Source organism: Bufo gargarizans, chromosome 10 (assembly GCF_014858855.1).
Source record: "Bufo gargarizans isolate SCDJY-AF-19 chromosome 10, ASM1485885v1, whole genome shotgun sequence".
Classification (NCBI taxonomy): domain Eukaryota; kingdom Metazoa; phylum Chordata; class Amphibia; order Anura; family Bufonidae; genus Bufo; species Bufo gargarizans.
This window is the reverse complement of record NC_058089.1, coordinates 130,312,555-130,384,643: the sequence shown is the minus strand read 5'-3', so window position 1 is coordinate 130,384,643 and position 72,089 is coordinate 130,312,555. Positions and strand designations below refer to the sequence as shown.

Here is a 72,089-nt window from a genome sequence, read left to right as displayed (position 1 = left end):
CTGCTGATTTCTCAGGTGTGTGACAGTAGTGAGCTGTAGGAGACTGTAAGGCAGAAATAGGGAATTTGTTTATAGCAGACTCAGATCTATGAATGTGTGCTGCTCTCTGCAGAGTTCAGAGTGGCATTGGGGGGGACTCTGCCCTAGGTCCCCCCAATGCCTCTGCTTTAGGCTCCCTCCCATAAATGCCCTAGCTCCAGATGCCCCCACTCTAAATGCACCCCTAATATTCCCTCTTCTCCAGGTGTCCCCTAATACCCCTGCTCCAGGATCCCCACTATTACCCTGCCTCAGGTGACCCTAATGCCTCTGCTTCAGTTATGACCCTCCGTTTGTGCCCTTTGCTCACGTTGCTCCTCTAGTGCTTTTGCTTGAGCTTTGTTAAACGTTGTGACCTGCAAAGAGGGTCAGACCTATGCCCAAAAAATTCTGCACCGTGCATCACATACTCCAGTATTGACAAGTATGGTTTATATGGCGGCAGTGATGATATTCTGTATTTACAGGCATCACTGCTGCCATGTAAAGAGATACTGGTGGTGGAGGATTTAAAGGGGTTGCGCAGGTTTTCAAGTTATCCTCTCCACACCATAGGGCATAACTATATGAATAGTGGGGTCCGATTCTGCAACCCCCACTGATCCTAGAAACGGGTCCTGTTCCCCCTTCTTGACTGAGTGGCAGGTCGAGCATATGCCCTGCTGCTCCATTTATTCTCTTTGGGACCACTGGAAATAGCCAGCGCTGTACTCCACCATCTCCGGCGACCGGAGAGGATGGATGGAGAGGCCGGGCATATGGGGATCAGTGGGGGCTCCAGCGTTCAGACCCCCACGGATCACTTAGTTATCCCCGACTGTGGATGCAGGATAACTAGAAAAATGCACACCGGCCCTTTAACAGTTTGCCACATATTTTGGGCCACATTTTTTATTTTTTATTGTATTTTATTTTTTTATACCCAAAGAAATCCTTTAAGAATAGGGAATGTGAAAAGGTGAAACAGCTCTGACATGAGGGGTGATAAGTGTCTGATTGGTTGGACCCCCATGATCAAAGGAAAACGTGGTCTTAAAGGGGTCCTCTCACTTCAGTAAGTCAGATTTATTATGTAGAGAAAGTTAATTTGAGCAACTTACTAATATACTGTGATTCTCCATATTGCTTCCTTTGCTGGTTGGATTCATTTTTCCATCACATTATACACTGCTCGTTTCCATGGTTACGACCACCCTGGAATCCATCAGTGGAGGTCGTGCTTGCACACTATAGGATAAAGCACTGGCCTATGTGAGCTCCCATGGTCCCGGCCACCAAAGAGGCTGACGCTTTTGCCTACAGTGTGCAAGCACGACCACCACTGATGGATTAAAGGGTGGTCGTAACCATGGAAACGAGCTGCGTATAATGTGATGGAAAAATGAATCCAGCCAGCAAAGGAAGCAATATGGATAATAACAGTATATTAGTAAGTTGCTCAAATTAACTTTCTCTACATAATAAATGCCATTTGTTGAAGTGAGAGGACCCCTTTAGGTCTGCTACACTTGTCTTGGTGCGTGTATTGCGTGTTTCCTATGTGTGAGAGGAACTGCGTGTGTCTTATTTCTGACGGACTTAAGTGCAGGATATCCATACAGTATATGGGTAAGGTTACTTTCACACTTACAGTAACAGGGTCCGGCAGGCTATTCCAGTGGGGGAGCAGCCTGCCAGATCCGTGCTTCTGCTAGCCCACCGTGCCGCTGGAAGTCCGCTCCAGTCCCATTCACTATAATGGGGGCAGGCCGGAGGTCCGGCCGCAGCACGGCAAACATGGGAGGGGCGGCTGGACGAAAACTACAGTGGACTTGCGGCGGCACAGTGGGCTAGCGTTAGCATGGATGCGGCGGGCTGCTCCCTCGCCGGAACATCCTGCCGGACCCCGCTACTGCAAGTGCGAAACTGGCCTAAATTCTGCCACATGTATGTTTGTGCATTCTATCGCTGTAAGGGCTCCTGAACACGGCCGCTGGGTGTTTTGCAGTCTGCAAATTGTGGATCCGCAAAACATGGACACCGGGTGTGAGAACGGCCGATAGAACGGTCCTATCCTTGTCTATAATGCCGGCTATAATAGGACATGTTCTATCATTTTGCAGACATACAGACACGGAAAGCAGACGGAGTCATTTTCGATTTTTGCGGCCCCGTTGAAGTGAATGGTTTCACATACAGGCCACAAAAAAAATGGTACGGACACGGAAAAAAAATACGTTTGTGTGCAGGAGCCCTAAGGTGGGCCCCCAGAATCAGTTACACTGGTGGGCCCCCAGAATCAGTTACACTGGTGGGCCCCCAGAATCAATTACACTGGTGGGCCCCCAGAATCAGTTACACTGGTGGGCCCCCAGAATCAGTTACACTGGTGGGCCCCCAGAATCAATTACACTGGTGGGCCCCCAGAATCAGTTACACTGGTGGGCCCCCAGAATCAGTTACACTGGTGGGCCCCCAGAATCAATTACACTGGTGGGCCCCCAGAATCAGTTACACTGGTGGGCCCCCAGAATCAGTTACACTGGTGGGCCCCCAGAATCAGTTACACTGGTGGGCCCTAGGTACCCCAGCCTGACACTGCGAGGCGGCAGCGGGTGCGTTATCTGATTACATTACACCCTCTCCTGTAGATCTGCGGAGACTCCAAACCCGACAGGAAATACGAGAGAAAGTCCGAAAACGCTACAAATCAGAAGAAATAGTGAAGAATGTGGAAATGATGATAATTACATTAATTATGATCGATTATCCTTCTACACAATATTCAATAGTCCTTGTCACAGGCAGAAAATATCTATCATATATCTATTATCTATCTATCTATTTATTTATCTATCTCATATCTATCCATCTATCTATTATCTATCTCATATCTATCTATCTATCTATCTTCTATCTCATGTCTTTATATCTACCTGCTACTATATCTCTACACAGAAATAAAATCTTATTGATATTATATTTATCTTTATTTTATTATCACTAATTCCATATCATTTCCTCCGGAGAACACGACTGATCTGTCTTTTGGATTGGGACATGTCTACGTGTGTTGGGGGGCTCTGCGCTTTTCTGGAGGGTGGGGGGCACACAGAGGACCCTTTCTGTGCAGCAGCTAATTGTTTAAGTGGGGTGGTAGACTGCAGAGGAGTTAAGTGTAACCTGAGCCGGGTGGGTGTCTATAGGTGCAGACTGCAGCTCTGTGAGGGGCCTGTGTTTATCAGACTGCAGACCACCCATGGACACAGCAGACAGCCCCTCTCTGCTCTCCCTGCTTCTAATTAACACTGAGCTGCTGGGGGGGGGGGCTGCTGACCCCTGGACACAGACAGACACTACAGGAGGTGATGACAGGGAGGACACTGGTCACACTGGTCACACTGGTCACCATATTTATTATAATGACCCTGACATAGCACATGATGGGCTGCACTGTATTGTTGTGTTAGTGTAGAACTACAAGTGGCAGGATGACCCTTTTAGTCCTCAGAGATTTCACAGTCTGTGAGTATTCACACAGCATCATATACTACAGCAATAATAATAATAATAATGTAACAATTAACGCTCTGATATCGCAGGTGATCAGACATAATGTATCCGGTCACTGCGCTACAATGTATATTATATGAGCTGCGTCCCCTGCAGGCCTAGTATAGAATCACTGCATGACGGGGGTCAGTATGGTATGAGGGAAATAGTACAGAGATAGATAGATAGATAGATAGATAGATAGATAGATAGATAGATAGATAGATAGATATGAGATAGATAGATAGATAGATATATAGATAGATAGATATGAGATAGATATGAGATAGATAGATAGATAGATAGATAGATAATAGATAGATAGATAGATAGATAGATATGAGATAGATAGATAGATAGATAGATAGATAGATAGATAGATAGATAGATATGAGATAGATAGATAGATAGATAGATAGATAGATATGAGATAGATATGAGATAGATATATAGATAGATAGATAGATAGATAGATAGATATGAGATAGATAGATAGATAGATAGATAGATAGATAGATAGATAGATAGATATGAGATAGATAGATATGAGATAGATAGATAGATAGATAGATATGAGATAGATAGATAGATAGATAGATAGATATGAGATAGATAGATAGATAGATATATAGATAGATAGATAGATATGAGATAGATAGATATGAGATAGATAGATAGATAGATAGATAGATATGAGATAGATAGATAGATAGATAGATAGATAGATAGATATGAGATAGATAGATAGATAGATAGATAGATAGATATGAGATAGATAGATAGATAGATATGAGATAGATAGATAGATAGATAGATAGATATGAGATAGATAGATAGATAGATATATAGATAGATAGATAGATAGATATGAGATAGATATGAGATAGATATATAGATAGATAGATAGATAGATATGAGATAGATAGATATGAGATAGATAGATAGATATGAGATAGATAGATAGAGAGATAGATAGATAGATAGATATGAGATAGATAGATAGATAGATAGATAGATAGATAGATAGATAGATAGAGGATAGATAATAGATAGATAGATAGATATGAGATAGATAGATAGATAGATATGAGATAGATAGATAGATAGATAGATAGATATGAGATAGATAGATATGAGATAGATAGAAGATAGATATAGATTATTTTATACACTTTTTTTTGCTAATTTCCATACTATCCCATTTTACAGGCAGAGTTTACAGTAAAATGTACTATCACAATATCAGATAGATAGATCTCAATACAATATGACTAAACCTTAAAATGCAACTAACTGTAACTTACAAAGATAGAAAATTAATATTATATAGGGGCAGTGTACAGTATAATACTTTATATAGGGGCAGTGTACAGTATAATACTTTATATAGGGGCAGTGTACAGTATAATACTTTATATAGGGGCAGTGTACAGTATAATAATTTATATACGGTCAGTGTACAATATAATGCTTTATATAAGATCAGTGTACAGTATAATGCTTTATATAAGGGCAGTTTACAGTATTTTGGTTTATTTAAGGTCAGTGTACAGTATAATACGTTATATAGGGGCAGAGTACAGTATAATCGTTTATATAAGGGCAGTGTACAGTGTAATGCTTTATATATGGGCAGTGTACAGTATAATAGTTTATATAGGGGCAGTGTACAGTATAATAATTTATATAAGGGCAGTGCACAGTATAATGCTTTATATATGGGCAGTGTACAGTATAATAGTTTATATAGGGGAAGTGTACAGTATAATAATTTATATAAGGGGCAGAGTACAGAATAATGCTTTATATATGGGCAGTGTACAGTATAATCGTTTATATAGGGGCAGAGTACATTATAATGCTTTATATAAGGGGCAGTGTACAGTATAATGCTTTATATAAGTGCAGTGTACAGTATAATTCTTTATATAAGGGCAGTGTACAGTATAATGCTTTATATAAGGGGCAGAGTACATTATAATGCTTTATATAAGGGCAGTGTACAGAATAATGCTTTATAGAAGTGCAGTGTACAGTATAATTCTTTATATAAGGGCAGTGTACAGTATAATACTTTATATAAGGGCAGTGTACAGTATAATGCTTTATATAAGGGGCAGAGTACAGAATAATACTTTATATAGGGGCAGTGTACAGTATAATGCTTTATATAAGGGCAGTGTACAGTATAATGCTTTATATAAGGGCAGTGTACAGTATAATGCTTTATATAAGGGGCAGAGTACAGAATAATACTTTATATAGGGGCAGTGTACAGTATAATGCTTTATATAAGGGGCAGTGTACAGTATAATGCTTTATATAAGGGCAGTGTACAGTATAATGCTTTATATAAGGGGCAGAGTACAGAATAATACTTTATATAGGGGAAGTGTACAGTATAATAATTTATATAAGGGGCAGAGTACAGAATAATGCTTTATATAAGGGCAGTGTACAGTATAATGCTTTATATAAGGGGCAGAGTACAGAATAATACTTTATATAGGGGAAGTGTACAGTATAATCGTTTATATAGGGGCAGAGTACAGAATAATGCTTTATATATGGGCAGTGTACAGTATAATCGTTTATATAGGGGCAGTGTACAGTATAATGCTTTATATAAGGGGCAGAGTACAGTATAATGCTTTATATAAGTGCAGTGTACAGTATAATTCTTTATATAAGGGCAGTGTACAGTATAATGCTTTATATAGGGGCAGTGTACAGTATAATGCTTTATATAAGGGGCAGTGTACAGTATAATGCTTTATATAAGGGGCAGTGTACAGTATAATGCTTTATATAAGGGGCAGAGTACAGAATAATACTTTATATAGGGGCAGTGTACAGTATAATGCTTTATATAGGGGCAGTGTACAGTATAATCGTTTATATAGGGGCAGAGTACAGTATAATGCTTTATATAAGTGCAGTGTACAGTATAATGCTTTATATAGGGGCAGTGTACAGTATAATCGTTTATATAGGGGCAGTGTACAGTATAATGCTTTATATAAGGGGCAGAGTACAGAATAATGCTTTATATAAGGGCAGTGTACAGTATAATTCTTTATATAAGTGAATAGAGGACTCTGTATTTCTTTACATAAGATAGATAGATAGTATTGATTCTTTGTATAATCACATTTTTACCACTTATTTTGTTTTTTACTATAAGAATCTGGATTTCTGATGTCCGACACAGAGGTGAGAGGTCAGTGTGATCGGGGAGATGTGGATTGTGTTATTCAGGAGATATATCGGGCAGATTACATCGTATGTGAGACATCTTCTGTATTGTGTGTTATGCATGTTACATGTTGGACGCATTACAGAGATGCAGGTTCCGTCCACATTACTCGTATCCTTTATATATTGTACATGTTTTGTCTTATAATTAACAGATCTTCTGTCACACATTATACTGCTCGATGTCTTCTGTATCACATATGATATCCGTTCTGTATTGTTTATCAAATATTTTTGCGTGATATTTTATAAATCGTTTTGTCACCTATTATTTATTTATTTTATACAGGTTCTGTTTATAAACTGTCGTTTGTGTTTTATGTTATATCGCATCCTTGTTTTATGTCACACGCTGTTCGCTTTTTGTGCTGTTTATTATTATAATTATTATAATTATTATTATTATTATTTTTACTATTACACATGTTCAGTGTTACTTTTTTCTCATGTGTATGATTCCAACAATCAGCACAAAACCAAACAATTATAATCCTCCCTGCTAAATGTTTAATTAAATATTCATAATATTATTATGTATTATACTTTTTTATTATTATAATTATACATTTTGATAACATAATTTTAATGATATTTTGTTTCAAATATTTTGTTATATTTATTATAATATTGTTATAATTATATTGTGGTGTAATATTATTATATATTAGAGTTGTTCTAATAATAGTATTCGTTACTTTTACATTTTACTTTCACAGTGCAGTAAATAACTACCATCATCCTTGTTATGTTGGTGGTTGTAGTAGCTGCCACCTCCTTCTGCAGTGCAGTAAATAACTACCATCATCCTTGTTATGTTGGTAGTTGTAGTAGCTGTCACCTCCTTCTGCAGTGCAGTAAATAACTACCCTCATCCTTGTTATGTTGGTGGTTGTAGTAGCTTTCACCACCTTCTGCAGTGCAGTAAATAACTACCATCGTCCTTGTTATGCTGGTGGTTGTAGTAGCTGTCACCTTCTGCAGTGCAGTAAATAACTACCCTCATCCTTGTTATGTTGGTGGTTGTAGTAGCTGTCACCTTCTGCAGTGCAGTAATAACTGTTCTCATCCTTGTTATGTTGGTGGTTGTAGTAGCTGTCACCTTCTGCAGTGCAGTAATAACTGTTCTCACCCTTGTTATGTTGGTGGTTGTAGTAGCTGTCACCACCTTCCACAGGGCAGTAAATAACTGTTCTCATCCTTGTTATGTTGGTGGTTGTAGTAGCTGTCACCTCCAGCAGTGAGGACTGTGACTGTACTGGAAGGACCTCCTGCCCCTTCCTAGTGTTGCTATCAGGCAGGCGCCCTCTACTTAGGACCCCCGCCGGGCCCCTCACCCCTCATAGACAGCAGGTGACCCCCAGAGACTGTCGCCCCCAGGAGTGAACATCACAGGGGACAGGCGACCTGATGTCCCTATTTCACACCCACTTGAGTTCCTAACAAATTGCTGTCCCAGGGGAGAGGGTCAGTAAGTAGGTGACACTTGCACTATGGACTTACCCCGCCAGGCCGGCACTTCGGCGGATTTTGCTCCTTTTTCTGCAGGAGCCGCGGACAGAGATGATTTGCAGCAGCCGAAAAGCTTCTGAGGACGCGGCCGCGGCTGCGGTTTTTTTTTTATTCTCAGAACCTGTTTACATTGAGTTGTATAAACTTCCTGCCATGTTCTCTCTCGCACAAGCCGCGTCCACCTTCCCTCCGAGCCCCTCATCTCCTCTCATTACTTCTATAGATTTGCTGCATTTTCAGCCCTTTTATGCCAAGTCCTGGGAGCCACAAGTATGTTCTAATATCCGCTGTACAGAGAGCCAGGGAGACCGTCAGCAGCCAGGGGAGAGCGCACAATATCGGCTCTTATAGGAGGAATATGCAAATGGAGGCCAGCTATCTGGAGGGGCCAAATACCCCAGTCTAGTAGCCACCAATCTGCAAGCATTGACATGATGGGGGTTGTAGTTGCACAAGCATCACATATGCACTGGAAATAGTGAGCTCAGCCAGGACTCCTCTCTTGTTCCCCCCACCTTGAATCTATAGAGTAGGGGTCCTCTAAAATCCCCCCCCCCCCCCACCTTGTATCAATGGAGTAGGGGTCCTCTAATGTTCCCCCAACCTTGTATCTATAGAGTAGGGGTCCTCTAATGTTCCATCCACCTTGTATGTGTAGAGTAGGAGGTCCTCTAATGTTCCCCCCACCTTGTATCAATGGAGTAGGGGTCCTCTCTTGTTCCTCCCACCTTCTATCTATAGAGTAGGGGGTCCTCTAATGCCCCCCAACCTTGTATCTATAGAGTAGGGGTCCTCTAATATTCCGTCCACCTTGTATCTATAGAGTAGGGGTCCTCTAATGTTCCCTCCACCATGTATCTATAGAGTAGGGGTCCTCTATTGTTCCCTCCACCTTGTATCTATAGAGTAGGGGCCCTCTATTGTTCCCTTCACCATGTATCTACAGAGTAGGGGTCCTCTATTGTTCCCTTCACCTTGTATCTATAGAGTAGGGGTCCTGTAATGTCCCCCACCTTGTATCTATAGAGTAGGGGTCCTCTAATGCCCCCCCCCAACCATGTATGTATAGAGTCTTGTATGTATAGAGTAGGGGTCCTCTAATGCCCCCCCCCCCCACCTTGTATGTATAGAGTCTTGTATGTATAGAGTAGGGGTCCTCTAATGCCCCCCCACCTTGTATGTATAGAGTCTTGTATGTATAGAGTAGGGGTCCTCTAATGCCCCCCCCCACCCCACCCACCTTGTATGTATAGAGTCTTGCATGTATAGAGTAGGGGTCCTCTAATGCCCCCCTTCTATCTATAGAGTAGGGGTCCTCTAATGCCCCCACCTTCTATCTATAGAGTAGGGGTCCTGTAATGCCCTCCCCCCCCCCCTCCAGCTTCTATCTATAGAGTAGGGGGTCCTCTAATGCCCCCCCCACCTTGTATGTATAGAGTAGGGGTCCTCTAATGCCCCCCTCCTTGTATGTATAGAGTAGGGGGTCTTCTAATGCCCCCCCCCCCCCCATTTGTATGTATGTATATGATAGGGGTCATCTAATATCCCCCACCTTGTATCTATAGAGTAGGGGGTCCTTATATCATGTTCTAGGGGTCCATGTCCACCCTGCCGATCTCCATACAGCAGATCTATGGGCAGGATTGTTATAAAGTGAAATAAATAGAGTTTTCCATAGACTTGTGCTGCTGCTCCTTTAAGTGACCCCCAGTCACCGGAGGAGGGGTCGTGGGCTGGGGGCGGGGAGACCCCTCTTCTTACGTCTCTCTGTGAAGAGCCGACAGACTCCGATGACAAGAGATAAGTAAAGGCGATCACTCTGGAGGGCACAGTCCTGCTGCCATGAGAAGCGGGGAGTCACTGCAGCCGCACACCCACAGCACAGGAGCTACAGCAGGGGAGACCCCCGACCACCAGGAGACATCGGGACAGTCACTCTGGAGGAGTTCTCCTTCCTGCTCCACATTCACTCACAGATACAGAGGAGCAGCACCGCATCTGTGAGCAGCCGAGCATCCTGCAGAGCAGAGCCTCATCTGACAGCAGAGCATCCCGCAGAGCATCCCGCAGAGCCTCATCTGACAGCAGAGCATCTTGCAGAGCATCTTGCAGAGCCTCTCTGGATTTAGGAGAGGGCTGTGCAGTCACAAGTCCCCATCTCAGAACAGCCGCCCAACCTCTGCTTCTGAGCCCCCTGTCTTCAGTGACTGGCAGGAGACCCCAGAGCTTCAATAATGACGGCAGAGATCCAGCAGCCCCCAGCCCAGACCCCTGCGCAGAGCAGCCCCATGTCAGCCGCTCCAGAGAAGCACCCCGGCCAGACATCTGTCATGGAATCAGCCTCCTGCGCCACCAAGACCAAGAAGACCAACGCTGGCATCAGGAGGCCGGAGAAGCCCCCCTACTCCTACATAGCCCTGATCGTCATGGCCATCCAGAGCTCGCCCACCAAGCGGCTGACCCTCAGTGAGATCTACCAGTTCCTCCAGAGCCGCTTCCCCTTCTTCAGGGGGTCCTACCAGGGTTGGAAAAACTCTGTTAGGCACAACCTGTCCCTCAATGAATGCTTCATCAAGCTGCCCAAAGGCCTGGGCAGACCTGGCAAAGGGCACTACTGGACCATTGACCCCGCCAGCGAGTTCATGTTTGAGGAGGGGTCCTTCAGAAGGAGGCCCAGGGGCTTCAGAAGAAAGTGCCAGGCTCTGAAGCCCATGTACAGCATGATGAATGGCCTGGGCTTCAACCACATTCCAGACACCTACAGCTTCCAGGGATCTGCTGGGACCATCTCCTGCCCACCCAACAGCCTGTCCCTGGACACTGGCTTAGGGATGATGAATGGCCATCTGCCCAGTAACGTGGATGGAATGGGACTGAGTGGACACCCGCATCTGTCTGCCAATGGTGGCCATTCTTACATGGGCAGCTGTACAGGCTCCACTGGAGGTGACTACCCCCACCATGACTCTGGCTCTCCGCTCCTGGGAGGGGGAGCAGTAATGGAGCCTCATTCTGTGTACTCAAGTCCTGCCTCAGCCTGGGCACCAACCTCTACTGCCCTCTCTGGAGGTGCCCCCTATATAAAGCAACAGCCCCTGTCACCCTGCAACTCTGGCAACAACCCCATGTCCTCCAGCCTGTCCTCACACTCCCTGGAGCAGCCATATCTGCACCAGAACAGCCACAACACAGCCTCAGACCTGCAAGGTAAGTGACCAGTTGGTGCATGCCATGGACAAGGGAGAGCTAGGACCATGGTGCAGGCAGAGGATGGGATTGGATGAGGGTGGGGGGTATCGCTGAAGAAAATGAGGGGGAAAAAGTGGAGGGGGATCTGTTAATCTCCACATATGGGACATGGCAGCAGTTAGTGTGGAGACATTGGGCAATTACCGCTCCTGAGGGCGCACATTGTGTCTGAGGCCCCGGGCCCTATAAGGTTGAGGTGTCAAAGGGCCCGAGTCACACACACATCGTCCCCAAAGACTCCTCTTCCTCTCTGCAATCCCAGGAGGAAGCAGAAACTGAAGTAATAGAAATGATGAGGGTGATAGTTATTCTAAAAGTAGTAATACCGATAATGCCCTACAGTCTATGAATTATTACATTATTATCTGTGCATCAATGTCCTGGAAACTAGAGGAGTTCTGATCATTGCTCCTGACAACCTCTCCTCATATAGACAAGTATTATTACTATTATTATTATCAGTCACTGGTTATCCTGCAAACTAGAAGTTTTGGTCGCTGCTCCTCACAACCTCTCCTTATATAATAATTATTATTGTTATTATCATCACCGTCAGAAGCTATTATGAGATGCCGATAATGGGGATGTTGATGTGTATGATGAGGATTATTGGTATTATCTCCTTCTAAGTCTCTACAATTAGAATTGGACAATTTCCTTCAATGACATTTGATATGATTTCCCCTATAAGTGGCCTGGAAATGTCTGCACTGATTATCTAAATATGTGTCAGACATGACTGTAAGATATAAAGGAGAGGTAAATTGCACACATTATATAGGGGTAACCAAATAACAATAATACTAATAATGATAATAATAATAATATCACTTTTTATTGCGTATGGCATGTTATTAGTGTTATTCGTATCAAATATTGTTATTATCAGTAGAAGTAGTGGTACTATTGTTAGTAGTATTAGTAGTAGTATTTGTAGCATTAGTAATAATATTATTATTACAACTATTATTATCATTATTATTAGTAGTAATAATAGTAGTAGTATTATTACTAGTATTATTATAAGTAATAGTACTAGTATTATTTGTATTATTAGTAGTAGCAGTACTATTGTTAATACTATTGTTAGTATTATTAGTAGTAGTATTTGTAGTATTAGTATTAATATTATTACCAATAGTATTAGTATTATTACTATTAGTGTTATTACTATTATTACTATTAATATTACTATGATTGGTAGTAGTATTATTACTATGATTGGTAGTATTTTTATTACTATTATTAGTAGTAGTAATTTCTTTGTACTTCTGCTGTACCCATTGCTCGGAGGGATTAGTTTGGGGGGGAGCTGGGTTGCCCTGGGAGTGCCGCTCTAACTGTCCTTGTGTCCCCGCACAGGTGTCCCCCGGTACCACACTCAGTCCCCCAGCATGAATGACAGGAAGGAGTTCGTCTTCTCCTTTAACGCCATGGCCTCCTCCATGCACGGGGGCGCCGGCTCCTACTACCACCACCAGCAGGTCAGCTACCAGGACATCAAGCCCTGCGTCATGTGAAGACCCCCGACCACAGAGGACCCTGCATCTGGGCTTGACCTATTCACCTCAGAGGACTACAACTCCTCCAGCTCAGTGTCAGAACGCTCAACATTTCCATGGCCGCCGGTTCATTGGGAAAGAAGGTGAAAGTCATGAGGAAGAACAGTCACAATGTATCAACCAGAAGCAAAAAACAATGTATCTATGTGACACCCATAGGGTGACCCCTGGATGATGGGAGTGGATTCCGGCCCAGATGCGCCATTTGCAGAGACTTTTATGGCACTTTTGAGGTCTCCTTGTATTTATTGCGCCTCCTGCAGTTTTTTTCAGTATTTTAGGGACCTCTCTTGGCAATATTTGCCGTGTAAAGTGTTTTTGATGTTTGGTCACTGTAAATCCAGAAGAATCTATCATCGGTTTATATATAATGAAGGACGAGGAACTCCTCTGTGTATCTGGGATTGAAGTTCTCTTTTTATTTTTCTCTGCACTGTAAAAAAAAAATATCATTTTTGTGTCTGTAAATTAAAAAAGGAAAAAAATCCAAATAAAATTTTTATGTTATTTGTTAATTTGCAGAGAAATCTTCTTTCATTAGATATTTGGGACAAGAGAGGAGTCCTGATAGAGATCGGATTATTTGTGTGAATATAAAATAATGGAGGTGGAACAATCACTGCCAACCCAGAAGAGGATGATGAGGGTCATAATACATAATGAATATTACAGCGATCACACTGAGTAAGGATTCTAGGACTTCTAGTTCAACTAAAGCTCAATACACAAGATCCCGCCGAAGGGGGGCTGTAATATTAGTATTATTATTATTATTAGATGCAGGGTTATATCATACTGTAAGAGGACGGTGTATCATTCATATGTATGATTGTGTGTGAGGGAATAATCTATTGTTATCTGGTTATATTTTTAGCAGTTTATTTTATATATATATATATATATATATATATATATATATGTATATTTATTTCTGGGGGGTATAATATTATTATTATGATTATTATTATTTTGTCAGCAGTTTAATAGATATATATATATATGTGTGTGTGTGTGTGGGGGTAGCCTATTATTATGTATTTAGAGGTATAATTGTATTAGTTGGATTATATTTCTTTTTTTGTTTGATATTATTAGCAGTTTATTCGATAATTTGTGTGTTGATGGGGGGGTGCAGTATTATTTTTAGGTGTGTATTGGAGGGTCTATCCATAATACTCTGGGGGTGATTATGACTGGATGAGGGGGGGGGGGGGTGCAGTATTATTTTTAGGTGTGTATTGGAGGGGGGTGCAGTAATATTATTAGGTGTGTATTGGAGGGAAGGGGGGGTGCAGTAATATTATTAGGTGTGTATTGGAGGGGGGGGGGGGGTGCAGTAATATTATTAGGTGTGTATTGGAGGGGGTGCAGTACTGCCATGTCCAGGGGATTACAGGGGTCTGAGCTCCAGCAGCTGGATACAGGATGAGTCTGGGGTCTCTGCAGAGGGTTGAGGGGTCTTATCTGAGGCGTTTTTGTGAGCAGAGTTAATGTAAGTCAGAAGGGAGCGACCTGGTACCGCAGACCTGGTAGAAAACCGCGCGTTTACTGAAAAGCGCAAGATTGTCTTCTGAGATCCGGTGCAGGAGGAAGAGCAGCGACAACATCGCACGATCTGCGCCAAACATCGCGCTTTGTCGCTGCCTCAAGGATTTTCATTTTCCTTCTGCATTTACCTTAATCCTGATATTCTCCCCAGTTTTATTACTGAATTCTACTAGACTGTTACTCCTACTATCACTACTCTTTTATTACTACTATACTATTGTTATTACTACTACTCCTGTACTAATATCACCACTACTCCTATCATCATTAATAATAATATAAATGTTCCATGCAGTTTAATGGAGATGGAGGGAAAATAAAGAAAATAAACTGCAGAGTCTTAGGAAGTGAAACGAAGCAAGGACCTGTGGGGGGAGCTCCAGTCACTGACTTGTTATTGTTAATAATAACAACAATAACAATATTATTATTATAATTATTATTCTACACATTACAGGATATAGATGATCAGGACCAGCTTTGAGGAATGAATAATTTGCATTATAATACATTTTATGGAAGTGAAAACAAATTGCCAAATAATTGCAGAGGCCTTAATGAGCCATTATCTGGTGAAGCATCCAGCAGTCTGTGCGCAGTAACTAGAGGAGGATAATCGGAATATACAGAGGACCTGATACAGATCATCCACTATCTGCCCCTGGAGCTCTTCCTCCTCATGTCTGCAGTTATAATGGAAAATCGCTGCGATTGTGAATCCATCTTTTAGCGGGTGAAGTCATTTGCTGACCGCTATTCACACAGAGGATATTCGTTCCAATCAGCAGCATATTCCACATGAGAAATGACTCCCATCATTTCTTATTATGTCCTTTAAAGATACCAGATGATGCTGTTTACAATTACATCTCCTTGTTACTTTGTATTTTTTAATTTTTCCTGCATCTGATACATTTATATAGTTATATGATTGGGCAGGTTCTATTCGTTTTTGGATTTTATTCTATTTTCAGGAAATAAAAAAGAGAACCTGAAACAACAGATCCTGACTGAACCTGACACAACCTTATACACTGTTATACAGACTGTTACAATACAAACTGATACAACCTGATACACTGTGTTATACAGACTGATACAACCTGATACACTGTGTTATACAGACTGATACAACCTGATACACTGTGTTATACAGACTGATACAACCTGATACACTGTGTTATACAGACTGATACACTGTGTTATATAGACTGATACAACCTGATACACTGTGTTATACAGACTGATACAACCTGATACACTGTGTTATACAAACTAATACAACCTGATACACTGTGTTATACAGACTGATACAACCTGATACACTGTGTTATACAGACTGATACAACCTGATACACTGTGTTATACAGACTGATACAACCTGATACACTGTATTATACAGACTGATACAACCTGATACACTGTGTTATACAGACTGATACAACCTGATACACTGTGTTATACAGACTGATACAACCTGATACACTGTGTTATACAGACTGATACAACCTGATACACTGTGTTACACAGACTGATACAACCTTATACACTGTGTTACACAAACTGATACAACCTGATACACTGTGTTATACAAACTGATACAACCTGATACACTGTGTTATACAGACTGATACAACCTGATACACTGTGTTATACAGACTGATACAACCTGATACACTGTGTTATACAGACTGATACAACCTGATACACTGTGTTATACAGACTGATACAACCTGATACACTGTGTTATACAGACTGATACAACCTGATACACTGTGTTATACAAACTGATACAACCTGATACACTGTGTTATACAGACTGATACAACCTGATACACTGTGTTATACAGACTGATACAACCTGATACACTGTGTTATACAAACTGATACAACCTGATACACTGTGTTATACAGACTGATACAACCTGATACACTGTGTTATACAGACTGATACACTGTTATACAGACTGATGCAACCTTATACACTGTGTTATACAAACTGATACAACCTGATACACTGTGTTATACAAACTGATACAACCTGATACACTGTGTTATACAGACTGATACAACCTGATACACTGTGTTATACAGACTGATACAACCTGATACACTGTGTTATACAGACTGATACAACCTGATACACTGTGTTATACAGACTGATACAACCTGATACACTGTGTTATACAAACTAATACAACCTGATACACTGTGTTATACAGACTGATACAACCTGATACACTGTGTTATACAGACTGATACAACCTGATAGTATACAATGTGACACATCCTGATACAAATGGATGCAAATGAGCTCTTAGTAAGTTCTGCTTTAAATGCCATCAGATTAGGTCTCTCCATAAGGCGATAAAATGTGATATACTATTGACACAATGTTACCGAATATATTCTGATACAGACTCATATACTGCAACCTGATGTACTTTGTTAGATACAGTCAATTACAACCTGATATCTATATATATATACTCTATGATACAATCTGATACATGTTGTTACATGCATTATACATTGAGCTGATACACCTCATTAGATACAATTCCATACAATCTGATAAACTCTGATACAATCTGACACAACCTCATAGGAACCAGGATACCTTGTTAGATACAATCTTGTATCATCTGAATCAGAATCAGCTTTATTCGCCAAACACAACGCAATCGATCGTGCTCCGAATTGGGTTTGGCACAGGTACAGGCATAGTACTGGGGGGGGGGGGGAGGTTCTGCGATGGGCACAGCAGGGGCAAGGGATTATGAGCGGGTGATGGGACGTGGTGAGTTCAGCAGTCTGACGGCCGTTAGGAAGAAAGTGTTCAGCCTCCTCGATGTCCTGGCAGGGATGGCCTGATACCTGCGGCCGGACTTTAGACATCTGAAGAGATGATGGCCCGGATGGGAGTGGTCATTGGATATTTTCGTAGCCCTGGAGCGCAGTCTGTCAGGGAAGATAGAGTCAAGGGGTGGCAGTGGCAGTCGGGTAGTTCTCTCCGCCGAGCTGATGACCTTTGTAGTTTGCGCTTGTCACTGGCTGATATATTCTGATACAACGTGATCCAACCTCGTGTAACCTGATACACTTTGTTAGGCAGGGTTCACATCCATTGCCGTTTCTCCTCCTGCGTTCTTCTGTCTGGCGCTATCAGGCTATGGTCGCCGACACTAAGGTCCACCACACAAATTAGTTGTATCCATCGCTGTCCAAAAACAACAACTGTCTGGACCAATAGACATAGATGGGATTTATCACTGGATCTTTCCCATTTAAAGCGTTCCTTACATGAGATACTCACTCAGAGCTCATTCACACGTCAGTGTTTGGTCAGTGATTTCCATCAGTGAATATGAGCCAGAACCAGGACTGGAGCCTCCACAGACATACGGTATGAGGGAAAGATCTGCTCCTGTTCTGTTTAGAGCCGCTCCTGGTTTTGGCTCAAAATCACTGATGGAAATCACTGGCTTTGTTTTTTTGCAGCTCGTATGCGGATCTATTTACTTCAATGGGTCTGCATAAAAAAACAGAATTTACTCAGTGTGCATTCCGTATGTCCGCATGGCCACAAAAAAATAGAATATGTCCTAATATTGTCTGCATTATGGACAAGGATAGGATATTTCTATTGTGGGTCGTCCATTGTTCTGCAAAATGTGGAATGCACGCGGCTGGTATTCGCGTTTTGCAACAGTCATGGCCATGAGCCCTAAGGCTACCTTCACACAGTCAGGCCCCATTCTCACTTCAGTGAATCACGGATGTGCGAGGTCCGTGTTCTCTATTGACTTTTAATGTGTTTATTCACAGCTCTGTAATTTTTCACTGACTAGGCATCAGTGGAAAAATTGCGGAGACAAGCACTACTTTCACGCATGATGTGAACCAAACATGCCCATGGAAGTCTATGGCACAATACAGATGGCATCCATGTTCTTTCAGTGATTTTCACTGACCACTGGAAGGAGTCCTCTGGAAATGTATTTTCAGGGATAGAATTGTATCAGATTTATATCAGGGGATAGGACTGTATCAGATTTATATCGGGGGTAGGACTGTATCAGATTTATATCGGGGGGTAGGACTGTATCAGATTTATATCGGGGGGTAGGACTGTATCAGATTTATATCGGGGGGGGGGGGGGTAGGACTGTATCAGATTTATATCAGGGGATAGGACTGTATCAGATTTATATCGGGGGTAGGACTGTATCAGATTTATATCGGGGGGTAGGACTGTATCAGATTTATATCGGGGGGTAGGACTGTATCAGATTTATATCGGGGGGTAGGACTGTATCAGATTTATATCGGGGGGTAGGACTGTATCAGATTTATATCGGGGGGGGGGGGGGGTAGGACTGTATCAGATTTATATCAGGGGATAGGACTGTATCAGATTTATATCGGGGGTAGGACTGTATCAGATTTATATCGGGGGGTAGGACTGTATCAGATTTATATCGGGGGTAGGACTGTATCAGATTTATATCGGGGGGTAGGACTGTATCAGATTTATATCGGGGGTAGGACTGTATCAGATTTATATCGGGGGTAGGACTGTATCAGATTTATATCAGGGGGTAGGACTGTATTATATTTATATCAGGGGTAGGACTGTATCAGATTTATATCAGGGGTAGGACTGTATCAGATTTATATCGGGGGTAGGACCGTATCAGATTTATATCGGGGGGTAGGACTGTATTATATTTATATCAGGGGTAGGACTGTATCAGATTTATATCGGGGGTAGGACCGTATCAGATTTATATCGGGGGGTAGGACTGTATTATATTTATATCAGGGGTAGGACTGTATCAGATTTATATCGGGGGTAGGACTGTATCAGATTTATATCGGGGGTAGGACTGTATCAGATTTATATCGGGGTAGGACTGTATCAGATTTATATCGGGGGGTAAGACTGTATCAGATTTATATCGGGGGTAGGACTGTATCAGATTTATATCGGGGGGTAGGACTGTATCAGATTTATATCAGGGGATAGGACTGTATCAGATTTATATCGGGGGGTAGGACTGTATCAGATTTATATCGGGGGGTAGGACTGTATCAGATTTATATCGGGGTAGGACTGTATCAGATTTATATCGGGGGGTAGGACTGTATCAGATTTATATCGGGGGTAGGACTGTATCAGATTTATATCGGGGGTAGGACTGTATCAGATTTATATCAGGGGTAGGACTGTATCAGATTTATATCGGGGGTAGGACTGTATCAGATTTATATCGGGGGTAGGACTGTATCAGATTTATATCGGGGGGTAGGACTGTATCAGATTTATATCGGGGATAGGACTGTATCAGATTTATATCGGGGGTAGGACTGTATCAGATTTATATCGGGGGGTAGGACTGTATCAGATTTATATCAGGGTAGGACTGTATCAGATTTATATCGGGGGTAGGACTGTATCAGATTTATATCGGGGGTAGGACTGTATCAGATTTATATCGGGGTAGGACTGTATCAGATTTATATTGGGGGTAGGACTGTATCAGATTTATATCGGGGTAGGACTGTATCAGATTTATATCGGGGGTAGGACTGTATCAGATTTATATCGGGGGGTAGGACTGTATCAGATTTATATCGGGGGTAGGACTGTATCAGATTTATATCGGGGGTAGGACTGTATCAGATTTATATCGGGGGGTAGGACTGTATCAGATTTATATCAGGGGGTAGGACTGTATCAGATTTATATCAGGGGTAGGACTGTATCAGATTTATATCGGGGGTAGGACTGTATCAGATTTATATCGGGGGTAGGACTGTATCAGATTTATATCGGGGGTAGGACTGTATCAGATTTATATCAGGGGTAGGACTGTATCAGATTTATATCGGGGGTAGGACTGTATCAGATTTATATCGGGGGTAGGACTGTATCAGATTTATATCGGGGGGGGGGGGGTAGGACTGTATCAGATTTATATCGGGGGTAGGACTGTATCAGATTTATATCGGGGGTAGGACTGTATCAGATTTATATCGGGGGGTAGGACTGTATCAGATTTATATCGGGGGGTAGGACTGTATCAGATTTATATCAGGGGTAGGACTGTATCAGATTTATATCGGGGTAGGACTGTATCAGATTTATATCGGGGGGGGGGGGGGGTAGGACTGTATCAGATTTATATCGGGGGTAGGACTGTATCAGATTTATATCGGGGGTAGGACTGTATCAGATTTATATCGGGGGTAGGACTGTATCAGATTTATATCGAGGGTAGGACTGTATCAGATTTATATCGGGGTAGGACCGTATCAGATTTATATCGAGGGTAGGACTGTATCAGATTTATATCGGGGGTAGGACTGTATCAGATTTATATCGGGGGTAGGACTGTATCAGATTTATATCGGGGGTAGGACTGTATCAGATTTATATCGGGGTAGGACTGTATCAGATTTATATCGGGGGGGGGGGGGGTAGGACTGTATCAGATTTATATCGGGGGGTAGGACTGTATCAGATTTATATCGGGGGTAGGACTGTATCAGATTTATATCGAGGGTAGGACTGTATCAGATTTATATCGGGGGTAGGACTGTATTATATTTATATCAGGGGTAGGACTGTATCAGATTTATATCGGGGGTAGGACTGTATTATATTTATATCAGGGGTAGGACCGTATCAGATTTATATCGAGGGTAGGACTGTATCAGATTTATATCGGGGGTAGGACTGTATCAGATTTATATCGAGGGTAGGACTGTATCAGATTTATATCGGGGGGGGGGGGGGGGTAGGACTGTATCAGATTTATATCGAGGGTAGGACTGTATCAGATTTATATCGGGGGTAGGACTGTATCAGATTTATATCGAGGGTAGGACTGTATCAGATTTATATCGGGGGGGGGGGGTAGGACTGTATCAGATTTATATCGGGGGGTAGGACTGTAACAAATTTATATCGGGGGTAGGACTGTATCAGATTTATATCGGGGGGTAGGACTGTATCAGATTTATATCGGGGGTAGGACTGTATCAGATTTATATCGAGGGTAGGACTGTATCAGATTTATATCGGGGGTAGGACTGTATCAGATTTATATCGGGGGTAGGACTGTATCAGATTTATATCGGGGGTAGGACTGTATCAGATTTATATCGGGGGTAGGACCGTATCAGATTTATATCGGGGGTAGGACTGTATCAGATTTATATCAGGGGTAGGACTGTATCAGATTTATATCGGGGGTAGGACTGTATCAGATTTATATCGGGGGTAGGACTGTATCAGATTTATATCGGGGGGTAGGACTGTATCAGATTTATATCGGGGGTAGGACTGTATCAGATTTATATGGGGGGTAGGACTGTATTAGATTTATATCGGGGGTAGGACAGTATCAGATTTATATCGGGGGTAGGACTGTATCAGATTTATATCGGGGGTAGGACTGTATTAGATTTATATCGGGGGTAGGACTGTATCAGATTTATATGGGGGGTAGGACTGTATTAGATTTATATCGGGGGTAGGACTGTATCAGATTTATATGGGGGGTAGGACTGTATTAGATTTATATCAGGGGGTAGGACAGTATCAGATTTATATCGGGGGTAGGACTGTATCAGATTTATATCGGGGGGTAGGACTGTATCAGATTTATATCGGGGTAGGACTGTATCAGATTTATATCGGGGGTAGGACTGTATCAGATTTATATCGGGGTAGGACTGTATCAGATTTATATCGGGGGTAGGACTGTATCAGATTTATATGGGGGGGGGGGGGGGGTAGGACTGTATCAGATTTATATCAGGGGTAGGACTGTATCAGATTTATATCGGGGGTAGGACTGTATCAGATTTATATCGGGGGGTAGGACTGTATCAGATTTATATCGGGGGTAGGACTGTATTAGATTTATATCAGGGGGTAGGACTGTATCAGATTTATATCAGGGGGTAGGACTGTATCAGATTTATATCAGGGGTAGGACTGTGTTCAGATGCAGAAGTTCCCGTTTATTGTTTTTATTACTATTATTTGCATTTTTTAAATATAATTTTGTTTCTTTTTCTTGCAGCTGCAGAATTTCAGCCTCAGATAAAAAGCAAACAAAATTAAAATGATATAAAATGATGAAAATCACATAGAAGAGAAGAACAGGATCCGGCTGTAACTGATTTCATCAGATCAATCGGAAGAACCACGTCTCAGCTGAGCTGCAGCATTCGGGGGGTTAATCACATGCCTCTGTTGGTTTGCCGTTCCCTTCCTCAGGGACCGCACTTTTTCCTGGATTTTTTTGTTCAGTTTCCCTTAAAGTTGGTGCCATAATTAAATGGTAATGGGAATTAGAGTGTAAGCCCCATGGCCCAATATAAGTTAGGCTACTTGCACACAAGGGGCCATGGAGCTTGTGGATCCATTGTAACAATGCCTAAAACGGACAAGAATAGGACATGTTCTATCTCTTTTGCGGGGCTACGGAACGGACATACTGATGCGGACAGCACACGGTGTGCTGTCCAGATTTTTTTGTGGACCCATTGAAATGAATAGGTCCGCATCCTATCTGCATAAAAAAAACGGAACGGACACGGAAACAACGTTCGTGTGCATGTAGCTTTAACCTGAACACCAAAACTGATCCGCTCTGACAATGGATTAAAGAGGTATTCCGGTCATACGCCTTGGTCTATACGAAGGATAGGGGATAACGATTACATCAGTGGGGACCCCCACCCATCATAAGAGCAGGGCCCCTTACCATCTGATGACCTGTAGCAGTCCCAGCAGTTGGACTCCACCAATCTAATAGTTATCCCCTACTCCTGAATACAGGATAACCAGAATACCCCTTTAATGGTTGTTTGCCTCGCACCCCCAGACCCAGGAGACTTTTCGGGTGGATTCACACACGGCAGATTCTGTCGCAGCTGCGATGACTTCCATTCCTGTGGTTGGGGTTGTTTTGGTGACACATGGATTCCCGCGAGCCCCATCCTGATACAGCCACAGAACGTCTGCTGTGAACCTGCCACCAGCGAGCCCCCAGCAAACAGCTCCTCACATCTCAGCTTCCAGGTGGACGGTATAGCTGTGCTACGTAGTAGTACCGCACACTGGAAGGACACAGGGGTTTGCAGCGCGTTCCGTTCCTGCTCACTGGTATCAAACCATAGAAACTGACATTTACTGATGTGCAGCAGCTTCCTCAGACCCTTGCTTGCTTCCTAGGGTTGAGGACAGGGGGTCAACAACCTCCGGCACTGCAGGTGTTGTGAAACTACAACTCCCAGCATGCACACTTGCTTAGCTATAATCAAAACTCCTATAGAAAAAAAATGGAGCATGCAGGGAGTTGTAGTTGCACAACAGATGGCGGTTGCTGAACCCTGTATCCAAGCTGAATGCTGGCAGGCCTGTAGAGGGGGAGGGGGGGGGGAGAATGAGGCTACTGGGCCCCTCTACAATCTGTACAGGGGCCCCACAACCACCACATGCCATTCATAGTCTGCAGCCTCAACCATCACATCTATGCCAGGTGGCGGAGACCTCTGCACCCCTATAGCTACACCACATGTATGGGTGGGTGGGCGCATGTATTGGGGGAGCATGTATGAGGGGCGCATGTATGGGGGGCGCATGTATGGGGGGCGCATGTATGGGGGGGCACATGTATGGGGGGCGCATGTATGGGGGGCACATGTATGGGGGGCATGTATGGGGGGCGCATGTATAGGGGGCGCATGTATGGGGGCGCATGTATGGGGGGCGCATGTATGGGGGGGCATGTACGGGAGGGGCATGTATGGGGGGCGCATGTATGGGGGGGACATGTATGGGGGGGACATGTATGGGGGGCACATGTAAAGGGGGGCGCATGTATGGGAGGGGTGCATATATGGGGGGAGCATGTATGGGGGGGCGCATGTATGGGAGGGGCGCATGTATGGGGGGGCATGTATGGGGGCGCATGTATGGGGGCACATGTATGGGAGGGGTGCATGTATGGGAGGGGTGCATGTATGGGAGGGGTGCATGTATGGGGGGTGCATGTATGGGAGGGGCGCATGTATGGGGAGCGCATGTATGGGAGGGGCGCATGTATGGGGGGCATGTATGGGGGCGCATGTATGGGGGCACATGTATGGGAGGGGTGCATGTATGGGGGCGCATGTATGGGGGGTGCATGTATGGGAGGGGTGCATGTATGGGGGGCGCATGCATGGGAGGGGCGCATGTATGAGGGGGCATGTATGGGGGGCGCATGTATGGGGGGTGCATGTATGGGGGGGCGCATGTATGGGGGGGGCGCATGTATGGGGGGCCCAGGCTTTGAAGAGAACGTCCGCAGCAGGTGTGCCTCAGATAAGAGGCGGAGGTTGGGAGTTCAGCCTCATGTGAGACACTTTCATCCCGATATCCTGAGTGTGCAGGAAGCCCCAGAGATGGCCGCAGCCAGGGGACTTATATATAGAGCAGTGAGGAAGTCTGGCCCTGCCAGGCGGGGTGGGAGCCCTCGTCGTGTCACACGCACTCATCTCCACCATTGTCCTCCAGCCTCAAGTGCCCGCGAGGAACAATAGCGCCTTACTCATCATCTGGAGAAAATCTCAGGCCTGGAGCTTATTCCGTTTCCTTCTATCCGTATTTGGGAAAGCTGGGTAACAGCCAATATGTCCGCCCCAAATTATATACATTATGTGTCAGTCTTCACTGTAGTTCTGGCATTCTATTCATGAACCAGGAAGCCAAAGTTGTATAGAGCCGTGGGGCCCCCAGATACATGGGGTGATATAAATGATAGGAAGAATCCGTTACATAATGAGCCCCCTGATTATCACCAGTTACGGGGTCTGGGTGTTATTAAGGATAGTCAAGCTGACGTCACAGTTTACAAGACCTCAGGCTGTAGAACTTGGGGTGCACAGATCTGGGCGGCTATGTCCTGGGGTCCTGGTTACTGTATCACGAGGGGTCGCAGCCCCGTCTGTGGGAGCCAATGTTTGCCGTCCACAGGTCAGCAGCGCCCCCTAGTGTCTGTATTATGGATCCACAGACATTCCTGTGTGCCGCCCTATGGTGCCTCTGTGATGCCCAGCATACACCTCCTTAAAGGGAAAGCGTCACCGAAAATTGTTTTCTTCCAGTTAAAACCAGATGGCGGCAGATTGCCGGAGCTTTTCTTACAGCATTTAGAGATCTGCTTTACAGCAGTGGTGTAATACTCTGCAGGATATCACTATGTATCTGTCAGGAGGTAGAGAGGACAGAGCGATGTTCTGCAGATCTCTAGAGAGGCCAGAGGTGTAATAATCTGCAGAAGTTATCATTATGTATTTGTCAGGAGGTAGAGAGGACAGAGCAATTTTATACAAATCTCTTGAGAAGTCAGGGGTGTAATAATCTGCAGAATATATCACTATGTATCTGTAAGGCAGTAGCGAGGACAGCGCAATGTTCTGCAGATAAACTGTCAGATGACATGCCGAATGTTGAAATAAATTCCCCATTAAAAGTGTCCTGTCTGACCCAGGAAGAAGTGCAACAGCAACTTAAAAAGATTAAAATAGACAAATCGCCAGGACCAGATGGCATACACCCCCGTATCCTAAGGGAATTAAGTAATGTCATAGCCAGACTCTTATTTCAGATATTTGCAGACTCTATACTGACAGGGAATGTCCCACAGGATTGGCGCATGGCAAATGTGGTGCCAATATTCAAAAAGGGTCCAAAAACAGAGCCTGGAAACTATAGGCCGGTAAGTGTAACATCTGTTGTGGGTAAACTGTTTGAAGGTTTTCTGAGAGATGCTATGTTAGAGCATCTTAACGGAAATAAGCAAATAACGCCATATCAGCATGGCTTCGTGAGGGATCGGTCATGTCAGACAAATTTAATCAGTTTCTATGAGGAGGTAAGTTCTAGACTTGACAGCGGCGAATCAATGGATGTCGTATATCTGGACTTCTCCAAAGCATCTGACACTGAACCACATGAAAGGTTAGTATATAAAATGAGAATGCTCGGACTGGGAGAAAACGTCTGTAAGTGGGTAAGTAACTGGCTGAGGGATAGAAAACAGAGGGTGGTTATTAATGGTAAATACTCAGATTGGGTCACTGTCACTAGTGGGGTACCTCAGGGGTCAGTATTGGGCCCTATTCTCTTCAATATATTTATTAATGATCTTGTAGAAGGCTTGCATAGTAAAGTATCAATTTTCGCAGATGACACTAAACTGTGTAAAGTAATTAACACTGAAGAGGACAGTATACTGTATATATACTACAGAGGACAGTATACTGTATATACACTACAGAGGACAGTATACTGTATATATACTACAGAGGACAGTATACGGTATATACACTACAGAGGACAGTATACTGTATATATACACTACAGAGGACAGTATACTGTGTATATATACTACAGAGGACAGTACACTGTATATATACTACAGAGGACAGTATACTACTACAGAGGGATCTGGATAGATTGGAGGCTTGGGCAGATAAGTGGCAGATGAGGTTTAACACTGACAAATGTAAAGTTATGTACATGGGAAGGAATAATGCAAGTCACCCGTACATACTAAATGGTAAAACACTCGTTAACACTGACATGGAAAAGGATCTAGGAATTTTAATAAACAGCAAACTAAGGCTACTTTCACACTAGCGCTTGATCGGATCCGTTCAGACTTTCAATGTAAAGTCAATGGGGGACGGATCCGCTTGAAGATTGAGCCATATGGTGACCTCTTCAAGCGGATCCGTTCCCATTGACTTACATTGTAAGTCTGGACGGATCCGCACGGCCAGCTGAACGCTGCAAGCAGCGTTCAGCTGTCCGCCTGTCCGTGCGGAGGCGAGCGGAGTGGAGGCTGAGCGCCGCCAGACTGATGCAGTCTGAGCGGATCCGCGTCCATTCAGACTGCATCAGGGCTGGACGGAAGCGTTCGGGTCCTTCAAACGGAGCTCACGAGCGGACCGACAAACGCTAGTGTGAAACTAGCCTTAGCTGCAAAAACCAGTGTCAGGCAGCTGCTGCCAAGGCCAATAAGATAATGGGATGCATCAGAAGGGGCATAGATGGCGGTGATGAGAACATAGTCCTACCACTTTACACATCACTGGTCAGACCACACATGGAGGACTGTGTACAGTTCTGGGCTCCTGTGAACTAGGCAGACATAGCAGAGCTAGAGAGGGTCCAGAGGAGGGCAACTAAAGTAATAACTGGAATGGGGCAACTACAGTACCCTGAAAGATTATCAAAATTAGGGTAATTCACTTTAGAAAAAAGACGACTGAGAGGAGATCTAAATACTATGTATAAATATATCAGGGGTCAGTACAGAGATCACTCCCATCATCTATTCATTCCCAGGACGGTGACTGTGACAAGGGGACATCCTCTGCGTCTGGAGGAGAGAAGGTTTGTACACAAACATAGAAGAGGACTCTTTACGGTAAGAGCAGTGAGACTATGGACTCTTTACTGTAAGAGCAGTGAGACTGTGGACTCTTTACTGTAAGAGCAGTGAGACTATGGACTCTGTACTGTAAGAGCAGTGAGACTATGGACTCTATACTGTAAGAGCAGTGAGACTATGGACTCTATACTGTAAGAGCAGTAAGACTATGGACTCTATACTGTAAGAGCAGTGAGACTATGGACTCTGTACTGTAAGAGCAGTGAGACTATGGACTCTATACTGTAAGAGCAGTGAGACTATGGAATCTATACTGTAAGAGCAGTGAGACTATGGACTCTATACTGTAAGAGCAGTGAGACTATGGACTCTATACTGTAAGAGCAGTGAGACTATGGACTCTATACTGTAAGAGCAGTGAGACTATGGACTCTATACTGTAAGAGCAGTGAGACCTATGGACTCTATACTGTAAGAGCAGTGAGACTATGGACTCTGTACTGTAAGAGCAGTGAGACTATGGACTCTATACTGTAAGAGCAGTGAGACTATGGACTCTATACTGTAAGAGCAGTGAGACTATGGACTCTATACTGTAAGAGCAGTGAGACTATGGACTCTTACTGTAAGAGCAGTGAGACTATGGACTCTATACTGTAAGAGCAGTGAGACTATGGACTCTATACTGTAAGAGCAGTGAGACTATGGACTCTATACTGTAAGAGCAGTGAGACTATGGACTCTATACTGTAAGAGCAGTGAGACTATGGACTCTATACTGTAAGAGCAGTGAGACTATGGACTCTATACTGTAAGAGCAGTGAGACTATGGACTCTATACTGTAAGAGCAGTGAGACTATGGACTCTTATACTGTAAGAGCAGTGAGACTATGGACTCTTTACTGTAAGAGCAGTGAGACTATGGACTCTTACTGTAAGAGCAGTGAGACTATGGACTCTTTACTGTAAGAGCAGTGAGACTATGGACTCTTTACTGTAAGAGCAGTGAGACTATGGACTCTATACTGTAAGAGCAGTGAGACTATGGGACTCTATACTGTAAGAGCAGTGAGACTATGGACTCTGTACTGTAAGAGCAGTGAGACTATGGACTCTATACTGTAGAGCAGTGAGACTATGGACTCTTACTGTACGAGCAGTGAGACTATGGACTCGATACTGTAAGAGCAGTGAGACTATGGACTCTATACTGTAAGAGCAGTGAGACTATGGACTCTATACTGTAAGAGCAGTGAGACTATGGACTCTTTACTGTAAGAGCAGTGAGACTATGGACTCTGTACTGTAAGAGCAGTGAGACTATGGACTCTATACTGTAAGAGCAGTGAGACTGTGACTCTTACGGTAAGAGCAGTGAGACTGGGACTCTATACTGTAAGAGCAGTGAGACTATGGACTCTTACTGTAAGAGCAGTGAGACTATGGACTCTGTACTGTAAGAGCAGTGAGACTAGTGGACTCTTTACTGTAAGAGCAGTGAGACTATGGACTCTTTACTGTAAGAGCAGTGAGGACTATGGACTCTATACTGTAAGAGCAGTGAGGACTATGGACTCTTACTGTAAGAGCAGTGAGACTATGGACTCTTTACTGTAAGAGCAGTGAGACTATGGACTCTTTACTGTCAGAGCAGTGAGACTATGGACTCTTTACTGTAAGAGCAGTGAGACTATGGACTCTATACTGTCAGAGCAGTGAGACTATGGACTCTATACTGTCAGAGCAGTGAGACTATGGACTCCTACTGTAAGAGCAGTGAGACTATGGACTCTTTACTGTAAGAGCAGTGAGACTATGGACTCTATACTGTCAGAGCAGTGAGACTATGGACTCTATACTGTCAGAGCAGTGAGACTATGGACTCTGTACTGTAAGAGCAGTGAGACTATGGACTCTTATACTGTAAGAGCAGTGAGACTATGGACTCTTTACTGTAAGAGCAGTGAGACTATGGACTCTATACTGTAGAGCAGTGAGACTATGGACTCTTTACTGTAAGAGCAGTGAGACTATGGACTCTGTACTGTAAGAGCAGTGAGACTATGGACTCTTTACTGTAAGAGCAGTGAGACTATGGACTCTTACTGTAAGAGCAGTGAGACTATGGACTCTTACTGTAAGAGCAGTGAGACTATGGACTCTTACTGTAAGAGCAGTGAGACTATGGACTCTTTACTGTAAGAGCAGTGAGACTATGGACTCTTTACTGTAAGAGCAGTGAGACTATGGACTCTTTACTGTAAGAGCAGTGAGACCTATGGACTCTTATACTGTAAGAGCAGTGAGGACTATGGACTCTTTACTGTAAGAGCAGTGAGACTATGGACTCTTTACTGTAAGAGCAGTGAGACTATGGACTCTTTACTGTAAGAGCAGTGAGACTATGGACTCTTATTACTGTAAGAGCAGTGAGACTATGGACTCTTTACTGTAAGAGCAGTGAGACTATGGACTCTTACTGTAAGAGCAGTGAGACTATGGACTACTTTACTGTAAGAGCAGTGAGACTATGGACTCTATACTGTAAGAGCAGTGAGACTATGGACTCTTATACTGTAAGAGCAGTGAGACTATGGACTCTGTACTGTACGAGCAGTGGAGACTATGGACTCAGTCAGAGCAGTGAGGACTATGACTCATACTGTCAGAGCAGTGAGGACTATGGACTCTGTACTGTAAGAAGCCGTGCGACTATGGACTCTTTACTGTAAGAGCAGTGAGACTATGGACCTATACTGGTCAGAGCCAGATGAGGGACTATGGACTCTATAATGTTAAGAGCAGTGAGACTATGGACTCTATACTGTAAGAGCAGTGAGACTATGGACTCTATACTGTTAAGAGCCGTGAGGACTTCTGGACTCTTTAACTGTAAGAAGCAGCTGAAGACTATGACTCTTTTACTGTAACGAGCCAGTGAGACTATGTGGACTACTATACTGCCTAAGAGCAGAGTGAGACTATGGACTCTGTTACTGTAAGAGCAGTGAGGACTATGGACTCTTTACTGGTAAGAGCAGTGAGACTATGGACTCTTTACTGTAAGAGCAGTGAGACTATGGACTCTATACTGTAAGAGCAGTCGAGAGCAGTGAGACTGTGGACTCTTTACTGTAAGAGCAGTGAGACTATGGACTCTGTTACTGTAAGAGCAGGTGAGGACTATGGACTCTTTACGGTAAGAGCAGTGAGACTGTGACTCTGTACTGTAAGAGCAGTGAGGACTATGGACTCTGTACTGTAAGAGCAGTGAGACTATGGACTCTTTACTGTAAGAGCAGTGAGACTGTGGACTCTATACTGTAAGAGCAGTGAGACTATGGACTCTTTACTGTAAGAGCAGTGAGACTATGGACTCTTTACTGTAAGAGCAGTGAGACTATGGACTCTTTACTGTAAGAGCAGTGAGACTATGGACTCTTTACTGTAAGAGCAGTGAGACTATGGACTCTTTACTGTAAGAGCGGTGAGACTATGGACTCTTTACTGTAAGAGCGGTGAGACTATGGACTCTTTACGGTAAGAGCAGTGAGACTGTGGACTCTGTACTGTAAGAGCAGTGAGACTATGGACTCTGTACTGTAAGAGCAGTGAGACTATGGACTCTTTACGGTAAGAGCAGTGAGACTGTGGACTCTGTACTGTAAGAGCAGTGAGACTATGGACTCTGTACTGTAAGAGCAGTGAGACTATGGACTCTTTACTGTAAGAGCAGTGAGACTGTGGACTCTATACTGTAAGAGCAGTGAGACTAGGACTCTTTACTGTAAGAGCAGTGAGACTATGGACTCTTTACTGTAAGAGCAGTGAGACTATGGACTCTTTACTGTAAGAGCAGTGAGACTATGGACTCTTTACTGTAAGAGCAGTGAGACTATGGACTCTTTACTGTAAGAGCAGTGAGACTATGGACTCTTTACTGTAAGAGCAGTGAGACTATGGACTCTTACTGTAAGAGCAGTGAGACTATGGACTCTTTACTGTAAGAGCAGTGAGACTATGGACTCTTTACTGTAAGAGCAGTGAGACTATGGACTCTTTACTGTAAGAGCGGTGAGACTAGGACTCTTTACTGTAAGAGCAGTGAGGACTATGGACTCTTTACTGTAAGAGCAGTGAGACTATGGACTCTTTACTGTAAGAGCAGTGAGACTATGGACTCTTACTGTAAGAGCAGGAGACTATGGACTCTCTTACTGTAAGAGCAGTGAGACTATGGACTCTTTACTGTAAGAGCAGTGAGACTATGGACTCTTTACTGTAAGAGCAGTGAGACTATGGACTCTTTACTGTAAGAGCAGTGAGACTATGGACTCTTACTGTAAGAGCAGTGAGACTATGGACTCTATACTGTAAGAGCAGTGAGACTATGGACTCTGTACTGTAAGAGCAGTGAGACTATGGACTCTTTACGGTAAGAGCAGTGAGACTATGGACTCTTTACTGTAAGAGCAGTGAGACTATGGACTCTTTACTGTAAGAGCAGTGAGACTATGGACTCTTTACTGTAAGAGCAGTGAGACTATGGACTCTTTACTGTAAGAGCAGTGAGACTATGGACTAAAAAAAAAAAGTAATACGGAAGTCATCCGCTTTTTTTTTTTTTTGCAGATCCGCAATTTGCGGACCGCAAAACACATACGGTGGTGTGCATGTAGCAAAATGCAAATTAAAAGGTGAGACTACTATATGAGACTCATTACAGGCAGCGAGATATTTCAGGCCTTTATTTGTTATAATTTGGATGATTATGGTTTACAGCTTATGAAACCCCAAGGCCACAATTTTGAGGTGCCCTTTGCTCAGGCCTCAGGGGGTATGGATTAATTAGCTGACTAGAGGGTGACACTTTGAGCCGAGAATATTGAACCTTTTCACAATATTCTAATATTAAGTTGCATTACTGAAATAAACGGACTTTTGCGCGATATTCTAATGTTTCCCGTTTCACCTGTGTGTGCAGCATAACAGAACCGGCCTAGACCATGTGATCTGAGTGACATCTAGTGGCCAAAGTGTGTACAGCAGCGTCTCCTCCACAGTGTTCTGGTCAGAGGCCGCATTATTAGCACAAATATCCCAGGACCGCAAATGTGCAATAACAAAGATGGATCTGTAAAGATTGGCGCTGCCGACAGCGTGGGGGGACGGGGGAGTGTGACCAGCGCTGTAATGTCCCTATGTGTAAAGATTCATTAATTGTTATGTAATGACAAACTGGATTAGGCTACATGCACACAACCGTATGTGTTTTGCGGTCCGCAAATTGCAGTTCGGCAAAAAAAAAAAAAAACGGATTACATCCGTATGCCATCTTTTTTTTTTTTTTTTTTTTGCGGCTCCATTGTAACAATGCCTAAAACGGACAAGAATAGTACATATTATATTTTTTTTGCGGGGCTACGGAACGAACATACGGATGCGGATAGAACACGGTGTGCTGTCCGCATTTTTTGCGGACCCATTAAAATGAATGGGTCCGCATCCTATCCGCAAAAAAAACAAACTGAACGGACACGGAAACAAAATACGTTCATGTGCATGAGGCCTTAAAGTGAGATGGCTATTGGTACATGCAATACGTGGAAGCAAACCACAGCAGCACAGAGGATTTCAGGAGGGGAGTGAGCTGATCTTGGGGAAAGGGGGATGGTGTCTCGCCCTGGAGGGGGCAGTGATGACTTCCACTTTGGATCGGCCTCCGGTTTGTTCAGCTCAGAATCGTATCCGGTGTCAGTAATTTTTATGTTTTATATTCCTGAGACCTCATTGAGGGTGAGACCCCCGAACCTGATCACAGTCCAGAGACTGGAGCCGACGTCCAGGTCTTCATCCACTCAGACCCCGAATCTTACAGGTGCCCCCCCAGTTCATCTCCTGCCACCGGCTGTCACCCAGCTATCCCAGAAACCGAACAAGATTCCGTTGTATGTTCGGAACCTCACAGTAGAGGGCGTCTCGCCCCGTTCCTGGCCTGGTGACCTCTACTTTCTTGGGGTGTCACCCCCATGTTTAAAGTATTGGCTTCTCTTATGTCCATAGACTTGGTATCTGTTCACTTGGTTCTGCTGGGTTCTGGCCAGTTCTACCTGCACGGCCTGCCCCCCTATAGTCAGCCCCTCCAGGCTGGACAGCACCAGCCGGGCCTGGCATGGATCGGCATAGTCCAGGAAGGCGCGGTGCTGGGCCCCCTGCCACGTCAGGTGCACTGGAGATGCCCCCCGCTCTCGCAATAAGCTCTTCAGCTCACTGACCCGGGTGGTGGGGGGGATGTTCCCAATATAAACGGTGGGGACCTCCTTTTGGTCGGTTGGGTTGTCCTCGGTGACCGGAGCCCGATTGGTGTGGGCCGCTCCTGTGCTCGGGCTCCTTAGGGTGGGGTCCTCGTCACTCTTCAGCGTCACATCCTTCCCAGCTCTGCGCTCAAGATCCTGGAGTCTCCTCAGGATCGGGATCTTACTCATCGTCTCCCGACTTATCTGAGGGTCAAGGGAACACAAAATGTCTTCAAACTTTGCTTCACCCCAAATCCTAAAATAAGACGTTCTGCAGCTTTCTAACAGACCATGTGCTTCAATTCCTCCCTATTTCAAGATCTCTGCTTGCTGTGAACATTCTTGTTAAGGGTACTTTCACACTAGCGTTTTTGTTTTCCGTCACAGGGGGTCAATACCGGAAAAGAACTGATCAGTTTGATCCTAATGCATTCTGAATGGAGAGCGATCCGTCCAGGACGCATCAGTTCAGTCCCTCTTACGTTTTTTGGACTGAGAAAATACCGCAGCATGCCGCAGCTTTCTCTCCGGCCAAAAATAAACAACACTTGCTGGAATGCCAGATCCGGCATTAAGTGTTCCAGCAAAATGGATCCGGCTTTCCAATCTGCGCATGCGCAGACCTTTAAAAATGCCTATAAAATGTATACCGGATCCGTTTTTCCGGATGACACCGGAGAGACGGATCCGGTATTTCAATGCATTTGTCAGACGGATCAGCATCCGGATCCGTCTGACAAATGCCATCAGTTTGCGTCCAGATTGCCGGAATCCTCTGCCGCAAGTGTGAAAGTAGCCTAATACTCAGAGTTCAAACCCCTTCTAACAGGTTGGTTACAATGTATCCAGTCGAGGCCTTCCTGGACCCCAGGCTGATACAATGTATCAGTGCAGGCAAATGTAACTAACAGGACAGGAAGGAGGAGCGCGCTGCTCACCTCACAGGGGATTGTCCAGACTGGATACAACTGTAACAAACCCTCAGCTGTGAAAAAGCTCAGGACAGGAGAGAAATCTGTGTAGCCCCAAAGAGAATTGTCCAGATTGGATGGAATTGTAACAAACCCTCAGCTATGGAAGTATTAAGTGTGTACAGGATTTCAGCTTCTGCGTGTAAACATGCATGTTCCCATTCACTGACAGCATGCAGAGATATTCCAGTAACTTCCCCAGTAAACAGTGTTCCTGTTACTGATCCCATGCTACCTGAGAGACTGACCTTGCACCATATAATCCCTTGCGGTTTGGGGCGGCTGCAGTCTGTTTTGATAACCCGGGTGGGGGTCAGGATGTAGTCCACGGTCAGGTCGTGGTCGTCCAGCAGATCCTCGGGGATGTCCAGCACCTGCAAACACAAGGTATGGGCAGTGCTGGGTTATAAGTCCCTGCACCCCCCCCCCCCCCTACCCCCAGTCTTCAGGTGGTTTAATGGCCACCAGTCTAGTGCCTGAAGCTGCCCACCAGCTGCCCAGACCATGACTAGGACACACATAGAACTTCCCCAGGCCCCTTTTTCTACTTCTCTGCCTATGTGTCAGTCCTTACTGTAGGTTAAGCATTCTATTCATGAACCAGCTGTAAATAAGGGGGCAGATAGAGGAGCTGCAGGAGTTCATCATTTTGGGACATCTCAAATCCAATAATGTAAAGGATTGAGCTTCCATTGTTCCATCCCTTCTTACCTGACAGTCATGGACCACGGTGACCACCACCGTCTGTTCTGTCACCGCACCCATGGCCACCATCATGGCGTACTCCATGTCTGCAAAGCCCTCACCTTTCCCGATTCTCCAGCCTGAAAGAAGATGTCACGCATGATATAGATATCCAGCAAGAGAAACAAAGCCTCCACCCCCAGTAGCCCCACTTCTCTGATTGTGTGTCAGTCTTCACTCTAGTGCTAGTATTCTATTCATTAACCAAGAAGCTTTATGCACTGACTGCTGCTGGACCCCATCTGTACATGGAGACTGTTGGACCCCTGCCCTGACTGATTCTTCACCTACAATATTAAAGGGAACCTGTCACCAGGATTTTGCGCATAGAGCTGAGGACATGGGTTGCTAGATGGCCGCTAGCACATCCGCAGTACCCAGTCCCCATAGCTCTGTGTGCTTTTATTGTGTTAAAAAACAGTTTTGATCCATATGCTAATGACCTGATATGTGTCCTGTATCTGGAGATGAGTCAAGCGGAAAGGAGCCCAGCACCGCCCCGCGTCCTCCGAATCTCCTCCTTGCCGGCTGACGTCACAGAGCTGGAGCGCCGAAATCTCGCGATGCGCATGCGTAGTTCGTTCCCTGTGCTGATGCCAGTACAGGGAATGAACATGATGCCGACACTGCGCATGCGCTAGCTCGCGCATCGCGAGATTTCGGCGCTCCAGCTCTGTGACGTCAGCCAGCAAGGAGGAGATTCGGAGGACGCGGGGCGGTGCTGGGCTCCTTTCCGCTGGACTCATCTCCGGATACAGGACTCATATCAGGTCATTTGCATATCGATCAAAACGGTTTTTTAACACAATAAAAGCACACAGAGCTATGGGACCTGGGTACTGCGGATGTGCTAGCGGCCATCTAGCAGCCCATGTCCCCAGCTCTATGCGCAAAATCCTGGTGACAGGTTCCCTTTAATTATAGTTTTTTGTGAAGCCCCCGACAAGTGTGCCGACTATCAATATTAGGCCCTAGCGGGCAGATTACGGGTGGTCTGCTTGGGTGGGCCAATCAGATCCTCATGAATGTTTCTGGTACCAAACGGCGGTCAGAATGGTGGCCGACGTCAGAGAGCGGGAGAGCAGACGGCATCACAATGTAAGAAGGGTAACGGGCAGTTACCAGCGTGTTCATACATTTCCTGGAGGAATAACAGAGGGAACCTAAAACCCTATTCCTGTTACCAAAATGCGAGAGTCACCTTTCTCCGAAACAGCGACTGATCCGACAACCACCAGATCCACCTGCAGCGCAGAATCCAGGCCCAGTGGGACGCTGAAATCCTTCACTCCCTGCAGGGGAAGTGAGAAGACAAGTAGTCAGAGCCTCAGAAATCAGGACAGGGGTAATCTATAGTCACCACACAGATCAGCTACATCCCTTCACTGCTCACCCAGCGCCACCTCAACAGCTGTGGTTGTACCCGATACTGCAGCTCTGTAACACTGACTTTGCTAGGAGCTGCAGTACCAGGTGCAGCCACAGCAGAAGGGGCGGCGTTGTTCATAGGTAAACCATGAAGGGTACAAGGCAGGAGTGGGATCATCCGCTTCTCCCTATAAATGGTGAGGGGGCGCTGTAATAAATGAGGGGGTGCTATAAATGGTGAGGGGCGCTATAATAAATAAGGGGGCGCTATAATAAATGAGGGGGTGCTATAAATGGTGAGGGGGCGCTATAATAAATGAGGGGGTGCTATAAATGGTGAGGGGGCGCTATAATAAATGAGGGGGGTGCTATAAATGGCGAGGGGGCGCTATAAATGGCGAGGGGGCGCTATAATAAATGAGGGGGTGCTATAAATGGCGAGGGGGCTTTAAATGGTGAGGGGATGCTATAAATGGCGAGGGGGCGCTATAATAAATGAGGGGGTGCTATAAATGGCGAGGGCGCTATAAATGGTGAGGGGATGCTATAAATGGCGAGGGGGCGCTATAATAAATGAGGGGGTGCTATAAATGGCGAGGGCGCTATAAATGGTGAGGGGGTGCTATAAATGGCGAGGGGGCGCTATAATAAATGAGGGGATGCTCTAAATAGTGAGGAGGCGCTATAATAAATGAGGGGGTGCTATAAATAGTGAGAAGCGCTATAATAAATGAGGGGGTGCTATAAATGGCGAGGGGGCGCTATAATAAATGAGGGGGTGCTATAAATGCGAGGGGGCGCTATAATAAATGAGGGGGTGCTATAAATGGTGAGGGGGTGCTATAATAAATGAGGGGGTGCTATAAATGGTGAGGGGGCGCTATAATAAATGAGGGGGTGCTATAAATGGTGAGGGGGCGCTATAATAAATGAGGGGGTGCTATAAATGGTGAGGGGTGCTATAATAAATAAGGGGGTGCTATAAATGGCGAGGGGCACTATAATAAATGAGGGGGTGCTATAAATGGTGAGGGGGTGCTATAATAAATGAGGGGGGTGCTATAAATGGTGAGGGGGCGCTATAATAAATGAGGGGGTGCTATAAATGGCGAGGGGGTGCTATAATAAATGAGGGGGTGCTATAAATGGTGAGGGGGCGCTATAATAAATGAGGGGGTGCTATAAATGGTGAGGGGGCGCTATAATAAATGAGGGGGTGCTATAAATGGTGAGGGGGCGCTATAATAAATGAGGGGGTGCTATAAATGGTGAGGGGTGCTATAATAAATAAGGGGGTGCTATAAATGGCGAGGGGCACTATAATAAATGAGGGGGTGCTATAAATGGTGAGGGGGTGCTATAATAAATGAGGGGGTGCTATAAATGGTGAGGGGGCGCTATAATAAATGAGGGGGGTGCTATAAATGGTGAGGGGTGCTATAATAAATAAGGGGGTGCTATAAATGGCGAGGGGGTGCTATAATAAATGAGGGGGTGCTATAAATGGTGAGGGGGGCGCTATAATAAATGAGGGGGTGCTATAAATGGTGAGGGGGCGCTATAATAAATGAGGGGGTGCTATAAATGGCGAGGGGGCGCTATAATAAATGAGGGGGTGCTATAAATGGTGAGGGGGTGCTATAATAAATGAGGGGGTGCTATAAATGGTGAGGGGGCGCTATAATAAATGAGGGGGTGCTATAAATGGTGAGGGGGCGCTATAATAAATGAGGGGGTGCTATAAATGGTGAGGGGTGCTATAATAAATAAGGGGGTGCTATAAATGGCGAGGGGCACTATAATAAATGAGGGGGTGCTATAAATAGTTAGGGGTGCTATAATAAGTGAGGGGGCGCTATAATAAATGAGGGGGTGCGCTATAATAAATGAGGGGGTGCTATAAATGGTAAGGGGGTGCTATAATAAATGAGGGGGTGCGCTATAATAAATGAGGGGGCGCTATAAATGGTTAGGGGGTGCTATAATAAATAAGGGGGTGCTATAAATGGTGAGGGGGCACTATAATAAATGAGGGGGTGCGCTATAATAAATGAGGGGGTGCTATAAATTGTGAGGGGGCGCTATAATAAATGAGGGGGTGCGCTATAATAAATGAGGGGGTGCTATAAATGGTGAGGGGGCGCTATAATAAATGAGGGGGTGCTATAATAAATGAGGGGGTGCTATAAATGGTAAGGGGGTGCTATAATAAGTGAGGGGGTGCGCTATAATAAATGAGGGGGTGCTATAAATGGTGAGGGGGAGCTATAATAAGTGAGGGGCGCTATAATAAATGAGGGGGTGCGCTATAATAAATAAGGGGGTGCTATAAATGGTAAGGGGGCGCTATAATAAGTGAGGGGCGCTATAATAAATGAGGGGGTGCGCTATAATAAATGAGGGGGTGCTATAAATGGTAAGGGGGTGCTATAATAAATGAGGGGGTGCGCTATAATAAATGAGGGGGTGCTATAAATGGTTAGGGGGAGCTATAATAAATGAGGGGGTGCTATAAATGGTAAGGGGGTGCTATAATAAATGAGGGGGTGCGCTATAATAAATGAGGGGGTGCTATAAATGGTGAGGGGGCGCTATAATAAATCAGGGGGGGCGCTATAATAAATGAGGGGGTGCTATAAATGGTAAGGGGGTGCTATAATAAATGAGGGGGTGCGCTATAATAAATGAGGGGGTGCTATAAATGGTGAGGGGGCGCTATAATAAATGAGGGGGGGCGCTATAATAAATGAGGGGGTGCTATAAATGTAAAGGGGGAGCAATAATAAATGAGGGGCTGCGCTATAATAAATGAGGGGGTGCTATAAATGGTCAGGGGGAGCTATAATAAGTGAGGGGCGCTATAATAAATGAGGGGGTGCGCTATAATAAATAAGGGGGTGCTATAAATGGTAAGGGGGCGCTATAATAAGTGAGGGGCGCTATAATAAATGAGGGGGTGCGCTATAATAAATGAGGGGGTGCTATAAATGGTAAGGGGGTGCTATAATAAATGAGGGGGTGCGCTATAATAAATGAGGGGGTGCTATAAATGGTAAGGGGGTGCTATAATAAATGAGGGGGCGCTATAATAAATGAGGGGGCGCTATAATAAATGAGGGGGTGCACTATAATAAATGAGGGGGTGCTATAAATGTGAGGGGGCGCTATAATAAATGAGGGGGTGCGCTATAATAAATGAGGGGGTGCTATAATAAATGAGGGGGTGCTATAAATGGTAAGGGGGCGCTATAATAAATGAGGGGGTGCGCTATAATAAATGAGGGGGTGCTATAAATGGTAAGGGGGTGCTATAATAAATGAGGGGGTGCGCTATAATAAATGAGGGGGCGCTATAAATGGTAAGGGGGCGCTATAATAAATGAGGGGGTGCGCTATAATAAATGAGGGGGTGCTATAAATGGTGAGGGGGAGCTATAATAAGTGAGGGGCGCTATAATAAATGAGGGGGTGCGCTATAATAAATAAGGGGGTGCTATAAATGGTAAGGGGGCGCTATAATAAGTGAGGGGCGCTATAATAAATGAGGGGGTGCGCTATAATGAGGGGGTGCTATAAATGGTAAGGGGGTGCTATAATAAATGAGGGGGTGCGCTATAATAAATGAGGGGGTGCTATAAATGGTTAGGGGGTGCTATAATAAATGAGGGGGTGCTATAATGGTAAGGGGGTGCTATAATAAATGAGGGGGCGCTATAATAAATGAGGGGGCGCTATAATAAATGAGGGGGTGCACTATAATAAATGAGGGGGTGCTATAAATTGTGAGGGGGTGCTATAAATGGTAAGGGGGCGCTATAATAAATGAGGGGGTGCGCTATAATAAATGAGGGGGTGCTATAAATGGTAAGGGGGTGCTATAATAAATGAGGGGGTGCTATAAATGGTTAGGGGGTGCTATAATAAATGAGGGGCGCTATAATAAATGAGGGGGCGCTATAATAAATGAGGGGGCGCAGTTAGCTATTAGACAAAGATGGGCATTTTTATTGTGGGGGCAGAAAGGGGTATTAATAATAATAGTAATAATAATATTCTCTAGGTTCCCCAAAGCAGCAATCACGGCCCCTTTCTGCCCCCACGTGACAAAATATCCATATTTATAGTTTTATTTTTATTTTCTAAGAGGCAAAAAAGGGCATTCTAGCTAGGCAAGGGCGGAGAGGGGGGCACTGTTAAGGTGTGGGGCCTGAAGGGGGCGCTGTTACATGTGGTGTACTGTGTGGATAACTATACTTATGGCACCATTATATCTGGAATGCAGTATTATTTGGGGGTCTGTGCACCATTAGGGAGCAGTAAGACAGAAGTGGGGGTGCAGCAGGACGTGATGTGCTTATTCCGCACCGTCTGGGGGCATTGATCAGTAATGTCTGTGCCTTGTACAGACAGATCATTGGTAGCTGGTAATATTTCACTCCATAACAGTATGGCAGTAATATGTGATCACTGTTTGGCGGTATTATTTGCTCCTGGTATAGCAGTATTATTGAGGATATTGGACTTTGCAGAGATTTTATTTTATTCAGTAATAGTAAAGTTAAATTAGTCACTATATAGCAGTAATGGCAGTGGAAATGGTGTGGCAGTATTATTTTAGATGTGTATATAAGTATTGTTGTTAAATTGGATGTGTAATTTCTGTTATTCCCTAACAGTATGTGGTCATGGTGTGGCGGTATTGACTTGAATGTGTATATTGGCATTATTGATAACATTGGTCTTTGTGTAGTGGTTGTTATTCATTAACAGTATGGTGTTAATGGAACTGGTCATGGTGTGGCAATATTATTTGGGCCTTGTATAGCGGTATTATTGGTAATACTGGTCTTTGCATAGTGGGATTCATTCAATAACAGTACGGTGATAATAGTTAATCCCTGTATGGCAGTATTATTTGCGCCTTGTATAAAGGTATTATTGGTAATACTGGTCTTTGTATACCGAGTTGTGCGTGTGTTTGTGAGATGGGGAAAAAGCTCTCCTTGTCTGAACACTGTATGGATTAAATTTAATGATCTGGACTGACATTCTGCTGTTTGGCCACAAGATGCCGCCGTTTCCTAAACACAGCTACAGATGGCAGATATTTCCATATTCATGAGAGGTGGAGTTACACACAGAGCCTGGAGAGAAAGGGAGCAGCCATCTTAGAGGGAGCTGAGACTGAGGAACTGTGAGAGCAGAGGATCCGACGGCATCAAGGTGTGGGGCATACCTCAGTGACCAGAGCTGCAGCTAAGTGAAGCTGATCGTGTCCAAGACCCTAATCCGGAATGAGGATTGCTTCCAGGAATGCTGATGAAAGCTGAGGAGCAAAGCGACGTACACTGCGGGACCGCATGCTTGTGGGAGAGGCATTTGTTTGGTTCCGAGTCACCAGCGGATGCAGAGCAGACCCGGGTCGGTAAGATCGTGCACGCACCTCATTACAGTGTAATGGGACCAGGCCTGTAGTTTGCAAGGACTCCATAACTTAAAGGGACATTTCACATTGGAGAGCTGATAAGCTTCCCACAAACGCAAGCCAAGCTGGCATTTTGCTCAGAAGGAATACTCAGGCACGTGCGACAGGACCAGTTATGGGAGGGGTAGAGCACTGTAAGATTGTAAGCTGTTGTGCTGCACCGCAGGCTAGCCCCTACCACATACCCATATAGCGGTTCTTGTTTTTTAAAGGGTAATAACAGGTAAGGCAGTTTAGTTGTGCCCGCCAGTAGGTAAAGTACCACGCTTTCCTCCTGCATCCATCGGAGGGCGCCGCGCAGTGCAGTACAAGTGTCTGTGTGTATGTACATTTATTGTATGTTCCCAGCATTTGTGGTTGTGTTCATTACCACGTTTAAAGGGGTCATCCAATTTCAAGAAACCCCCACCCCCCTCCCACATGTGCCGGACCCCTCACTGGTAATATACTTACCCCGCTCCTGGTGCCGCTCCTGGTCCCCGCACCGCCGCTGCTTCTCCCTGTACACGGATGAAAACATCCAGTGTCGGGAAGGAGCAGCCAATGACAAGCGGGGACGGGGACGAGCCTCCCTAGTGTCACCCGCAATGCTAGGGAGGCTCGTCCCAGTCGCCGCCTGCCATTGGCTGCTCCCCCCGACACCAGATGTTTTCATCCGTATGCAGGGAGAAGCAGCAGCGGTGGCGCTGGGAGCTGGGTGAGTATATTACCAGTGAGGGGCCTGGCACGTGTGTGTGTGGGGGTGGGGGTTCTTGAAATTGGATAACCCCTTTAAATGTGGTAATGAACACAACCACAAATGCTTGGAACATACAATAAATGTACATACACCCAGCCCAAAGGCTGAGACCCTTGTGCTACACAGCGCGGCGCCCTCCAATAGATGCAGGAGGAAAGCGTGGTAATTTACCTACTGGCGGGCACAACTAAACTGCCACATCTTACCGGTTATTACCCCAAAAAAAAAGAATACCTGTATGGGAGTGTGGTACGGGCTAGCCTGCGGTGCAGCACAACAGCTTACAATCTTATAGTGCCCTACAGTATTCCCCCTCCCATAACTGGTCCGGTCGCACGTGCCTGAGTATTCCTTCTGAGCAAACCGCAGCCTGGCTTAAGTTTGTGGAGATTTTATCAGCTCTCCAATGTAAAATGTCACTTTAAAGTCTTTGTAATGAACAGTAGTAACACTTGTGGCCTGACACAAACAGAAATCCTATCTAACGAACTACAGGCCTGGTCTCAGTCTGTAGGCGCCAGCACTGTAATGAGGTGCGTGCACGATCTTACCGACCCGGGTCTGCTCTGCCTCCGCTGGTGACTCGGAACCGAACAAATGCCTCTCCAACAAGCATGCGGCACCGCAGTGTATGTGGCTTTGCTCCTCAGCTTTCATCAGCGTTCCTGGAAGCAATCCTCGTTTCTCTGGACAGGATCAGGGTCTTGGACACAATCAGCTTCACTTAGCTGCAGCTCTGGTCACTGAGGTATGCCCCCACACCTGGATGCCGTCGGATCCTCTGCTCTCATAGTTCCTCAGTCTCTGCTCCCTCTAAGATGGCTGCTCCCTTTCTTCTCCAGGCTCTGTGTGTAACGCCACCTCTCATGAATATGGAAAAACAAGCAGTCTGTAGCTGAGTTTAGGAAACAGCGACATCTTGTGGCCAAACAGCAGAATGTCAGTCCAGATCATTTAATCTACACAAACAGGGTTCAGACAAGGAAAGCTGTTTCCCCATCTCACATGTTGGGGGGGGGGACCATATACCTGGAGGCTTGTGCCCCTGATCTTTTGGGACCCTAGCAATGCCCCTGATAGAGCTGTAGATTAGCTCTGTGGCTCCCTGCCTCCTGTGGGACTGTGTGATCAGTACAATATTTCAGCATTTGGGGCCCGTCTTTATTTTTAGCTTAGCGCGTCATTATTAAAGTCCCTGAAGGCCCCTTTAATAAAGCCTGCCCTGCTCCCTATATCACTCACCTGCGAGGTGGAGCATATCCTCAGCACCTCTTTGCTGGCCCCTCGAGGTGGAGTGATCCGGTTGAAGAGTCCGGTTCTGAGCCGCGGAGTCGGAACCAGCAACGTTTTACCGGCCTGCAGACAACGGGAAATCAACAAGCCCCACTAGTATCTGGGGTAATGTGCCATCAGTGAGGATTGTGGGTAATGACGTATAATAGGGGAGCCCCAGAGCCGCCTCTACCTGTAGAGCCGCCAGGCGGACACCTTCCAAGGGTTTATCCGGATCCACTTTAATCTCCTTCGCCTGGCTGAAAACCTCCAGAGATGTGACCCTGTGACCGGCCCCGCGGGACGCCTGGGGGAGGGAGCAGAGGGAGGATAGTCACTTACTTGTAGGGTGAGAAATCGTGCGTTCTTCTGCGGAGAGTCCGGATTTATCTTAACCGTCTTCGCCAACTGGAAATCCTGCAAGGTCGTTAACCGCTCACAAGCCTGCGGCGCCCCCTACACACCGAGAGAAGGGTCAGAACCCTGGAGTGCACCCATAGAGGGGGTACAAAGCACAGGAGACCCAAAAGTATGCAGGTAACATGGTAACATAGCACAAATGTGGGAACGCCCTAAGTCACATGGTGGAGGATGAGGAGTTAATGACATCACCGAATAGGAGTGATGTCCAGGGCATTGGTAATGCCCCCTTCCCCATGCTAATGGCATATTTGGATGGACATACAGTACAGACCAAAAGTTTGGACACTGTCACAACCAGACAGCTGAGAAGCTCTGACAGAGGCCTTTCAGAACCTCCTCCTTGAATTTCTGTGTTGTGGTATTCAGCTCCTCCTCTCGTCAGCCTCTCTCAGCTGTCATGTCTTAATTGCTTCCCTTTAAATGCCTCCCCAGAATGCTTTTCTGGGCGGCTTATATTTCTTCCTGGAGTGTGTGTGCACGCTGATCTGTCCTCCTGTTTGCTTCAAAGCTAAGTGTACTTTTATATGTTAATATCTGTTTGCTGGATCCCAGATGACCCTGACTCCCTCCGTGTCTTGTGTAGGGAGCCGGTGGTCGTGTCCCCTCACTATGGTAGGGTGCTCAGGGCTTTATAGTCAAGGTTCGTGGATATGCAAACCTCCACCATTAGGATCTTTGCATAGGCTGAGCAGCCAGGGAAAGTGCCAGGTCTTCTGCAGGGGTCTCCCTTGGTTCCTTAGTTTTTGGATCCAGCGAGTCATATATGCATGTTGCTTTGCCTTGTTACCTGTACACATTCCGTGACATTATAAGCCGCCAAAACCGTCTTAAGCATGGATCCGGTTTCACTTTTGGCTGAACGCTTCCAGGGTCTTTCATTGGAGGTAGCTGACCTCCGTAAGACTTTGTCTCAGCTTCAAGTGACCGGTTCAGCTTGCGTTCATGGAGCTTGTTCTGAGCCTAAGATCTCGCTCCCGGATACGTTCTCCGGGGGTAGTGAGAATTTTGTGCGTTTTAGAGAGGCTTGCAAACTCCATTTTCGCCTTCTTCCCCATTCTTCTGGTGATGAGGAACGGAGGGTGGGGATCATTATATCGCTGCTCAGGGGTAACGCTCAGTCCTGGGCCTTTTCGCTGCCGGAGGGGGCACGGCCCCTCCGTTCAGTGGATGAATTCTTTTTAGCCCTGGGTCAGATATATGATGATCCGGATCGTATTGCTCTGGCGGAGTCTAGACTACGTCTCCTATGCCAGGGTAAACAATCCGCAGAAATATACTGCTCAGAATTTCGGAGATGGGCAGCTGATACTGGTTGGAATGATGCTGCACTCCGAAGTCAATTTTGCCATGGTCTTTCAGAGGGATTGAAAGATGCATTTGCCTTTCATGAAAGGCCTATTTCTTTGGACTCTGCTATGTCTCAGGCCGTTCGTATTGACAGGCGTCTTAGAGAGAGAGGAGAGATCTCTCTTTCCTGTCATACTCGGTCCCAGGACTGTGCAGCGGTCCCATTCTCTGCGCAGGGGTCTCAGTCGCTGTCAGCCCCTTCTGAGCAGGAGCCCATGCAGCTGGGGTTGATTGCTTCTGACAATAGAAGATTCAGCCCGCATGAGAGGGTTTGTTTTTGTTGTGGAGGTATTAATCATTTGGCAAATATTTGTCCCTCTAGGAGATTCAGGCAGTTCTCTGGGTATAATAAAGAAACAAAGAGGAAAAAATCTTTGAAAAATGTTCCGTCTGTTACTATTGGCAGGATTGAGGCGGAAATTGAAGATTTTCCGTTTGCTTGTAGTTCCCGTTTTGTCCTGCCGGCTAGGGTGGCGCTAGAGAGCAAGAACATTTTTTGTGAGATTTTTGTGGATAGTGGAGCAGCGGTTAATCTCATTGATAATCACTTTGCGATAACTCATGGTTTCCAGGTGTGCGCTTTGAGAAAGGATATTCCTGTGTTTTCTATCGATTCCGCTCCACTTTCTCAGAAGTCATTAAAGGGCATAGTTCACAATATCCGTTTAATTGTGAGTGATGCTCATGTTGAGGATGTGTCATGTTTCGTCCTTAGCGGTTTGCCGACTCCTCTAGTGTTGGGGCTACCCTGGCTCACTAAACATAACCCCACCATTGATTGGCAAGCAAGGCAAATAAATGGTTGGAGTGACTTTTGCAGAGAGAATTGCCTCACGACATCTGTTTCTGAGGTTGCTACTAAGACTGTACCATCTTTTCTCTCTGAATTTTCGGATGTCTTCTCTGAGAGTGGAGTTCAGGATTTGCCCCCGCACAGGGAGTACGATTGCCCTATTAATCTCATCCCAGACGCCAAGCTGCCTAAATCTCGTTTATACAATCTTTCCCAACCTGAGAGGATCGCTATGCGTGCTTATATCTCTGAGAGTCTGAGAAAGGGACACATACGACCCTCAAAGTCACCTGTTGCCGCTGGTTTTTTCTTTGTTAAGAAAAAAGATGGTTCTTTAAGACCTTGTCTGGATTTCAGGGAGCTGAACAATATCACAATTCGTGACCCTTATCCGCTTCCTCTGATCCCGGACCTGTTTAACCAGGTTGTTGGGGCTAAAGTATTTTCCAAATTAGATTTAAGAGGGGCATACAACCTGGTCAGGGTCAGAGAAGGGGACGAATGGAAGACGGCCTTCAATACCCCTGAGGGCCATTTTGAGAATTTGGTTATGCCTTTTGGGTTGATGAATGCCCCAGCCGTTTTTCAGCATTTCGTGAACAGCATTTTTTATCATTTGATGGGAAAATTTGTATTGGTGTATTTGGATGACATTTTGATTTTTTCTCCCGATTTCAAAACTCATAAGGAACATTTACGTCAGGTCTTGCTCATCCTGCGGGAGAATAAATTATATGCGAAACTGGAAAAATGTGTGTTTGCGGTTCCAGAAATTCAATTTCTGGGGTTTCTTCTCTCCGCTTCTGGTTTTCGCATGGACCCCGAGAAGGTCCGCGCTGTGCTTGAGTGGGAGCTTCCTGAGAATCAAAAGGCGCTGATGCGTTTTTTGGGCTTTGCCAATTATTACAGGAAGTTCATTTTGAATTATTCTTCTATTGTTAAACCACTCACTGATATGACCAGAAAGGGGGTAGATTTTTCTTCTTGGTCAGTAGAGGCGCGTAAGGCCTTTTCTGATATCAAGGAGAGTTTTGCTTCCGCTCCCATCTTGGTGCAACCTGATGTTTCATTACCCTTCATAGTTGAGGTTGATGCTTCTGAGGTGGGTGTGGGGGCGGTCTTGTCTCAGGGTTCCTCTCCTGCCAATTGGCGACCGTGTGCCTTTTTCTCAAGAAAACTCTCCTCCGCAGAGAGAAATTACGATGTGGGAGATAGGGAATTGTTGGCCATCAAGTTGGCTTTTGAGGAATGGCGCCATTGGCTAGAGGGGGCCAGACACCCTATTACCGTATTTACTGACCATAAAAATCTGGCCTACTTGGAGTCAGCCAAGCGTCTGAACCCGAGACAGGCCAGATGGTCGTTGTTCTTTTCTAGGTTTAATTTTGTTGTCACGTTCCGCCCTGGAGTTAAGAATGTGAAGGCAGATGCCCTGTCACGTTGTTTTCCGGGAGGCGGGAATTTTGAAGACCCGGGTCCTATTTTGGCTGAAGGTGTGGTGGTCTCTGCTCTTTTTCCTGAATTGGAGGCAGAGGTGCAGGCAGCCCAGTCAGAGGCTCCTGATCTTTGTCCTCCTGGGAGGTTGTTTGTGCCTCTCGCTTTAAGACACAAGATTTTTAAAGAACACCACGATACGGTCCTTGCTGGGCACCCGGGGGTAAGAGCCACACTGGATCTCATCGCTCGGAGATTCTGGTGGCCTGCGCTTCGTAAGTCGGTTGAGGGTTTTGTGGCAGCCTGCGAGACTTGCGCTCGTGCCAAGGTCCCTCATTCACGGCCATCAGGTCCTCTCCTTCCCTTACCCATTCCTTCCCGTCCTTGGACACATCTGTCCATGGACTTTATCACGGACCTGCCTCGTTCCTCGGGGAAGACTGTGATTCTGGTGGTGGTGGACCGTTTTAGCAAAATGGTGCATTTCATCCCTTTTCCTGGTTTGCCCAATGCTAAGACGCTGGCGCAGGCATTTGTTGATCACATTGTCAAGTTACACGGTATTCCTTCAGACATAGTCTCTGATAGGGGCACGCAGTTTGTTTCCAGATTCTGGAAGGCTTTCTGTTCTCGCTTGGGGGTTCGGTTGTCATTCTCTTCTGCTTTCCACCCGCAGTCGAATGGCCAGACAGAGCGCGTCAATCAGAATCTGGAGACATATCTGCGTTGTTTTGTGGCGGAGAATCAAGAGGATTGGTGTTCTTTTTTGTCCCTTGCTGAGTTTGCTTTAAATAACCGTCGTCAGGAGTCCTCTGATAAGTCACCATTTTTTGGTGCATATGGGTTTCATCCACAGTTTGGGACTTTCTCGGGAGAGGGGTCTTCTGGTTTACCTGATGAGGACAGATTCTCCTCGTCTTTGTCATCTATTTGGCAAAAGATTCAAGATAATCTAAAGAGCATGAGTGAGAGATATAAGCGTGTGGCTGATAAGAGACGTGTGCTTGGTCCGGACCTGAATGTTGGTGATCTGGTGTGGTTGTCTACCAAGAATATCAAATTGAAGGTTCCCTCCTGGAAGTTGGGTCCTAGGTTTATTGGGCCTTACAAAATCCTGTCTGTCATCAATCCTGTTGCATACCGTCTTGATCTTCCTCAGACTTGGAAGATCCATAATGTTTTTCATAAGTCCTTATTGAAACCTTATGTTCAACCCATTGTACCCTCGCCTTTGCCTCCTCCTCCGATTATGGTTGATGGGAATCTTGAATTTCAGGTCTCTAGGATTGTGGATTCTCGTCTTGTCCGCGGTTCTCTTCAGTACCTTGTTCAGTGGGAGGGGTATGGTCCTGAGGAGAGGATGTGGGTCCCAGTGACGGACATTAAGGCCTCTCGTCTCATCAGGGCATTCCATAGGTCCCATCCTGAGAAGGTGGGCTCTGAGTGTCCGGAGTCCACTCGTAGAGGGAGGGGTACTGTCACAACCAGACAGCTGAGAAGCTCTGACAGAGGCCTTTCAGAACCTCCTCCTTGAATTTCTGTGTTGTGGTATTCAGCTCCTCCTCTCGTCAGCCTCTCTCAGCTGTCATGTCTTAATTGCTTCCCTTTAAATGCCTCCCCAGAATGCTTTTCTGGGCGGCTTATATTTCTTCCTGGAGTGTGTGTGCACGCTGATCTGTCCTCCTGTTTGCTTCAAAGCTAAGTGTACTTTTATATGTTAATATCTGTTTGCTGGATCCCAGATGACCCTGACTCCCTCCGTGTCTTGTGTAGGGAGCCGGTGGTCGTGTCCCCTCACTATAGTAGGGTGCTCAGGGCTTTATAGTCAAGGTTCGTGGATATGCAAACCTCCACCATTAGGATCTTTGCATAGGCTGAGCAGCCAGGGAAAGTGCCAGGTCTTCTGCAGGGGTCTCCCTTGGTTCCTTAGTTTTTGGATCCAGCGAGTCGTTTATACATGTTGCTTTGCCTTGTTACCTGTACACATTCCGTGACAGACACACCTTCTAATTCAAAGAGTTTTCTTTATTTCCATGCCTATGACAATTGTAGATTCACACTGAAGACATCAAAACTATGAATTATCACATGTGGAATTATATACATAACAAAAAAGTGTGAAACAACTGAAAATATGTCATATTCTAGGTTCTCCAAAGTAGCCCCCTTTTGCTTTGATTACTGCTTTGCACACTCTTGGCATTCTCTTGAAGAGCTTCCAGAGGTAGTCCCCTGAAATGGTCTTCCAACAGTCTTGAAGGAGTTCCCAGAGATGCTTAGCACTTGTTGGCCCTTTTGCCTTCACTCTGCGTCCAGCTCACCCCAAACCATCTCGATTGGGTTCAGGTCCGGTGACTGTGGAGGCCAGGTCATCTGGCGCAGCACCCCATCACTCTCCTTCATGGTCAAATAGTCCTTACACAGCCTGGAGGTGTGTTTGGGGTTATTGTCCTGTTGAAAAATAAATGATGGTCCAACTAAACGCAAACCGGATGGAATAGCATGCCGCTGCAAGATGCTGTGGTAGCCATGCTGGTTCAGTATGCCTTCAATTCTGAATAAATCCCCAACAGTGTCACCAGCAAAGCCCCCCCACACCATCGCACCTCCTCCTACATGCTTCACGGTGGGAACCAGGCATGTAGAGTCCATCCGTTCACCTTTTCTGCGTCGCACAAAGACACGGTGGTTGGAACCAAAGATCTCAAATTTGGACTCCTCAGACCAAAGCACAGATTTCCACTGGTCTAATGTCCATTCCTTGTGTTCTTTAGCCCAAACAAGTCTCTTCTGCTTGTTGCCTGTCCTTAGCAGTGGTTTCCTAGCAGATCTTCTACCATGAAGGCCTGATTCACACAGTCTCCTCTTAATAGTTGTTCTAGAGATGTGTCTGCTGCTAGAACTCTGGGTGGCATTGACCTGGTGTCTAATCTGAGCTGCTGTTACCTGAGATTTCTGAGGCTGGTGACTCGGATGAACTTCTCCTCCGCAGCAGAGGTGACTCTTGGTCTTCCTTTCCTGGGGCGGTCCGCATGTGAGCCAGTTTCTTCGTAGCGCTTGATGGTTTTTGTGACTGCACTTGGGGACACTTTCAAAGTTTTCCCAATTTTTCGGACTGACTGACCTTCATTTCTTAAAGTAATGATGGCCACTCGTTTTTCTTTACTTAGCTGCTTTTTTCTTACCATAATACAAATTCTAACAGTCTATTCAGTAGGACTTTCAGCTGTGCATCCACCTGACTTCTCCACAACCCAACTGATGGTCCCAACCCCATTTATAAGGCAAGAAATCCCACTTATTACACCTGACAGGGCACACCTGTGAAGTGAAGACCATTTCAGGTGACTACCTCTGGAAGCTCATCAAGAGAATGCCAAGAGTGTGCAAAGCAGTAATCAAAGCAAAAGGTGGCTACTTTGAAGAAACTAGAATATGACATATTTTCAGTTGTTTCACACTTTTTTGTTATGTATATAATTCCACATGTGATAATTCATAGTTTTGATGTCTTCAGTGTGAATCTACAATTGTCATAGTCATGAAAATAAAGAAAACTCTTTGAATGAGAAGGTGCGTCCAAACTTTTGGTCTGTACTGTATATACAGTTCTACTAAATGGACCGGATAATATAGACCTACAAACCTATTCTATCAGCAGGGACGTCTCCTCTGATGTAGATATTCTCTTTCCTCATCTTCTCCATTAGGAGCAGACCGCCATGATGACATCTTTATGCAGTGTCTTGTCGCTGCAGATTTTACCACACAGACATCTTAGGGTCCTCCTCCTCCTGGTGCCCCAACAGTGTAATCCTGCTGCTACCTCCAATACTGTGCCGGCTGTGCCCCTGATGCCCCCAAATACTATACTGAAGAAATGAGTGCCACACAGATAGTCCCCCCCATAATAAAAGTGTTCCCGAAAGTCCCACCAATAGTAAATCTCTCCCTGAGTGCCCTCATTACTACTAGGCCTCCTACAGTGATACGCTCCCAGAGACTGCCCTTATTGGTAATAGTGGCCTCCATATTGTGCCCGATAATAATGCCTCCATAATACCATAGTGCCCCCAGTAGTGATAAAGCTCGCAAAGTGCCCCAGTAGTATTAAGGCTCCTCCATAAGGGCCCCTTTAGAGCTCCCCATAGTAATAAGCCCTCTAAAATTGCCCAAGTAGCTAAAATGCCCCCTGTAGTGCCCCAGTAGGTATAATGCCCCCTTTAGTGCCCCAGTGGGTATAATGCCCCCTGTAGTGCCCCAGTGGGTATAATGCCCCCTGTAGTGCCCCAGTGGGTATAATGCCCCCTGTAGTGCCCCAGTGGGTATAATGCCCCCTGTAGTGCCCCAGTGGGTATAATGCCCCCTTTAGTGCCCCAGTGGGTATAATGCCCCCTTTAGTGCCCCAGTGGGTATAATGCCCCCTGTAGTGCCCCAGTGGGTATAATGCCCCCTGTAGTGCCCCAGTGGGTATAATGCCCCCTGTAGTGCCCCAGTGGGTATAATGCCCCCTGTAGTGCCCCAGTGGGTATAATGCCCCCTGTAGTGCCCCAGTGGGTATAATGCCCCCTGTAGTGCCCCAGTACTAATATCTCTCTACAGGGCCTCAAGTAGTTATATTTAAAGATGAGCGAATTGAAGTTGACGAAGTAGAATTTGATCCGAATTTCAGGAAAAATTTGATTCGCACCGAATCCAAATTTCCTGACGCTTTGTGGTAATGAATCACATTTTTTCCTAGAATGGCTGCTGCAGGTGTGAGGACATGGAGCAAGGAACTCCGGGAAGGCGGGATCACCCATAATGCCATGCATGCAGCCAATCAGCAGCCAGCCAGCCCTGTGATGTCACAGCCCTATAAATAGCGGCAGCCATCTTGGATTCTGCCATTTTCCAGTGCACCTCCCCGACTGAACCCGGGAGAGACGTCAGCAGGCGCTAGGGACAGTGCGAGGAAAGACTTTAAAAATGTGTTTTTGCTGAATAGAAGTTCAGGGAAAGGATCGGGAGGAATCATCCACAGCATTTCTGTAGAACAGGGATCAGTCGGGGAGGTTACAGCCTGGAGAACAGGAACAATCCTATTACACCTTGCTGCACTGACTGCGGAGCCACACTGCCATTATACAGCTCTGTAATTCCAGCAAACCGGTCTTATTATTGGGGTGCAGGTGCTGTGTAATACCGCCATTAACAGGGGTTATTACAAGGAGATATTTCTGTCTTATTTGCCCTTGTGCGGGGCAGTTATATATAAGTTCTAAAGCATTTTTTGGGTTGTATTAGTGGGGAAAAAAGGGCTTATTTGCCAATGTGTGGTGAAGTGAGACTTTTTTGGGGTGTATTAATTTCCTTTTTATTTATTTATCTGATGTAACAGTATATTCAGGCAGAGAAGTGCCAGGCACAGAGGAGAGGCAGAGGCCTCAATGTTTCTGGCGCAGGCAGAGGTCGCAGCAGAGTAAGTGGTCGTGGCGGCAGGGGTCGCAGCGAGAGGCCTGAGCTCCCGGGGTCATCTAGCGGTCGTGTCTTGACCAGCAACCCAGCGGTTCTTGAATGATTGACTCGGTCATCCACTTCATCCCAAGTGACCTCAGACACCCCCAGCCAAGAGTCGGTGGGTTCGTCAGACACAACCCTTAGTTGGCATGGCCCGGGAGCAGGCCCTGTGCCCTCACCTGTCCTCAACCTGCCTCTGTCCTTTTCTGTTCCCTCAGCCAGAGAAGTATTGTATGCTGTGGGCTCAGCCCCACTATACAGCGAGGACGAGCTACTAGAGGACAGTCAGCAGCTACTGGAAAGCCAAGATCTGGAGGAGACATCCGCCGCTTCCTCCGCTAGGCGGGCAAGTAGTGATGAGGAGAGTGGCGTGGGAGCTGGTGTTGTGAGCGCCTGACCCAGAGACGGTTGAGGAGAACATCAGTGACGTGCAACCACTACCCGATGATGATGTTGTAGCCGATCGCACTTGGGAGCCGGGTGAATTAGGGGCTTCATCACCATCGGGATAAGAGGGTGGAAGCTTGCCAGTAAGGCAGCGGTGGAGCCAGGAAGTCGCTAGCATAACCGGGAGTTAGCTGGGTGGCAGCAGCGTGAGGTCGGGAGCGAAACCTGCCCGGGGTAGACCACCCGCTTCGCAGGAGCCTACCCACCCGGAAAGTAGTGGTGCAGGGGTTCACGGAAGCAGCAGCGGTAGCAGTCAGTCAGTGCAGAGTGTTGGGGGTAAAATCACCTACTCGGTGGTGTGGCAGTTTTTTGTTAAGCCGCCAGAGGAGGTGAACATGGCCATTTGTAGAATCTGTGAGCAGAAGGTGAAGCGTGGGCAGGGTGCCAATGTATGCACCATGGCCCTATGTCAACATATGCAGTGTCACCATAAAGTGGCCTGGAAGAACCATGGCTCCGATGTGTTGGTCCAGCCTGCCGCAGCAACCGCTGCATCACCCAGTGGCACGCACCCGGCTTCAGGCAGTCAAGGCTCCACCACCTCAGCTGAAAAGAGCCGTCTGTCCTTCCCATCATCTGCTGGTCCTGATGCTCCTGCTCCTGCTCCTCGTCCTTCTACTACTCATTAGTCATTCCGTCAGCAATCGATCACCGAAGCGATTGCCAAGAGTCAACAGTATGCGTGCACTCATCCAACGGCGCAGAAGCTGAACGTGCTCCTGGCCAAGTTGCTGGTGCTGCAGTACCTCCCTTTGGACTCTGCACCTTTTAGAGAACTGATGGCTTGTGCCGAGCCGAGATGGAGAGTCCCAAGCCGTCATTTCTTTGCCAAAAAGGCAGTACCAGCCCTGCACACCTATGTAGAACATAAGGTGGGCCAGTCCTTGAGCCTGTCGGTGTCTGCCAAAGTGCACGGCAGAGCCAACGTGTAGAGCTGTAACTACGGTCAGGGACAATACATGTCATTTACGGCCCACTGGGTCAATGTGGTTCCTGCACAGCCACACCAGCAACTTGGCCAGGTGACGCCTCTTCCTTCTTCATGTTGTCACGCCATTGGTCCTGCGACAATGTCCACCTCTGCCTCCTCATCCTCCATCGTGTCCTCAGCCTCCACTGCAGGCACAATTCACAGTCCCCCTTCAGCATACTACATGTGCAGGGCACGGCGGTGTCACGCTGTTTTGCACCTCATTTGCCTTGTCAAACGGAGTCACACAGGGGAGGAACTGCTCCGCGTCCTTCATCAAGAAATCAAATCCTGGCTTTCTCCGGGACAACTCAAAATCGGAACCTTGGTGACCGACAACGGGAAGAACATGGTGTCGGCGATGCATCAAGGAGGGCTGAGCCATGCGCCCTGTATGGCACACGTGTTCAATCTGGTTGTGAAGCGGTTCCTGAAGTCTTCCACCCATCTGCAAGACATCCTAAAAATGGCCAGGAAACTTTGCATGCACTTCAGCCACTCGTACACCGCAAAGCTCACCCTCCTCCTGCAGCGGCAGAACGGCATCCCCCAACATAGGCTGATATGCAACGTTTCAACCCATCGGAATTACACCCTCCATATGTTAGATCGACTATTCGAACAGAGAAAGGCCATAAACAATTTCTTGATGATCCAAGCGGACAGGAGTACTCCCCTGTGTAACTTCGATGTCAGCCAGTGGCAGCTCATGCGTGACACCTACCATTTGCTCAGGCCCTTTGAGGAGGCCACGTTATTTGTAAGTCACCAGGACTACGGGATGAATGACGTCATTCCACTGCTTCATGTCCTGGGACAGATGCTGGTAAATCTCGCTGGTCAGGGGACTGGAGACATAGCGCCTAGATCTCACAGCCACATGAGCACTGTGGGGTTTGAACTGGAGGAGGAGGACATTGGAGCACAAGCAATGTGTAGTTTTTATACACAGGTGACAGGAGAGGAGGAGCAGCCAGAGGAGCTACAGGGCGATGAGGAAGATGAGGCACAGGACCCAGACACACCGAGGCAGTATGCAGTGGAGATGGAGGCAGGGGGTCCTTCCGAGTCACTTGCACAAATGGCCCGATGCATGCTCACTTGCTTGCGTAGTGACAGACGAATTTTCACCATTCATCAGAGGGATGACTTCTGGCTCTCCACCTTGTTGGACCCTCGCTACCGGTCCAAAACGCGGGCCTTTTTTACAGCCGCTAAGAGGGAGGACAAAATGAACTACTATAGAGACATCCTATGTAGTCAGTTGGCCGCTGCCATCACCCATCCTCTCGCAGGTCTGACTGGGGGGGGGGGCCCTCTGTGCTCACGTTCCTCTGCCAGTCCCCTGCCCCCCTTAATCATACCCTGTCACCTTTACCCAGTCCCCTGCCCCTTTAATCATACCCAGTGTCACCCTTACCCAGTCCCCTGCCCCCCTTAATCATACCCTGTCACCTTTACCCAGTCCCCTGCCCCCTTAATCATACCCAGTGTCACCCTTACCCAGTCCCCTGCCCCCCTTAATCATACCCAGTGTCACCCTTACCCAGTCCCCTGCCCCCTTAATCATACCCAGTGTCACCCTTACCCAGTCCCCTGCCCCCCTTAATCATACCCGGTGTCACCCTTATCCAGTCCCCTGCCCCCTTTATCATACCCAGTGTCTGTCACCCTTAATTTAAGGGGGCAGGGTCTAATTTAGGGGGCAGGGGACTGGGTAAGGGTGACACTGAGTATGATTGTACTTGTTTGCACTTGCACTTAAAGTATCTATAATTAAAAAAAAAATATTGTTACAAAAATTGTTTTCCTCTTTGTGTATGTTTAGGTGAACGGGGGGGCTGGGGCGCCACAAGATTAGGTCGCACAGGGCTCCTGAACACCTAAGGCCAGCCGTGTACACACCCTACATTGAAGATCTGCTGTACTACTGGGCAGCCAAACTGGATTTGTGGCCGCAATTGGCAAAGTTTGCCCTGGAAAAGCTGTCCTGCCTGGCCAGTAGTGTGGTATCAGAGCAGGTGTTTACTGCGGCGGGGGCCATTGTTACCCCAAGAAGAACGAGCCTGTCAAAATGTGATGAGACTGATCTTTGTCAAGATTAATAAGGCGTGGATCAGCCAGGATTTCCACCCACCAATGCCTGATGCATGAGACTAGATCATCCATGGTGCCACACCAACATTTTGACAAAAGAGACCGGTTTCTTCTGGCTACCTGCCTCAGCTACTATTCTGATGCTGCCACCAGCCTGATACCACACATCTGATGCTAAGTGCTCCTTCTTACACCCACCATCTTCAGCTGGTACTGGTATTGCCACCCACCTCCACACTGTCATTGTGCCACTCTGTGGCCTCCTGATGCTGCTGCCACATCCACAGTCATTGTGCCTCTCTGTGGCCTCCTCCTGATGCTGCTGCCACCTCCACGCTCTGTCATTGGGCCACTCTGTGGTCTCCTCATGCTGCTTCCACCTCACCACTATGTCATAGGGCCACTCTGTGGAGTTCTCAGGCTGTTCCCACCCACCCTCCCCACTTCATGACTGGGCCACTATTTTGCCTTTCGGCCTGGCTGACATCATCATTGACCCTTTTTCTGATCTGTCGGAAGGAAGGTAAAAAGAGACGCACAACGGATCCTGTTTGTGTAGCGGCTGTAAGGCCTGTACGGTCCCTTCAGAATTGGCTTATGATTTGGTAGCCAAAAGCAGGAGTGGTTACAAAACACAGAAGACATGCAAATATCCCATTCACGTGTCATCTCTGTTTTGGATCCACTCCTGTTTTTTTGGCTTTAGCAATACTGATGGATTACTGACCAGATGCTGACCGAGTGAAGGCGGACGCTCCACAGACAGGATCCGTTTTTGGGGGGTTATTGTTCTGACGGATCAGAGGAAGGGCAAAATAATCGGTGACGTCACCACACACTTACTGCTGACCCCCTCTCCACTCTGTCGGGGGCTCTACTTGTATAAGGGGTTAATAGAACAGGTTCTGTAGACATCTATGTGGAATCAGCTGACGGCGGTGTAAAAGGAGCGCGCTTCTTCTTGGCGCTAACATCGACCTGTAAGGCTGAGGTCACACTTGAGTTATTTGGTCAGTTTTGGCCCCGTGACTGCCCCAATAAGTGAAGTGTGCAGTGATTGTAAGAGCGACGCCCGTCATCTGCATGTCATACGGACTCACAGTATTATTTCACTACCACAGCAGACTCCCTATGTGTGTTACTACAAGGCACAGTGTTCTGCACCGATATACAGGCACAGTGTTCTACTCCACTATACAGGCACAGTGCACTACACCGCTATACAGGCACAGTGTTCTACACCGCTATACAGGCACAGTGTTCTACACACCTATACGGGCACAGTGCTCTACACCGCTATACGGGCACAGTGTTCTACACCGCTATACGGGCACAGTGTTCTACACCGCTATACGGGCACAGTGTTCTACACCGCTATACGGGCACAGTGTTCTACACCGCTATACGGGCACAGTGTTCTACACCGCTATACGGGCACAGTGCTCTACACCGCTATACGGGCACAGTGCTCTACACCGCTATACGGGCACAGTGCTCTACACCGCTATACGGGCACAGTGCTCTACACCGCTATACGGGCACAGTGCTCTACACCGCTATACGGGCACAGTGTTCTACACCGCTATACGGGCACAGTGTTCTACACCGCTATACGGGCACAGTGTTCTACACCGCTATACGGGCACAGTGTTCTACACCGCTATACGGGCACAGTGTTCTACACCGCTATACGGGCACAGTGTTCTACACCGCTATACGGGCACAGTGTTCTACACCGCTATACGGGCACAGTGTTCTACACCGCTATACGGGCACAGTGTTCTACACCGCTATACGGGCACAGTGTTCTACACCGCTATACGGGCACAGTGTTCTACACCGCTATACGGGCACAGTGTCCTACACCGCTATACAGGCACAGTGTCCTACACCGCTATACGGGCACAGTGTTCTACACCGCTATACGGGCACAGTGTTCTACACCGCTATACGGGCACAGTGTTCTACACCGCTATACGGGCACAGTGTTCTACACCCCTATACGGGCACAGTGTTCTACACCGCTATACGGGCACAGTGTTCTACACCGCTATACAGGCACAGTGTTCTACACCCCTATACAGGCACAGTGTTCTACACCCCTATACAGGCACAGTGCTCTACACCGCTATACAGGCACAGTGTTCTACACCGCTATACAGGCACAGTGTTCTACACCCCTATACAGGCACAGTGTTCTACACCCCTATACAGGCACAGTGTTCTACACCCCTATACAGGCACAGTGTTCTACACCCCTATACAGGCACAGTGTTCTACACCCCTATACAGGCACAGTGTTCTACACCGCTATACAGGCACAGTGTTCTACCCCATTATACAGGCACAGTGTTCTACACCACTATACAGGCACAGTGTTCTACACCCCTATACAGGCACAGTGTTCTACACCCCTATACAGGCACAGTGTTCTACACCCCTATACAGGCACAGTGTTCTACACCCCTATACAGGCACAGTGTTCTACACCCCTATACAGGCACAGTGTTCTACACCCCTATACAGGCACAGTGTTCTACACCCCTATACGGGCACAGTGTTCTACACCCCTATACAGGCACAGTGTTCTACACCCCTATACAGGCACAGTGCTCTACCCCATTATACAGGCACAGTGTTCTACACCCCTATACAGGCACAGTGTTCTACACCCCTATACAGGCACAGTGCTCTACCCCATTATACAGGCACAGTGTTCTACACCCCTATACAGGCACAGTGTTCTACACCCCTATACGGGCACAGTGTTCTACACCCCTATACAGGCACAGTGTTCTACACCGCTATACAGGCACAGTGTTCTACACCCCTATACAGGCACAGTGCTCTACCCCATTATACAGGCACAGTGTTCTACACCACTATACAGGCACAGTGTTCTACACCCCTATACAGGCACAGTGTTCTACACCACTATACAGGCTCTCTGCAGACAGGAAATAGCCCTTTTTTATAAAGCGATTCGCCATGAATAAATTCAGATCGAAACAAATTTTTTCTTAAAATTCGAAAACAAACCATATAGAATTTTTGAGAAATTCGCTCATCTCTAGTTATATTGCCTCAAAAGTGGAAGAAAAACCAAAAACAAAATACTCACCTGAGTGTCGCTCCATGCTTCAGTCTGCCCCTTTGCGCCTGCCCTGCCTTATAGGCTTCAGATCTAGTGGCCTATGAGAGTAAATGGCAGGGAACCATTGGTTCTAATGGCTGCCAGTGATGGCCAGTTCGCCCGCGAACACATGCGAGATGCCATCTTAACTCACAAGTCCGGCGATGCACAGGTAAGTCCTAACCTGTGCCTGTGCGCGAGACGGTCTAAAATGAAATGCGGTCACCGGGAGCAGGCAGTTCCGAGAACAGCCTCCGGGGGCCTTCATCGGGCTGTTCTCGGAATTACCTGCACCCGGAGACCGCATTTCATTTCAGACCGGCTCGCGCACAGGCACAGGTTAGGACTTACCTGTGCATCGCCGGACTTGTGAGTTAAGATGGCATCTCGCATGTGTTCGCGGGCAAACACGGCGAACTGGCCATCACTGATGGCTGCTGCGCTGATCAAATGAGGACTGCAATACAGTTGCACAGTGGTTACTACTTTCGGGGCCCTGGACAAAACATCCCCGGCCTTAAGCCTCAAATATTTTGGCCTACAAACGACCCAGCAGGTGGCCCACTCCAGCATCAGCCCAGCCCGGCCCTAGTGACGTCACAGCCCCCGGGTGGTGGTGGAGGGGCCCAAAGTTCTACATATCTGTAATACACTTAGGGCCCTTGCAGGCGAGCGCGTGCGGATTAGGTCTGGATGTGTTCAGTAAAAAATGTGCGATTTCGCAAACAAAGTCATTCAGTTTCATCTGCGATCGCGTTCAGTTGTTTAGTTTTTATCGCGCGGGTGCAATGCGATTTAATGCAGCTCCATTCACTTCTATGGGGCCAACGAAAATAGAACCTGCTGCGATTTTCACGCAACGCAAAAGTGATGCGTAAATAAACTACGCACATGTACACAGACTCATTGATTTGAACATTCTTGTTCTCATGCAGAGGTGAAATATCCAGACTGGCCCACTGAATGCTCACAGCTGAGAGTTTGTTACAATTGTATCCAATATAGGTAAACTCAGGGTTCTCATCATCTGTTGATACAATGTATCAGCACAAGTAAAATGTATAGGACTATCTTCTGGATACATTTGTAACAAACTTTCTGCTGTGTGAGTATGACAGGGGCAGGACTCCTGTTTGCACTTGTACCTTGAAGTTGGGGATGCGGTGGTGCACCGGGCGCGGGAAATCGGCCAGATCATTGTGTTCCATATAATCCCAAACCTTCTGGCGAATGTCCCATTTACTGCATCCTGGAGAGAGAGAAGATGCAGGAAGGTCACATGATGGCCGGTGGTGGGTGCAGTTACCAGTAAGGACCACAGGGGGCAGTGTTACTGACCCTGTCTGAGGCTCAGATGATAGAGAAATAACTAATAACCACAGTAGAGGATCATACATGTATATGCACAGGGTGGGTGTAAGGTAGGTACACAGACCGCATCTGGTCATGGGATGCAACGGGGATAAGTTGGAGGCTCTGAGAAATGTAAAGGTCTGTGTCTGGGAGGGGACAAATGTGAGACCCCGGGTATGGAGGGCAGGGAGCTGGGGGGACGTAGCATATTACAGGACAGCAAGCAAACGTCGACTCCTAACAGGAGGACCCCCGACTTCTACCTCGTGGGAAAGGGGGTTAATAGGATTGAAGGATTCTAACCGGACTCTTACGATATCGCAGTGTTATTGTGTTATAATACCAGTACTGCTGTCTGGATAAGGCCGCATGCCCACGACCGTTGTTTGGGTCCGCAGCCGAGCCGCCATTTTGGTGGCTCGGATGCGGACCCATTCACTTTAATGGGGCCACAAAAGATGCGGACAGCACTCCGTGTCCGCAACAGTTGCTCCGTTCTCTGGCCCTGCAAAAAAAATATAAAATAGAACATGTCCTATTCTTGTTCTTATGGATAAGAATAGGCATTTCTATAATGGGCCGCCCGTTCTGTTCCGCAGATTGCAGAGCGCATGTGGCCAGCATCCGTGTTCTGCTCTGTCCGAATGCATTTCTATGGGCACAAATAACAGCTCCGCTGTGTTCTGTGTGACGGAAAAAAAAGTCCTGTTATATTCCATTATAACGGAACAGAATTACTAGCGCTGATGCAAACCCGCCCTTTCTACGTAACTATATTACTATGTCGCTATATCCTTGTGTTACTATATTACTATGTCAATGTGTTACTATGTTACTATATCACTATGTCCTTGTGTTACTATGTCGCTATATCCTTGTGTTACTATATTACTATGTCAATGTGTTACTATGTTACTATATCACTATGTCCTTGTGTTACTATGTTACTATATCACCATGTCCTTGTGTTACTATGTTACTATATCACCATGTCCTTGTGTTACTATGTTACTATATCACCATGTCCTTGTGTTACTATATTACTATAGTATGTCCTTGTGTTACTATGTTACTATATCACTATGTCCTTGTGTTACTATGTTACTATATTACTATGTCCTTGTGTTACTATGTTACTATATCACTATATCTATGTGTTACTATGTTACTTTATCACTATGTCAATGTGTTACTATGTTACTATATTACTATGTGTATGTGTTACTATGTTACTATATCACTATATCCATGTGTTACTATGTTACTATATTACTATGTCCTTGTGTTACTATGTTACTATGTCCATGTGTTACTATATTACTATGTCCATGTGTTACTATGTTACTATATTACTATGTCCTTGTGTTACTATGTTACCATATTACTATGTCCATGTGTTACTATATTACTATGTTGCTCTATTACTATGTCCTTGTGTTACTATGTTACTATATTACTATGTCCTTGTGTTACTATGTTACTATATTACTATGTCCTTGTGTTACTATGTCCATGTGTTACTATATTACTATGTCCATGTGTTACTATGTTGCTCTGTCACGCAGTATATGTGCTGCTCACCAGCTCTGACCCGGATGGCAGGCTCCATGTTCTGCTGCACATTCCACGTGTCTGCGCTCAGTCTACAGTGGCCTGAAGAGGTCAATCTTGTGAGAACTGCACCTCCCTCTGCTCTCATAGCTGCCGGGTCCAGGGTACTGGCTCATATACTAGGGCGCGTTCACATGCAGCGTATCTGCAGCATTTTACAGGTTCTCATCCCTGCAGTGAATAAAAAGTCCTTGGTGTGAACTGTCCTGTGATGCAGATTTGAAATCTCCAGGTGATTTATGCTGCAGACTTCCACCACGGATTTAACCCTTTGCAGTGGAGAAGATGAAATTTCATGATTTTCCTATTCCATGACGTAAAGTCATGATTTTATAAATGACACGGAGACGAGTATTGCTTTCTCTCTCTTTACTGTTTCTATAGCAGCAAAGAAAAAAAATATACTTTAAACATGCAGTAACCATGGCAACAAGCCCAACCCTTTCCCTCCCAGTGTCCATATAAACCACGGTCGCACTGGGGTAGTCCTCTTTCTTTGTGGTGGTTAAACTCCACTCTGGTGCTTGCCCAAACAACGAAGGAACATCAACTTCTGAAAGGTCTTCAGAATATTAGAACTGACAACTGGAACGTAGGGCCGGATCCAACTTGTCAACAAAAAAACTTTGCATACTCCGGACATCAGGGGTGGAACATCATCCTAGGGAGAAAAAAAACAAGGACGGTAACATTCAAGCTAGAGGTGAAGGCACATAACATTTGATTCACATCAAGGAAAACAAACCAAAATAACTAAAGTGCCAGGTATAAACCATCTTACACAGTAGGGAGGGAAAACCAAAAGTTGGGCGGGCAATACTCGCCTCCGTGTCCTTTATAAAATCATGACTTAACGTCATGGAATAGGAAAATCATGAAATTTTATTCCAGGACACGGAGGCTCATATTGCAAGTTTAAAGCTGGGCCACCACAGAAGAGAAGGCGTGAGATGGTGGCTTAAAGTAAAACTCGCGGAAGGTAGATACCCTGGACCAGTCCGCTAATTTCATAACGTCCTCTAAACGGGCTCCAGAAACCGTCATAGAGGTGGCGGAGGCGCTCCAAACCGAATGAGCTGTGAAGATCGAGGTATCAATACCCGCAAGGGACAAAATCCATTTGACCCATCGCGAGAGGGTAACACTGGATACCGGAAGAAAGGGTCTGCGAAAGGAAACGAAGAGATGAGGGAAATCAGGAGCACGCAAATGATTGGTACGCCTTTCGTATTCCTGCAGGCATATACCGGGACAAAGTTGCGGGGACGCCGGGAAATACGGATATGACACCGAGCGGATGTTCGCCTTCATGCGCCGGGAGATATTAAACGTCACTCCTTCCGTCAAAAAGGATCGGGCGTCATGATCCAATGCCCGGACGTCTGATACCCTCTTGCAGGAGATCAGGCACAACAGGGTGACTAACTTAGCCGAGAGTTGCCGTAACGACAAAGCGTCATTAGAAGGCCAACCCTGAAGATAATTCAAAACGATGGAAACATCCCAGGTAGCAGAGAAACGTGGTCTCGGAGGACGGGACAGGCAAGAGCCCCGCAACAATCTACAAACCAGGGGGTGTTGTCCAGCGGGGCGGCCCTCGAACCCCGAATGCCTAGAAGAGATAGCAGATCTATAGAGATTAATTGTACGATATGCCTTGCCTTCATCAAACAAGGCAGACAAGAAAGACAGAACTGCCGTCACAGGTGCTTCAGTGGAATCCAGGTTCCCTGAGAGGCACCAACGAGCCCAGGAATCCCAAGCCGAGCGATAAGCCTTTCTGGTTCCGGGTGCCCAAGCGCTCTACAGCAAGAATCGAGTTGTCTCTGAAACTCCTGAGACCTCCCAGGAGCCCCCGATACTCTGCACGCGAGAAGCTGTAACGTTCCTTCTATGAGTAACGGGTGAAGTTGGCCTGCCGGTCCCCTGAGAAGGTGGGGTAGTGCAGGGAGCAAGATTGGCTCGGCGATGAGGAGGTCCAGAAAGTGGGGGAACCACGACTGAGATCTCCAAAGGGGCAAGATGAGGACCAGTTCGGCCGACTGGCGGCGGATCTGGAGAAGCACTCTCAGGATCAGAGCGAATGGGGGGAACCCGTACATGACTGGGGTCGACCACTCTTGGAGGAAAGCGTCTACCGCTTCCGCCTCCGGATCCGGACGCCAACTGAAAAACCTGGGCAATTGAGTGTTGAGCCGTGAAGCAAACAGGTCGATGGAGAAAGGACCCCATCGAGATTAGTGATGAGCGGCAGGTGCCATATTCGATTTCGACGAAATTCGCGAATATTCGATAGAATATTCGTTTTATATTCGTCGAAATCGAATATTCGTCATTATTCTTGTTATCGCGATTAATATGCGATTTAAATAATCGAATTTCGATTTTAACTTAAAGGCTACTCTCCTATTGAAATCGCAATTCGATTTTTTCAAGTTATAATAATCGAATTTCGATTTTAACTTAGCACTGCTATATGCCATATTAGGCTAACTAATATGGAATATAGCAGTGCTAAGTTAAAATCGAAATTCGATTATTATAACTTGAAAAAATCGAATTGCGATTTCAACGTAATTCTCAAATCTGACAGTACATTCTAGTATATGGAGATGTTCCCATGGTGATGGGGACGCTCCATGAGCATGGAAGTCGGCAGAAGCGGCAACGGGCACTGACTGGAGCAGCCAGGAAGCCAGGAATCCAAAGGACAGGTAAGAACAACTTTAGGGAAGTGGGAAAGAAAAAAATATAACAATAAAAAAAAAAACTAAAAAAAAAACAAAAACGAATATTCGAAATATCGAATTTATATCACTATATTCGAAATATTTGCGAATTAGCGAAGTGCCGATATTCGCGAAAAAAATTCGATATTCGAATATTCGCGCTCAACACTAATCGAGATGACACGGCATCGAAGACCGTGGAGTCTAATTTCCAGTCGCTGGCATCCGAAAGATAGCGCGAACTCCAGTCCGCTCGCACATTGTGGAGGCCCGGAAGGTATTCCGCGACCACCATGATCCCCCTGGAGAAACATTGGTCCCAAAAGTCCTTGGCCAAGTGGGTGAGCACGGACAAGCGCGTGCCACCCATATAGTTGATGTATCTGACTGCCGACACATTGTCCATGCGGAGTCTGACACAAGCACTGACAGAGTTGTTGACAAACCTGCGGATCGCCAGGGATCCCGCCAGCAGTTCCAGCGAATTGATGTGGAGTCGGGACTCGCTCTGGGACCATGGACCCCCGGTGGAGACGACGTTGCAATGTGCGCCCCACCCGTTGAGGCTGGCATCCGACTCGATGATCAGATCTGGCTGAGGCCCAAAAATGGCTCTGCCGTTCCACATCGAGAGGTTGTGAATCCACCAACTCAACTCGTGTCTGGTCTCTGTATCCAGAGCGATGGCGTAGGATGCTCCCCCTCCCCCCCCCCCCCCCCCCCCCCCGAAGGTGAGCAATCTTGAGGCGCTGAAGTGCTCTGAAATGAAGCGGTGCCGGAAAAATCGCCTGGATGGAGGCAAGGAGTCCGATTATCCAGGCCAGATGTCTGAGAGATAATCGAGGTAACGATAGAGCGTGCCTCAGCATCTTCCGAATACTCCGGACTTTTGATTGCGGAAGACTGACAGATTGTGAAACGGAATCGATCTGGAGGCCCAAAAACTCCATCGTGGTGGAAGGAATCAAGCAAGATTTCTCCTGATTGATGATAAATCCCAGATTGGAAATGAGGGAGGTGGCCAACTGAAGATGGGACTGAAGGGAAACCGGACTGGACGCCATGAAGAGTATGTCGTCCATGTAGATCACCAAAGGTACCCCTCGACTGCGTAACCAGGCCACCACCGGGCGCATCAGTTTGGTGAAGCACCATGGGGCGGACGAGAGGCCGAAGGGTAGGCACGTAAAACGCCACACTTGACCTTTCCAGGCAAAACGTAACAGGTCCCTTGATTCGGGCGCCACCGGAACAGTGAGGTAAGCGTCCTTCAAATCTATTTTCGCCATCCAATCCCCTGGAAGGAGCATGTCTCTCAGGAGGTGAATCCCCTCCATTTTGAAATGGCGGTACCTGACAAAATTGTTCAGTGACTTTAGGTTTATGACGGGGCGCATCTGGACCCCTTTTTTCTGAACTAGAAAAATTTTGCTCATGACCCCGAGGGAGTCCGCGGGAGCCATCTCTATTGCCCCTTTGCGCCAAAGATCCGTGAGCTCTGAATCAATGAGAACACGAGTGGGGCCAGCCGGCACATGGGTTTTTGGTGCAGAAAGACCCACGGGAGTGGTCACTAGTTCTATTACGAAACCCCTGACCGTAGACAGAACCCATGGATCGGCAGACACCTTTTTCCACGCATGTGAAAAGAATTGGAGTCTGCCCCCCACCCGATAGTTGGACAGAGGGAGAGGGAATGGATGACTCACCGTATGGTTTCCTGGAGCTAGGATGTCCACGGAATCCTCTGCCGCGGTTGCAACCGCCACGGGTGGGGAAGAAGGCAAGTTGATGTTGCTGGTCCTGCAACGAAGATCTGTGGATGAGATGAAGGAGCCTCTGCCCGATCCACGGGCATAAGAGGAGGAGCGGCCGGGCAGACGGCCCCTGAAACTGCCTGCCCGCTCTGCGCCTTATCGAGGGCGGTAAAGGTCCCAACATATTTTCCCAGCTCCTTTATAAAGGGTTCTCCGAAGAGGAGCCCTTGGGCGTCCTTGCCTGCTTCTGAAAGAGCTAAATTTGCCAGTTTTGGCTCAATCTTCATAAGGAGCGCCTTGTGCCGTTCAATCGCCAATGATGTGTTTGCATTGCCCGTAAGGCAAATAGCTCTCTGAGCCCAGCCACTTAACTCCTCCGGGTCGACCTGCTTACCAGCCGCCCTGGCCGATTCGGCCATATCCAAAATCTTAGCTAGTGGCCCCATGATGACTAAAATCTTATCCTGGCAAGCCCGAAGGGCTGAGTCCAGGCCTTTGCGGGTATTGAACCCGTTTTTTGTCAAAAATTGGACCATCTTTGGGTCCACTACTGGCGTCTCACATACTTTATGAGGGATTAACGGTCTAGGGCACTCAGCACGCAACTTAGTACGTGCCTCCTTGGTGAGGGGCTTGCGAGTCATCGACTCAATATACTGAGCTACATGCGTGGCAGGAAGCCACTCAGCGGACCGTGGGTGATGCAGCGCATTGGGTTCGAACATGGGTTCTCCCAACGGATCCATAAGTGGATCGGCGGACCCCGAAGGGGTCTCAGGGTATGCCTCAGTAGGTGGTGGTGGCAGGTCCTGCTCTATAGGGTCTACCATAACGCCCATCAGATCCTCCTCTGAACCATGCAGGGAGTGGTGCTGCGCCTCCTCATCGGACTCTTTATCAGAGTCGGAATCATGCACGGGCCGTGACCGCGCCGATTTCCAACCTCGCGCACATTCTGCCTGGCGCGGGCAGGCTCTTATACGCGACCTTAGCGCGTTGTCCTTGGATGGGGCAAAACCATCACTCGCAGTTGTTCTGGAGGCAGGAGGGGCTGTAAGGCCAGAGCTTGGGTGACAGACTGTGAAATAGCCGAGGACATAGTGCCCATGGCTGACATAATAGCGCTAGAGATGGAGCGCTGTATCGCCAAAGTCTGGGTGTCCAGAGCGGGAGGATCCCTGGAAGGGTCCCTTGACCTCCTGGAGGAGGGGGAAATTTGGCTCCTGGACTCCACCTGAGGAGGGAAGGCACTGGGAGACAGAGAACGTGAGTGACGGGACATGACTGTAAGGGGTTAGTCACCCCAGGAGGAGAGATGCAGGCGGAGGATAAAGTGGAGGAAAAAAAAACAAAAAAAACTTGAACTTTGCCAGAGGGCACAAGGCCGGCGCTGCAGGGAACGGAGCTTAGGAGACGGAGGTACGTGACCGCAGGCAGCTACAAACGGGTGAAATCCCGCGAGATCTCGGCGGCAAGGCGCCAAACCCAGAAATCTCACGAGAACTTGGAAGAGGAGAAGCGGAGAAGACGGAGAGTGGCGCGCAAGATGGCGCCGCCCCCCTGTGCAACGCGGGCAACAAAGAGACCGGGGGAGGTAAGGACAAAGGCAGAAATGGCCCGGAGGCTTAACCGAAAGGTGGGAATTCTCCCTATCCCAACCGGGGATTAGGGAGGAGCGGTATAACACCCCCCCCCCCTTCCCCCGTCTGAGCCGGAACGCAGGAAAAAAGCTTTTAAATCTTCCATACTCATATCTGGCACTAGATGGCGCTACAGACTGATCTATGCCTGCCATAGACTGAGAGGAGCCTGATATACCATAGACTCCTGTACCCCCACCCTGGACGTGTCCCCACCCCCCAACCCCACCCAATTACTTCCCACTTGCTTTGGCAATGCTAACATGTATTTACTCCTGACAATAAAGCTGATTTTATGTGATTTGACAGATCAATCCCTGGAGTCACCGGCTCTTGGCAATGTCTGACTATGGTCTGTAGCCCCTGTACAGCATCAATATGAACGTCATAGGACATCCATAACAGCAGCCACCAAACACGAGGCCCATCGCTATGCTCTTCCAGTTTAGTTCACGAGTCCAGTCTGTATAATGAGACAACCTGGATCTTGCCCGATGTAACTGCCCGATATTCAGCCATGGATTATAATGTGTCTGACAAGTGTTATCCAATAAAATGAATTAAAAAAATGTCCTCGGAGGGGGTCCTCCGACTCTGGACGCCCTGCAGCGCGAAGAGCAACTGGAAACCGTCATCAGCGTCTACATAACGATGTCATACAATGCACGGATATTACTGCAATGCACTGTCCGCACTAATGCCCTCAACAAAATGTTATACAATACTCATATAACAACGCTATTCAGTACCAGGGGCGTTGCTAGGTCAAAACATTCGGAGCCTGGGCCCCTGATGTTTTGTCCCAGGCCCCAAATGTCCTGCCTGCCAGATAGATACAACTGTAAGTCCTCAGGACGGCAATACAATTACATCTAAGGCAGTGGAAGATCTGAAGGACCTGTGGTGACATCACAGGCCATGTGACCAGTAAAACAGGCAGTGGTTGAGAAGGACCTGCGATGATGTCACCATCATGTGACCAGTGCAGGAGAGGACGGCAGTGAAGAGGAGAAATCCTGGGGGAGGAAGCTGTGGTGATGTCTGCTACATGAGGAGAGGCAGAGCAATGCTGGGAGTTGTGGTTATTTAACTGGGACTGTATGTTAGGGCTGAAGGGAGGGAAGTTATTTACATGGAACTGTGTGTTGGAGGGGGCTGGGGAGGGGGTCATGTTATTTATATGGGACTGTATGATGGAGGGGTCTGGGGGAGGGAGTGACGTTATTTACATGGGACTGTATGTTGATGGGGGCTGAGGGAGGGAGTGATGTTATTTACAAGGAAATGAATGTTGAGGGGGTGATGTTTACATGGGATTGCATGTTGGAGGCAGCTGGGGAGGGGGTGATATTAGTTACTTGGGACTGCATGTTGAAGGTGGCTGGGGAGGAGGTGATGTTATTTACATGGGGCTGTATTTTGGAGGGGGTTGTAGATAGCGAGGGATGATATTTATATGGGACCAGAGGTGTAACTACCATAGCGGCAGACCAGGCGACTGCTGTGGGGCCCAGTTGGGATCATCTCCTCTTCTACTGGAGGTTGGTCAGGACTCTACCCTCTAAAACAGAGGTGGTCTACCTGCAGCTCTCCAGCTGTTGGGCCATTTTTCCACTGCCTCATTGACTAAAAGTTGGATTGCAACCTCCGGCACTCCAGGTGTTGTGAAACTACAACTCCCAGCATGCCCAGACTGCCTACAGCAGGGCATGGTGGCCAGGGCCGGCCTTAGGTGTTCAGGCGCCCTGTGCGAGCTAACCTTGTGGCGCCCCCCCCCCCCCCCAAAAAAAAACCCACTGCTTGTTGCTGGCATCATGGCATAGG

The 72,089-nt window shown here is 46.6% G+C and overlaps 2 protein-coding genes across 3 annotated transcripts; one reads left to right on the top strand and one right to left on the bottom strand.

Annotated features, from left to right (window-relative positions):
• The first annotated feature begins 10,119 nt into the window (after positions 1 to 10,119).
• Positions 10,120 to 13,638, top strand: FOXF1 (forkhead box F1). Its single transcript, XM_044270572.1, has 2 exons — positions 10,120 to 11,541; positions 12,946 to 13,638. The coding sequence occupies exons 1-2, from the start codon at positions 10,569 to 10,571 to the stop codon at positions 13,101 to 13,103; spliced, it is 1,131 nt and encodes a 376-aa protein (XP_044126507.1). The 5' UTR covers positions 10,120 to 10,568; the 3' UTR covers positions 13,104 to 13,638.
• Positions 13,639 to 33,615: 19,977 nt separating this feature from the next.
• Positions 33,616 to 64,164, bottom strand: MTHFSD (methenyltetrahydrofolate synthetase domain containing). 2 transcript variants are annotated; one of them, XM_044270366.1, is made up of 8 exons: positions 64,110 to 64,164; positions 62,321 to 62,424; positions 45,375 to 45,488; positions 45,003 to 45,116; positions 37,370 to 37,460; positions 36,136 to 36,248; positions 35,673 to 35,798; positions 33,616 to 34,657 (listed from the first exon to the last, which is right to left on the bottom strand). In XM_044270366.1, exons 1-8 carry the CDS (start codon positions 64,135 to 64,137, stop codon positions 34,163 to 34,165), a joined length of 1,185 nt encoding a protein of 394 aa, XP_044126301.1. In that variant the 5' UTR covers positions 64,138 to 64,164; the 3' UTR covers positions 33,616 to 34,162. The 2 variants fall into 2 exon arrangements, with proteins under 2 accessions (XP_044126301.1, XP_044126299.1); XM_044270364.1 differs by lacking the exon at positions 45,375 to 45,488 and adding an exon at positions 45,226 to 45,339.
• Positions 64,165 to 72,089: the final 7,925 nt, after the last annotated feature.

Coding starts and splice junctions, on each gene's coding strand:
- FOXF1 (XM_044270572.1), top strand. CDS start 10,569: ATGACGGCAGAGATCCAGCAGCCCCCAGCCCAGACCCCTGCGCAGAGC. Junction 11,542..12,945: donor CACAGCCTCAGACCTGCAAG/GTAAGTGACCAG, acceptor GTCCCCGCACAG/GTGTCCCCCGGTACCACACT.
- MTHFSD (XM_044270366.1), bottom strand. CDS start 64,137: ATGGAGCCTGCCATCCGGGTCAGAGCTG. Junction 45,489..62,320: donor ACCGCATCCCCAACTTCAAG/GTACAAGTGCAA, acceptor CTCGGTGTGTAG/GGGGCGCCGCAGGCTTGTGA. Junction 34,658..35,672: donor AAGGGATTATATGGTGCAAG/GTCAGTCTCTCA, acceptor CTTGACCCTCAG/ATAAGTCGGGAGACGATGAG.